This window comes from Cygnus atratus, chromosome 5 (genome assembly GCF_013377495.2).
Source record: "Cygnus atratus isolate AKBS03 ecotype Queensland, Australia chromosome 5, CAtr_DNAZoo_HiC_assembly, whole genome shotgun sequence".
Taxonomy (NCBI): Eukaryota; Metazoa; Chordata; class Aves; order Anseriformes; family Anatidae; genus Cygnus; species Cygnus atratus.
Genome location: NC_066366.1, coordinates 45819311 through 45880337, shown reverse-complemented (window position 1 = coordinate 45880337; position 61027 = coordinate 45819311). Strand labels below are relative to the sequence as shown.

The 61027-nt window shown below is 36.0% G+C and overlaps 1 long non-coding RNA gene across 2 annotated transcripts; it reads right to left on the bottom strand.

Moving 5' to 3' along the window:
* Nucleotides 1-9133: 9133 nt before the first annotated feature.
* Nucleotides 9134-54142, bottom strand: LOC118244538 (uncharacterized). 2 transcript variants are annotated; one of them, XR_004777566.2, is made up of 7 exons: nucleotides 54006-54142; nucleotides 34304-34430; nucleotides 31865-31944; nucleotides 31528-31627; nucleotides 28223-28263; nucleotides 25431-25511; nucleotides 9134-11371 (listed from the first exon to the last, which is right to left on the bottom strand). It is a non-coding gene; the product is annotated as an uncharacterized LOC118244538 (long non-coding RNA). The 2 variants fall into 2 exon arrangements; XR_004777567.2 differs by lacking the exon at nucleotides 25431-25511 and having other exon boundaries at nucleotides 11076-11371.
* Between the last annotated feature and the right edge of the window lie 6885 nt (nucleotides 54143-61027).

Genomic DNA, 61027 nt, shown 5'->3' with positions numbered 1-61027 from the left:
AATACACATAATTTTCCTTGTGCTGAGACAAAACTAAATGATGTCAAAGCAAAGAAATTAGCACAATAATAAACTTCATACATGCTAGGATGTTTATTTATTTAGGTGGGAGAAAAAAAAAAAAAAGAGAGAAAGGAAAGAGGTCAAGAAAATCACGTTGCAATGGAGAATAAAGAACACATTTTTTTTTCCTCAAACTTTTAAGAAACATTCCACTACATATATTAGTCTTGATTAAATAAGCTCCAGCTGTTTTTCTCAGAACAACATCACTCCCCTCCTATATATTTTTAAAGGATTTTATTTAAAAAAAAAAAAAGAAAATAAAATCTCATCCATAAAGAAATTCATAGGGCTTTGTCAAGCAGAACAGCTATTTCTACATTGCATAATTCAGTTTTCCATTCTCAAGAATTATATGATGAAAATGTTTATTTTCCCAGTTTAATTATCATTATTTTTATGTATATTATTATTTATAAAGATCTTCAGTAAACAATTTTGAAACATTGAAAGGAGTTATAGGGTCATATGTTCTTTCGGGCCTCTGCATGTTTATTTCCTGAGGTGTGTCTTTGCTTCAATAATGTTTCCAGAGATGAAGTAATACTCTCCTTTAATAATAACATTGTAGGGAAGTTTTAATATTAATTTCACAATTTTTTTTTCCTTTAATACTACACAGGAAGAGATGGATGTAATACTTTAGTAATGCCAGGAGTGTTCATATTATCTTTTTGTTTTGTCTCTCCTGTGCAAAAGGTCCCACTCAGATGAACTAAATTAGCTTTGCAATGTAAACAGATGAAAGACATGAAATGTTAATACTCTGTGTGAATACCCATTTTGTCTTTGTCAAGTCATCTACATGCAAGACATAAATAGGATGTGAATGGGAAAAAAAAGATCCTTTAAATAGTTACCAAGCGTCTGGTTTGAGTTTTTGAGTTGTTGTTGTTGTTGTTGTGGATTGTTAGTTTTAAGTTTTTCTTGGTTTTGCTTTTTTGTCTCCTTTTCTTTTTTTTTTTTTTTTTTATATCAGGTGAAATAACTTATTTTATTCTGCCTTGAAATGATTCCAGAGCATTTTTTCTTTCTTGACCACACACTGATTTCAGTATGATCTCAGCGAAACTGATTTACCAGCTCATATTTCCTGTTTCAAAGATGGAGATTTCTCTCAGCTAGAAGTTTATTCTCTGAAAAGACTTTATTTACTTACATGCTACTAATATTAAAGTTATTCATCTTGATACTGTGTCATCTTGTTTAATTTGGTAGATGGAAAAAATTATTTTCAACAGTTAAATATTTGCCAATCATTTGGGATAGACAAGTTTACATTTAAGATCTGGGGAGAACTGAACCTGAATATCTGATGGAATTTAAAATATTGTTTTCTAATCAAATCACTATTTATTCATCTGGAAGATGTGTGTTTCCTGATTATAAATGAAAGTGTCGTATGGTTTGTCCAAGGATATAATACAGTACCAAAATTAATGTAGTGGAAAAGCTGTTAACACAATGAACTGGTCTAGATTTGCAGACCCAAGAGGATCACTTCTCAACACCAAGGAGCAGAATATAAGTTAAGTTAAATGGAGTAGTAATTAGACAAGAACATGGAATTCCCCTAATGTAAAACATATTGGAATCTGAGCCTATAAATATGGCAACAGTTTCTCAAATGTTTTGCCAAGGATTAATATTGATAGTGGGATTTTCTTGCCCCTTTTTCTTGCCATGTAAACATGTTTATCTATGGCAACATTCAGAATTGTACAGTGCTTGCTAATTTTGTACATACAAGTATTTTCATTTTAAAGAAGGTTCCAATACTGAAGCTGTATAAATCTACACAATTCCATTCTTTCTGTGGTTTCATTGGAAACTGGTAGGTTGACTTTGGCTGGCTGCCAGCCACCCACCCAGGCGCTTTCTCACTCCCCCTTCTCGGTGGGACAGGGGGAGAAAAATAAGATGGAAAAGCTTGAGGGTCAAGATAAAGACTGGGAGATCTCATACCAATTGCCATCATAGGCAGAACAGACTCAACTTGGGGAAAATTAATTTAATTTATTGCCAATTTAAAATAAAGTTGGATGGTGAGAAACAAAGACAAAACAAAACACATGCATGCCTCAGCTCTTCTGAGGCTCACTTCCCGTGCTACAGCATAGGTCCTTCCTATGGAGTATGGTCCTTCATGAATTAACTGGTTCACCATTGGTTCTCCAGAAGCCACAGTTCCTGCCACAAAACCTGATCCTGCATAGGCTCCTCTCCATGTTCCTGCTGGTAGCCTACTCTGGCTTCTCCACAGGCTGGATCTTCTCCACAGGCTGTAGAGGAATTCTGCTCTGGTGCCTATAGCACCTCCTCCTCCTCCTTCATCATTGACCTTGGTGTCTGCAGCATTGTTTCTCTCACATTTTTTTGTCAACCGCTGCAGAGTTTTCTACCCTTTCTTAAATATGTTTTCACAGAGACATCACCAGCTCAGCTGTGTCCTGTGGTGTGTCCATTGGTGGGCTGACTGTGACCTGTTATGTCTGACATGGTATGATGTTTGGTCTCTTCACACAGAAACCACCTCTGCAGCCTCCACCCCATTCCCCTATCCCCACAAAAACCTTGTTATGTAAGCACAGTACAGAATCATCCCAGAGAAGGTCAGGTGATAGTTTTGATCAAAATGTGCTTTCCTCGAAGAAGATCTGTATTATAATTCCATTGATTTAAGTAGGTAGTCTTAATTTTTACTGGCACTAATGAAAAAATAAGAATCCAGCTTCAAACTGCCACTTTTTTCCCTGGGCTTCCTTTAATTTCTTTCTATTATTTATTATTATTATTATTATTAATTAATTTATTTATTTATTTTTATTTAATCATAATTGGCAGGTTGCAAATACAGAACATTTCATAAAATGGGTTGGGTCATTCACTCCATCCGAGCATCTAAAACTTTTAAGTAGTTGTTCCAAGGCAAGGTACCTAAATCAGTAAACTTCTGTTAGTGTCTAAAATAAAGTAAGCTCTTCTGCATCTAACTTTGTCCTTGGGATGTGTTTAGAGACAGAGTTGTTAAGGTTGGAGAAAAAATTTCTCACAGAGAGGAGAGAAAACTTGAACAGAAAATTCCTCTTACTGGTCAACCTTGTTGGTGAAAACTTCACTGTTGTTGCCACAGAAATTATTCTACGAATATGTTATCATCTAATTATTACTAAAATTACCTATTATGTATATTATATTATACACATAAATAATTTTAAGTATTAAAATTAATTATTATGCTGCTTATTCTAAAAGCAAGATCTTTTAGAAAAAGGTTTGAATTTTAATCACCTATATAATATCTGCACTTAATTTGCAGAGCCTATCATAATATTTGTACTTTACTTTTACTGAAGTTCATTTAATGGGCCTAAACTTTAGCATGTATTTAAGTACTTTGACAAATGGCAAAGGAGAATGCTTATCTAAGCATTAATTGCATTTTCGGGTAGATACAAGTGATCACAGTTTGGGGTTTCTTTTTTCTTTCAGTTGCATACAAATAGCAACTGTGAGATTTTCAGAGGAAACTCTGTTCTCATTTATTTTGATGTTCTTTGCACTTAATTTTCTGTCTTTTCATTGTAATCCAAGATTTCTCCCAGTGTAGCAGAAAGCAGCACTGGTTTCTACCAATTAAGACAGAAATAAAAGAAAACACAACTAAATTGTTGGTTTGAAAAACCCTTTCCAAACATTCATTCATTGAAAAGAAAAACTTATTTTCTAATCTTTCTTGCTTTTCTAAACAAGGGAGGAGGTGATAGTGGGGAATATGATATCAGTGTTTATAATGCCAAACATATCTGCAATAGGGGATTAACATTCTTTTTCCTCCCTGAAGCAGACCAACATGTAATCTCTTAGAGCTCTGTAGGTGCTCTTAGATAATGTAAAAGCCTTGAAGAAAGATAAATGAAACTAGCCTTTTAGTGAGAAGGTCTTAAGATTTTGGCTGAATTTTTAAAAATATATTTGAAGCCTCCAGTTCCTCTTCACTGGTACAGATAAAGAAGTTAAACCCTTAACAGGAGAAGGCACACTAACAAAGCTGAGTAACTTAAATTAAATCAGCCGATATTAATACACTTAGGTGACAATAAGGCAGGAAGAACAGTAGGGGTAATTATTTTTCAGTTTTTAATGGATTTTTATTTGTGTTTTTGTGCTGATGTTTGCTAATGATAATTGCCTTTCCCTGTACTGTTTATTTTTAATGAGCCCCTCAAAATGGAGCATAAATACTGAAAAATCACAACAGTAATTATTCAGATATAAAAGAGTATAAAGAATAAACAGGACACTGGTGAATTTAGGGCTTAAATGAAGTTTGAAAAATGATGTAAAACACTGTTTAATATCACAAAACTGGAGAACACGCTCAGGTTTAACTTCCATAAAAGTGATCCAAAGCATTATCTTGAGACAATGCCCCTGCTTTCTCTGTTTCAGGTTCCACTCCAGTTTGTGTTTGAAAGTCATTATCCATATTGAGTAATGTAGAACTGAGAACCTATTAAAACAACCTTGGAGCAAACTTTTACTTTTCTATTATGGCACAAGTTTAAGTCCCTTAAAAAAGGACCGGCTGAACCATATCTGATGCAACTATATTGCTTCTGTAAGAAATCCTTTTATTACTGATTCAAAGATCCTCTGATTTTAACTGTGGGATTGAGGATGCCCAGAAAGGTGCTTGAGCACCTCTACCAATACTGAGGGTCCAGGAGTGTCCCTTCTGTATAGAGGGAGCCAGAGACAGGGAAATAATAGGGAAGCCCTTGACTGCGTCATTGTATGTTTAGCCTATTCAATTAATTGTTAGGAAGGAATGTTTTCAGATGCTGAAACATCATCATGTATTATCAGAACAGTTATAAGGATGTCTTGCAAACAGCACTCCCAAACAATATATCTGCATTAAGAAAATATACAGGTAGATATGTCTCTGTATATGTTTGTAAACACCATCAGATATAAGAATGATTTATAAATATATAAATATGTAATTTCACAAGTATGTGCAATTAATATTAAGAAGGTAAATATTAGTTCTTAGATCTCTTCACAAATCCAGTTTAAAACTACTGTACCATGTAAGTCAGAGTGGAAAGTATTCATCCCATTAATTCTGAAAGCATGCTGGTAACCACAGCACTTTCATTCTCCCCTGAAGGGTTTTCAATTGCTCTGTGCTAAAGACCCACCAAAGACCCACCAACCACATCTCTCAGACCTGTTACCTTCAGTGTAACTTTCCATGATATGGTGAAGGATGGTAGAGAAATCTCTCTCATCATAACTGTATGCTTTTGGGAAAGATCTGGTCCAAGATCTGAAGTTTAGATAATTACATTTCATGCTCAAGAATCAGAGGATTCATGAAAGCCCGTTTGCTTTGTACCCATCCCTATGTGGTCTTGTACTCGTACTGCATAACTCAGCCCTACCTCCTGTGATTTTCTTTCCTCTAAGGAATGGTAGAGTTCAAAGAGTGCTAATTCTTCAGAACTTCTAAAGTATGTGTGTGCTAGGCTGTCAGTATTCTCCAGACAGATTGCATGGTGTAACTCCTTCATGACTTTCCATTTCCCTGTGTTGGCACATTGTCCCAGGGTTGCAGTGCCCAGCTGCAGTTTCCTGAAGCATGCTTTGTTAATGCAGTCAGTGCTCCACATTGCTTCCTCTGACAGCTCTGCCTACAGGGGTGGATTTTTCATTGCTCTCCTCATTTTTGTGCAGCACAGTGGAGAGAATGCACAGCTTTCTAAAGGTACATACATTGTACAGACCTTTTTGTTTAGCTTGGGATATTAAGAGGAAACTCATTAAATCTTACAGGGAAAGCATGTCTGTAGTGACAGACCATATCCTCTGATACAGAGTTCATTTGAGCTTGTAAGACTCACTTGCCAAGGCTACTGTATTTCCATACAGTTGTGATATTTCCTTTGTTTTCTCTGTAGTGTGTTTTAAAGCAGCTAAGAATGACAGCTCTCAAAAACATTCTCTTCTTGGAACTGAAGCAAAGGACATACTCATACAGCAGGATACTTGTTCATATCAGATCAATTAATTCATGAACATATCACAAGCTATTTTACATCCTAGTGAGTGCTAAGGTGCTTTGATTTTGTCAAAAGTTCTGAGGCCTGAATATGACTTCTCAGAAAGGTAAGCAAACATAGCCACACCATTTACATCACCCTCATGAGCTTCCTCTTTGATCCTCAGCCCTCTGTGACATGTGCAGGGAAGACCTTTTTTGCATGTTGGAAAAAATAATACCTTGCCTTCAGGCTTCAGTTAGGCTTCATTTTCATAGGCATGTATGCAAATATAAGAATTAATTACTGCTTCAAGAGGGACATCTCATACTTTTCTCTTTCCCTGTAACTGCACCTCCAACTTTTTTACAATACTGAACTACTTTCTAGTCTCATCACATCCCATAAGACTGTCCTAGTAGCATCTTTCCTAGTAGCATATGCAATAGTTATGACATATATAAATGACAAAGCAAGAATCAGAGGCCCAGATATGTCAAGTGATTTATTTAAAACCACCTAGAAGAGGGTCAATCACAGAGCTAGAGCTAGACACAGTACTGTATGGCAAAAGTATAATGCAAGGCAAAAGGAATGGTCTCTGCTATGGTGACTTTCTCTCTCACTATTTCTCTCTCACTCTTCTGTGATGCAGATTTTATTTTATCTCAGAACAATGTAAGTGTAAAGCCAGAAGTTTCTCTCATCTATCTGAGCACAGTTTCTTTGGGGTTGGAATTATGAGTATTATTTTTTAAAACTTTAACCTAGCACACTGATGTCTGTCATAACATGCACAAATTATAATAACAATAAACAGCAGTAAGAATGACTTTATTTACATTGCCACTAGCATGGAAAGAAGCAGTAATTTCCTATCTCTTTATAAGCATAAATAATAATTGCACACAACCTTTAGTGAAAGCTACTGTAACCAACTGAAACAGCAGAGCGAATCATGAATAAGCTGAAGCAAATTGGGTAGAAACCAGAATCCTCTATAGGTGGACTTGCTTAGTTTTTAATATGAAGTTACATGAATGTTACAGTAACAAAAGAGAATTAAATCATTCAGTCTAGCAACTCAAAGGGCAATGTGGGCAGCTGATGCTACTGCTATTCTATCTTTGTGTAGAAAAGTGTAATCACTCTGTGATTATGATGCAGTGGACAACCAACTTCTGCCAGCTATTGTTGCTGTCAGTGATTTTTTAATTTTTTTTTTTTTAATTTACTGTTACAGCATCCCAGTCAGTACTTGACCATTGGGATATGAATGCTACAGATATACAGAAATATTTCATTCTTAATCTTAGGTCATTAGAATCTGACTTGGGTCTTCTAATTTATTTCATACTGCCAGGGCAGCTATTTGTATCTATTCCAGACCTGCACTGACTTATATATGACATGATCCAGGTCTCATGTTTGATCTCCTGCATCAATCAGCCTCCTGATTAAAAAGTAAGCAAAACAAAATCACCTTCTACCATGCTTCATAATAGCAAAGAATTAATAGACCTTATAGCAGAAAGGCAGATGTTGGGGGATAAATAAACTGTAGCAGAGCAGAGTAGCACAGTCTCTGAAGACAGCACTGTACATCTAAGCCTGCCAAGTCATTTTCTAAACTTCGTTATTGAAAAGATTGTTACGAGTCCATAAATACAAACTGTCAGTGTGGAAATGCATGCCTCTAAACTGGAAAAAGTTTATATGCAGCATTCTCACAGTCAGAAAAGAGGTAGAAAAGACAGGAATGTGAAAAGCTAGGAGACCAAAGCTAAGAGAGTAAGCCTCTTCCACTATAAATTTGTTACCAACTTTTCAGCGAAGACTTGGGAAAACCTTACACCTACTTTCATCTTCTTCTCTTTTAATATTCAGTAGGTGTGAATATTACATATATGCATGTGCACGCATGAAAATAGTGCTCACAAAGAATTTTTATTTATTCATATATTTATTTACTTATGATGGAGCACAAAATATTAAATTTATTTTGGACCCAGAATGTTCACACACATATGAAAAAGTTGAAGTTCTTCATATGTTGCCTTTGTGAGATGCTCCAATCTACCATCATCTCTGGGATTGAATATCTACAGTTGTTACACCTTTCCTGTCCACTGCTACTAAACAGCATTTTTAAAGAAGCTACTATAATCAGCCACAGAAATTTTTATGGGGCTGGAAGTGTAGCATTCTTAGATCATCTGGGATCTATAAAAAGAAGAAATTTTGTTTTGTTTTGTTTTGTTTTGTTTGCTTTTGGCTTTTTAAATAATTATCTACAAGTATGCATTGTCTCATAACATATCTATAACTATCATGTTTTTCTACTTCTCTAGCTACCTAGCTCTTTCTCATTTTGTCTGTAATATACCTAACAACAATTAGTGAGGCCTTCAGTTTGTCATGGTTCCTGCAAACAGGACTATTAACAGTGATGATACAAGCTTTTACCTTCTTGACAGAAACTTTTACCACATTTCATGTATTTGTCTCTTCCTTTTTTTCAGACTGGTGCTGAAGAAATGTTTGCAATTAATAATGAATAAGTTGCCAATACCAGAGCTCACTGTGATTAATCCTTAATGAACTGATTATCTTGAATTTGTGTACCAAGACAGCAAAGTCCAACACAGATAGGTCCTGTCACCAAACGAGAGTACTGTAAGTAATAAAATTCTAAAGAGAAAGAAGAATCAGATTACTTTATCTTTTTTTTTTTTCCCTGAATATATATTTTTTTCTTTTCTCTAACTGATTTTAGACCTGATATTTATACATAAGTTAACTGGGAAATGAAATGAAGGTGAATCCAAGTAACACTTCCATGCAAGCCTGGGTACAAAGAATAATATCCTTATTATTGTGCTTACGTAACACCAAAGAATAGTCATAAGTGACCTTAACCATCTGCTCCATATCAGCCAATGAAGTGAATATTACATAAATAAATCTGGCAAATTAGATTCAGAATTAAAGGAAGAAAACACGTAAAAGGATAATGGTTATTTGGACTAATTAAACACCAATTTATTAATATTTAAGACTACATTTTGTGGCCTTAGAATACTGGGATTTTTGCTGTTGTTAATTATTTTTTTTTTCATTTTATGATCATCAAATTACATAAGGTTTCACAAGTTTTTGAAAACTGGGTTTAGTCAAACAGCACATGAAAGAAAGGGAAAAAAGTATACACCATTTTACAGGGATGGTAATCTGAGGAGCTATGTGTCTTAGATGAACTCATTTCTGTAGTATTTAAACAAATTAATGTAGCTGCAGTACAAAGAGGATAAATATTCAAGTTCATATAAGAACTTGAAGGACTGGCAAGGAACTGAAACCCATATGGGTGTCTCTTGTTAACATCCTAACCCTGAAGTATTTTACTTCTGTAAGAGAAAAGTACCACTGACAGATTGTCTGTAATTGCACAGTAAAAATTGAAAGCAGATGATCTGACTTCTAATTGACTGGTCTAACTCTTATCCAAGGAATATTCAACTGCAGTAGAAATGAATACTCAATAATTTGTTTTAGCAAAATTCTAGTTCAATAAAACAAAACAAAACAAAACAAAAATCTGCATAGGGAATACTCTGGAATAAAAATGTATCTTAGTTAATGTGATAAACGTTTTAGAGGTATTCATCAGAAAAAAAAAAAAAAGTTCAATCAACCTAATTAAATTATATTCTTTTCTGTAGGAGAGTCAGTAAAGTGGGAAAAACTCAGTTAAGCATCAAAGCATTTATAAGTTAAAAAAGCCCCCACACATGAAGACATTGATCTAGAAATGGCCTGAAGAGCACTGAAATACTGTTTATCATGAAATTATCAAAATATGGATCAAAACAGATGTATTCTCTGTAGTCACTAATGCTAGCAATTACATCTAGTTGCTTATGAATAGTTCTTGCACAATCTGCAATTACTGTACAAACTAGAAAACCCTCAAGGGACTTTCTATTGTGTGCAGGAAGCTCAGCAATACTGTTTTCTAAAAGCAGTATAAAAGCAGTAGCTGATTTAGCTTTCATGTATCCCACTTCTGTAAAACAAAATATAAATTATGTTTCCTTTTATTTTCTACCTCAATGCAACTTAATATTCATTTCTTTTTGTGAAAGTAACAAGAAGATACTCTTCTGAGACAGAAAATAAGGATATTATTTCAGTATGGATGAGAGTAACTCCGTTCGATGACAGCTGTTCCTTAATTTCTTCCATTTCATCTCAAGCTCAGAGCTTGACCACCTATAGCAGGCTCAGACCTTCCCCAGAGATGAGGATGTTTGGTTGCTTTTATGTTTTATTATTATAGTGATTTTCATTTTCTTCTTTTTAATATTGTAAAGTAACAGAAGGTATTACACTACTTGACGATTTTTACCTCATTTTCTACCACGACGTGTCATTCCATTATTATGGCATACAGACAAGCTAGATATATCTAAAATTCCCATAGCTGGCAGGAGAATCCCTTCCCATCTAATATCTGACTGAATACACCTAAGTTTACTGTTTAAATTCTCCTAGTTTATCAGCCAGAAATATCAATAGAATTGAACCTTTCCTTATCTTCAGTGATTCTTGACTTCCTAAACTTTAATGGGGAAGAAAAAAGAGATGATTTTTATATAAATCAATGTTTCTTATAATGTTTCTTAAAGAGGGTAGAACACAGGTTCTTCTTCATCGAGTACAGAAAAATTGAAAACCTAAAATCCAAACACTGGAAATGTCTTATCTCTTTTTTTCTTCTCTTTTCTTTTCTTTTCTTTTCTTTTCTTTTCTTTTCTTTTCTTTTCTTTTCTTTTCTTTTCTTTTCTTTCTTCTCTTCTCTTCTCTTCTCTTCTTCTCTTCTCTTCTCTTCTCTTCTCTTCTCTTCTCTTCTCTTTTCTTTTTTCTTCTTTTTTTTCTTTTTTATTTCTTTTTTTTTTTCTTTCTTTTTTCTTTTTCCCTTTGTGTCTTGCTTACCATTATTTCTGACAGTGCTGCTAAACACTAGTTTCAAGAAAACATGAATGCAGGCAGCTGTAGACTTGACAGTTCCTTGAGGTCTTTGGAGACAGATTTTATGGATGTCTTTCTCTTTAGTGTCTATTTAGATCTTGTCTGCCAGATACAGATATTACTCTCAACACTGTTCTCATTCTTCCCATCTTTCATTTAAGTGCCACTGAAGTGAAGTTATCTTTTGCTTGCCTTTGTGATCTGTTGCTGATTTCAACATCTCTGTTCACCTACAAAGAGTTTCAAACTGGTTACGTGTGAAATACACTTTAGCTGAAAATTCTTGCAAGTTATTTCAGTTGAGGTTGATTATGTTTGTACGAGAAAAAGAAAAAAATAAAAAAGTGATTTTAATAACAGGCACATATTTCATCAGAAGAAAAGTTGCCTTTCATGTTGATTGACAAACTCACATCTTGGCTTTTCAACAGTCTTCTATGTTCTGAATATGCTACTGAGTATAAATATATATATATATATTGTTACAGGAGACACTGTGATTGATAATGAACTTTAAAACATTATTTATTGTATTACCCATACAAAACCATTGCCTTTTGTTAAACAGCAACAGTTTATTTTACGACAAGTAATGATTTTACTAAAAGACTACAGGAAACATTGATACTCCTAGAAAGCCTAACAGTGCACACTGTTTGATGCCCTTCCCACCCAGACCAGCTTGTTATACACAAATGCCTAATTCTGTCCTTTCTCTGAAAAGGTCTAATTATTTCCTCCTATAAGTTGTAAAATAAGTGTTGTATGACCCGTGAATATCTACACAAGCAGTCAGTCACAGATAAAAATAAAACAAACTGAACCACAACAAGCCCTTTCCCATATTCAAATGTCAAAATCAGACTAACAGATTCTATAGAGATCATTTAGTGTCTCCATCGGATGGACTGGAGAACAAGTCTTACGAGGAGCGGCTGAGGGAGCTGGGATTGTTCAGCCTGGAAAAGAGGAGGCTCAGGGGCAACCTTATCGCACTCTATAGGTACCTTAAAGGAGGCTGTAGCGAGGTAGGGGTTGGTCTATTCTCCCACGTGCCTGGAGACAGGACGAGGGGGAATGGGCTAAAGTTGCACCAGGGGAGGTTTAGGTTGGATATTAGGAAAAACTTCTTTACCGAAAGGGTTGTTAGGCATTGGAATAGGCTGCCCAGGGAAGTGGTTGAGTCACCATCCCTGGAGGTCTTTAAAAGACATTTAGATGTAGAGCTTAGTGGTATGGTTTAGTGAAGGACTTGTTAGTGGTAGGTCAGAGGTTGGACTAGGTGATCTTGGAGGTCTCTTCCAACCTAGACAATTCTGTGATTCTGTGATTCTGTGACTGTGAGTCTGCATATGACAAACATAGCCCTCAAAACTTCATACAGGATTAATAAATGTAGTAGTTGACTGGTATGACTGGTATGACACAGAACTCTCGCAAACCCATCTACTGGTGAAACATTGGACAAGCACTAAAACAGTGAGAGTGTGTTTGGAGTGGAGGGATTTGTAGTTTCAACACAATTACACTTCTACGAGGTCTTCTCAACTCCCTAATTTAAGATCACAACATGTTTCATTTCTCTCTTGAAGATTTCAGGCAATAGGTTCCCTTTTTGGATATACTTCTCTACTAATAGATAGCAATAATATTATTAATAGTACTATTGGTACTCACTTGTGGAATGGCACCGACACTGCTGATACCATTTATTGCATGTAAGAAGGTAGCTGCATAGGTCTTGGACCAAAACCAACAAACGAAGAAGAAAGGAGAAGGAGAAGGAGAAGGAGAAGAAGAAGGAGAAGAAGAAGAAGAAGAAGAAGAAGAGGAGGAGGAGGAGGAGCAAACAAACAAAAATAATAATTGCTTTACCATCAAAATGTCCTTCGTGTTACCTACTGATATATTAGGATAGGGTAAATGTAGTCTTCAATGGTAAGTGTCACTTGCTTTTGATTCTTGTTCTTTTGAGTTAAGTGTGAAACACATTGAGAGAAAGTGTGGAGGAAGTGCACAGTGGTTATAGCACAGACATGAAAGAAAGTAAAGCTAGAAACTTTGACTTCAAGTCATTCAGTTTCAGTTCAGATCCCTTCAGTGAAATTCACATTCAATCTTAAAAATAAAAAAGCATAAATTTTATATAAAAGTATCTGTGCAGTTTGCATCAGCAGTTTCAGAGAGCTATTTTTTTCTTAACACATAATAGACAGAAAAGTCACTGAGTAAACTTCTGCCACAATTTTTTAACCCCTTTTAGATATGGTGTTGACTGCACACCAGCAACCCTCTCATCTTTGAGTAAACAAGTTAATCTTTTTTGCTTTATTCAGAACTCTATGTCTCATACCATCTGATGTATTTCAGTTATACATCCTATTAACTTTATATCTGTAGGTAGATGAACAACTTTTTCAAAGTTGTCTGGTGTGTCCTGAGCAACAATCAGATTTTATTCATATATCCAAATGGATTGAGAACATCCCTGAGGAGAAAGATGTGTGGGTGTTGATTGATGAGAAGCTCATTGTGACCCAGCAATGTGTGCTTGCAGACCAGAAAGCCAACAGTATCCTGGGCTGCAACAGAAGTGTGGCTACCACATCTAGGTGACTGTCCCCCTCCACTCTGCCATTGTGAGACCCCACCTGGAGTACTGTGTTCAGCTCTGGGGCCCCCGGGACCCAACGAGGACAAGGACAAGAAGGACCCAAGAAGGACAAGGACATCTATTAGAACGAGTCCAGAGGAAGGCCACAAAGATGATCAGAGCACCTCTCTTGTAAAGACAGGCTCATCCAAACTGGTCTTGAAAACGTTCAGGGATGGGGCATCCATGACCTCTTTGGGCAACCTGTTCCAGTGCTTCACCACCCTCTGAGGGGAAAATTTCCTCCTAACATCCAATCTAATCTCCCCTCATTTAGTTTAAAGCCATTCTCCCTTGTCCTGTCATTGTCTACCTGAGCAAGAAGTTGCTCTCCATTTTTTTGTAAGCCCCCTTCAAGTATTGAAAAGCTGCAGTAAGGTCACCCTGGAGCCTTCTCGCCTTCAGGCTGAAGAACCCTAGCTCTTTCATCCTTTCTTCATAGGAAAGGTGCTCCAGCCCTCTGATTGTCTTTGCAGCCCTCCTCTGGACCCGTTCTAAAAGATCAACATCACTGTTGTGCTGGGGGGCCCCAGACCTGGACTCAGCACTCCAAGTAGGGCCTCACAAAGGCAGAGTAAAGGGGATGATCACATCCCTTGACCTGCTGGCCACTCCTCTTTTGATGCAGCCCAGGATGCAGTTTGCCTTCTGGGCTGCAAGCTCACACTGTTGGCTCATGTCAAGCTTTTTGTCCACTAGAATTCCCAAGTCTTTCTCTGCGGGGCTATTCTCAATGAGTTCTTCTCCTAGTTTGTACTCCTGTCCCAGGTGCAACACCTTGCACTTTGACTTGTTAAACCTCATTAGGGTAACATGGGGCCACTTCTTAAGCTTGTCCAGGTCCCTTTGGACGGCATCCCTTCCTTCTGTTGTATCAACTGCACCACTCAGCTTGATGACATCTGCAAACTTGCTGAGGGTGCACTTGATCCCACTGTCTATGTCATTGATAAAGATATTAAACAGTACTGGTCCCAGGACAGACCCCTGAGGGACACAACTCATCACTGGCCTCTACCTGGACATAGATCCATCAACCACCATTCTCTGGGTGTGACCTTCAAGCCAATTCCTTATCCACTGAATGGTCCACCCATCAAGTCCGTCTCTCTCCATTTTGGAGATCAGGATGTCATGTGGAACTGTGTCAAAGGCCTTACAGAATTCCAGGTAGATGGCATCAATCAGTCTTCCCCTGAAAACTGATGCAGTCACTCCATCATAGAAGGCCACCAGATTGGTCAGGCATTATTTGCACTTGGTGAAGCCATTCGGCTGTCTCGGATCACTTCTTTGTCTTACATGTGCCTTGGCATTGCTTACTGGAAGATCTTTTCCATGATCTTCCCAGTCACAGAGGTGAGACTCACTGGTCTGTAGTTCACTGGGTACTCCTTTCTACCCTCTTTAAAAATGGGACTGATGTTTCCATTTTACAGTCACCAGGGACTTCACCTGACTGCTGGGGCTTTTCAAATAGGATGGAGAGAGGCTTGGCAACTACTACAGCCAATTCCTTCAAGACCCTGGGACGCAAGTTAACAGGCCCCATGGACTTGTATTTGTTCAGTTTCATCAGGTAGTCTTGAATCTGCTTTTCACTTACAGTGGGAGGGCCTGCTTTTCACTTACAGTGGGAGGGACTTTGCTCCCCCAGACTTCATCTACTGGTTCAGGGAAACTTGTTAGGCGTCTCTCCTGAGACATGGTAAGCCCAACTGTCATTGAAGACTGAAGTACAACCTCAGCCTTTTCCATGCCTGTTGTTACCAGTTCACTCTTCTCATCCAGCAGAGGACATAGACTTTCCTTGGCCTTTCTTTTCAGACCAACGTACCTATAGAATCCCTTCTTGTTATTCTTTGCATCCCTTGCCAGGCTCAGTTCCATTCATTCCTTGGCTTTCCTGATCCCATCCCTACATATCTGAACAGCATCCCTGCACTATTCTCAGGCCACATGTCCTTGTTTCCACTGCCTGTGCATTTCCTTCTTGTGCCTCAGTTTGACCAACAGGTCCTTGCTCAGCCATCCCAGTTTTCTGCCCTGCCCACTTTCTTACGCAGGGGGATGGAGAGTTTTTGTGCTCTAAGGAAAACATCCTTAAAGAGTTGCCAGCTCTGTTCAGCTCCTTTGTCCCTGAGGACAGTGTTCCAGGGGATCTCATCCACTTGGTCTTTTAATAGCTTGAAGTTTGCTCTTTGGAAATTCAGGGTCCTGACTTTGCTCTTCTTCAGACCCATGTTTCTCAAGATCACCAACTCAACCAGGGCGTGGTCACTGCAGCCCAGACTGCCTCCAATCTTGATCTCTTTAATGAATTTATCTGCATTGGTGAGCACCAGGTCCGGTAATGCTTCTCCTCTGTTTGGTTTGTCTAATACCTGAGCCAGGATGTTATCCTCAATGCACTCTAGGAATCTTCTGGTTTGCTTACAGCCTGCTGTGTAGCTTTTTCAGCAGACATCTGTGTGGTTGAAGTCCCCCATCAAGATGAGGGTGTGTGAGTGTGACACTTCTTGTAACTGAACTAGGAAGGCGTCATCCACAGGCTCCCCTTGATCAGGTGGTCTGCAGTAGACTCCAACCACAAGATGTCCTTTATTTGTGTGGTCCTTAACTTTCACCCACAAGCTATCAACCTGCCCATGGCTGTTTCTCAGACATCTCTTCACAATCAGTCCCTTCCCTAACATAGAGGGCAACACACCTTCCCCTCCATTCCTGCCTATCTCTTCTGAAGAGCTTGTAGCCCTCTATTTCAGTATTTCAGTTGCGTGATCCATCCCATCACATTTCTGTGATAGTAATCAGATCATGTTTGTCTAATTGCACCATGGTTTCCAACTCCTCCTGCTTGTTTCCCATTCTGCATGCACAGAGAACCTCAGCTGATTGAACAAAGCTGGGTCAGTATATCCAGGAAACTATTGCTGTGTTCCTTCAGTGTTATATGGAAAGAAAAATGTCATATGTCACCTGAAAATCTAACATGAATTATTTCCATTGATATAAATACAGAGGTTTTCCTTTCCTAATTGCAGTGTTCCTTGAACCTGTTCCAATGTGTATAAAGAACTTCTCTCTGGAAAGAAAATAAGTTGGTGAAGCTATTTATCCCTTGTACGTGATTGAACTCCAGGTTAAGACACATAGGCATCCAAATGCAAACTAAAATCTGTGCTGTCATTCTAGTTTACCAATATCTAATGAATAATGCCAAAGCAGCTTAGTTGGCCTTTCAGCTCATCCTAAACCTGACAACTATGGTATGGTCAGCAGAATAAATCTGTGTGTCTAGACCAATGATACTGACTAACTCTCTGTTAAACATAGTGGCAGGTCTGTCAGCTCACTCTCACTCACATGTTGGCCTGTAGGTACTTGGAGACACCTAATCTATTTTTTTTTTAATTTTTTTTTTTGTACAGAATTACAGAATCACAGAATCACAGAATTGTCTAGGTTGGAAGAGACCTCCAAGATCACCTAGTCCAACCTCTGACCTACCACTAACAAGTCCTTCACTAAACCATACCACTAAGCTCTACATCTAAATGTCTTTTAAAGACCTCCAGGGATGGTGACTCAACCACTTCCCTGGGCAGCCTATTCCAATGCCTAACAACCCTTTCGGTAAAGAAGTTTTTCCTAATATCCAACCTAAACCTCCCCTGGTGCAACTTTAGCCCATTCCCCCTCATCCTGTCACCAAGCACGTGGGAGAATAGACCAATCCCCAGCTCGCTACAGCCTCCTTTAAGGTACCTATAGAGTGCGATAAGGTTGCCCCTGAGCCTCCTCTTTTCCAGACTGAACAATCCCCGCTCCCTCAGCCGCTCCTCGTAAGACTTGTTCTCCAAACCCCTCACCAGCTTCGTTGCCCTTCTCTGGACTCGCTCCAGCACCTCGATGTCCTTCTTGTAGTGAGGGGCCCAAAAATGAACACAGTACTCGAGGTGCAGCCTTACCAGAGCCGAGTACAGGGGGACAATCACTTCCCTATTCCTGCTGGCCACGCTGTTTCTTATGCAAGCCAGGATGCTGTTGGCCTTCTTGGCCACCTGAGCACACTGCTGGCTCATATTCAGCTGACTATTAACCAATACTCCCAGGTCCTTCTCTGCCAGGCAGCTTTCTAACCTCTCATCTCCCAGCCTGTAGCGCTGCTTGGGGTTGTTGTGCCCCACGTACAGGACCCAGCACTTGGCTTTGTAGAACCTCATACAGTTGGCCTCAGCCCATTGGTCCAGCCTATCCAGATGCTCCTGCAGAGCCTTCCTACCCTCGAGCAGATTGACACATGCATCTAACTTGATGTCGTCTGCAAACTTACTGAGGATGCACTCAATCCCCTCATCCAGATCATTGATAAAGGTATTAAAGAGATCTAAGAAATAAGAAGAATCACTGACAACATACTGTAATCAGGACAGCTAATAATGAAAGTACATATGAAAACACTATCCATCAGAGATATGTATGTCCTTAAATGAAAAGTAAGTCACCACAGTCATGGAGAAAGTTGTCTTTAAGAAAATACCTTTCCCTCATTGTTATCTTAGCAGATAAAATACATAGGAAACATAGATACTTCCTACAGTATAGATACTCTTTTATTACCCATTTTCTGGTTTCTGGTCTGAATTATGTACAAAGACATAGTACCTAAAAGTGAATCCCATAGTGCAGTATCAGACAATTTTTAAGAATTCAGCAATAAACATAATTTTAATGTGGATTTAGGCTGTGATGCCTTCCTTTGCTTTTAAAAGTCTTAAAGTAAGGCCATGTATAAAGCATATCCAAGATGAGCCCATTTTTCTTCCTGAATATTCCATAAAATTGAGGAAAAGTATTCCAAGCTAACATGGTGTTTTAATTTCAAATTTATAAGTTAATTTTCTAAAGCAATTTTTTTTTTTAACTCAAGTATTTTAGACAAGCATGCTTTATGTATGAATTTTTAGTACTCAAGTGAAATGGATAAACATCTTTGTGAATAAATACCTACTGACTGCACCATATATTATCAGTCATTTAAAATATTAAAAGCCATATAGGTTATTATTACTCTAGGCTTCCAAAAAATATTCTTTAAACAAAAGTCAAGTTTGAGTTTAGCAATACAAAAAAAGTATGTCAGCAGATCTGCATGCTTACATTTTAATAATTCTAGATGTTGTTTAAGTATCTTTAAGCCTTTCCCAGATTTTAGCCAGAAATTTCTCACATACACCAAAAATGGAAACAATGCAGTGTTATCAACTCAGCCATCAAAGTGTGTCTTTTATTTTTGTATTGTAAGGCCTTCAATATCTGCCACATAATGAGCGTAATTCCTCATTAAATTATGTTGTTGGACCTAAGAGGAGAGGGAAAAAAAAAAAAACCTGCAATAAACTTAGTTCTCAAAACAGTTTTGAAAACTTAAATAAAAATTAGCAATAAGGTTCATATATTGAACATTTAGAGTAGGTTTTAAAAGAAAGGCTGAACATTGTCAGGTAAAACAATTGCTACTCTGTGATTTTGATCTAAATTAAAACCAGACTGAACCCAAATAGTTCCTGTTACTGAAACAATACCAATGAAATGAGTAGGACCCTTTTTAACTGTCACATACTTCACCTCTCCACTTTTTAAGCTGTTCTTGCCACTCACTTCAGGAGAAGATCAACTTGACATTTGTAGTGTAGACCTCTGTGTTAGGCATTTGGTCCAATTGCTTCCATGTAACTAGTGATGGGCATTTGAGATATCTGTCAGGGCAACTACATTATGTCAATGAAAAAGTATTTGTAGGACACGGATTGTTTAAAAAAGATCCTGTATAAAATATAATGGCTGTTTTAAGGTAAAATGGAATATTCTGTTGAAGCACCTGGGGTTCTTTTTTGAACATCTAAAATTTGATGAGGTAAATCCCATCTGAATTCCTAATGAAAAAGTTCCTGATTTCCATCAACTATAAGGTTATAGAAAGGTTATAGAGGCATATGAGGTTATAGGCATATAAGGTTAAAAGCATATAAGGTTATAGAAACCTCTGCTAGCATTCTTGTAGTAATGCGGATGAAAAACAAGGGGTCAAGACAGCCATCTAAGATGAACAGAGAAGCCATTTAGATGCTAGTCTGACACGTTGGCACTAGAATAAGATAAATAAGTAAACAGACACTTATAAATAATGTCATATCAGGAGTACCTATATACCCTGTTCATTTTAAGGTGACTTTATTATTATTATTATTATTATTATTATTATTGTTATTATTTTATCTCCCAGAAGTTGAAGGTAAATTAATTAATTTCCCAGCAGGTTATTTAGGCCTTATACATTACTTGGAACCAGAAACTACTGTATAATATTTTCTGGTAATTTGGTTTTCTTACAAATTCCAGATTGAATTAGCTGGTAAATAATTTTGAGAGTTTGAAATAGTCATCAAGAAATTTGGAATTATAGTCTGTAAAACTTCTTTCTTAATGATGTAACATATCAGAATGTGAAATTTTACTGTTTGGTAATACCATACATGATTATGTGGCTAGTTAAAGAGAGAAATAAATTGAAGGAAAAATAATAAGAAAATAAAATGAACAAAACCCCACAGCCTTATACACATGTGTAAAGTCATGTACTACTCAGACAGTGAAGAGAATAATCAGCTGTTCCCTGCAGTAGTAAGAAAAGCCTTGACAGCTGTGAACCAGTTATGGCCCCTGAAACCTTCACCAAGCCCTAATCAAGAAAAGTGTTTGTTATTGTCTTCCAGACTTTACAAAGTAAACAAGATGACTGAATGCCTTGGAGGCAAGGAGGAAATTTCATTTGCATAAATTCTCAGAACTGTTTTTGGGTGTGTCTCTATTCCTCTCAGAAGATGGAAAACTTTCTGAAATAATAAATTAAGTACATTCCCCAAAGATATACCCTTAAGAAGTAATTCTGACATACAGTTTTCAGCTCCCTATCTTTCTGTTACTGAACCTTTAATTCTTTTCTCTATTGAAACCATTCATCACGCCCCACTTTGCCCATCTGAACCTACCCCACCCCTCCCAAATTCCTGAGTGAAACCATACCCGGAGCCAGAAATATTCGTAGCACTTGTCCAGAATACTTAAAATTATGCAGGAAAAGGCTCTCATTGATCAAACCTGATGAATTTACTGCTGCAAATATTTGCAGTGAGCTTCATTTAAAACTTGGATTAACCAGCTGCTGTATTTGGCTCCAAACATCCTACCCAAGGAGGGTGAGGTTAGGGAGTCTGTGTGAGCATGGGAAGCTACAAAGGGCTGGGAGTTTTGAATCTAATGTGCTTACGAAATAAAAGAGCCTTAACTCATTGAGTACTTTCTGTTGGTAAAACATCTATGAGAAATTTCGTAACTAAGATACGATATTGAGACCAACTACCTGACTGAAAGCTCATGTAAGGTATAGTTCACAAGAAGCCTTTATACTGTTTTCTCTTTGTGGATACAGGATGTCTCTTTGATACTTGTACAATCTAAGTTTATCACCTGAGGGCATTAAACAAAGAGCATCTTAGCTTTAAGGGTTAAATAATTTTTAGCATGATTAGGCAAAGCAGAGCTGGAATGAGAGAATATAAACAAAATTCACATGCAATAAACCAAAGTGAACCATCAGAGATACCCAGCTGTTAGTGGGAAAGTTTGGATAATTTTTTTAAAAGATTGTACCCTTTCTTGATTTAAGCAGAAAGCTGGAGAAGCCTATGGGGTTGGGCCAGCTTTCTTAAAAACATTTCACAAGGATGTGTTCCTTCATCTGTCCAGCTCCCTTTTTAAAGTCTCATGATCTGTCAAACACAAAAATTAAAAAGAAAAATCTAGACAGAACAGTTGAGTCTGACCTGATTTTGACACAGAACCACAAATTCTCCCTAGATTCATTCCAGTCTGGATGTGGCTTTCATTCAAAGGTTAGAAAAACCTCATGATGAATCTGGGCAGAAGATCCAATAATAAAACTCTAGGCCAAATTATGGTGGTTTCTGAATTTGTAATGGAAGATTTATGAATTCTAGAGGTCAAATACTTCAACAAAGATGCTTACAAATTTTCACATTTGGCCTTGAATACTGTTTATGTTACTTGTTGTTTGTGTTGGGTAGGTATATAAGTTTTCAAAATTTTAACAGAATTGATCTGGGTTTATCAGGCTCAAGATAGCCTGAAGTGCTCTGATATTATAAAAGTTTGGCAGATACATGGGACAACTGTCTCAAAATTCATATTCTCCTGCACAGCCATAAGGAAGCTGGTCTGACAATGAACACTACTAGAGAAATGGAACTAAACTTGGAAAGCCAGAACTAGAGCCAAAATAATCCAGAGGATCTGAGACTTTATGTGAGTGGAGACTTTCTGAGGTGATGGAGCACTGGAACAGGCTGCCCAGGGAGGTTGTGGAGTCTCCTTCTCTGGAGATATTTAAGGCCTGTCTGGATGCCTACCTGGGAAACCTGCTCTAGGGAACCTGCTTTGGCAGGGGGGGGTGGACACGATGATCTCTTGAGGTCCCTTCCAACCCCTACAATTCTGTGATTCTGTGATTCTGTATTTGTGGCATGCCCTGAGGCATAGTTCCCCTAGTCTTAGAGACTAGGAGTTTTTCAGGACACGTGACAGCAGTCACCCAAACAGTGCCTGATTTTCATGGGAGAAGGAGAAATGAAGGGAACAGTGAAAAGAGTGTGAAATAATGTGATATCTAGATTTCTGGATGGATGTGTCCAGAGAAAACTTGAATCTGGAAATCAAGCCCCCTAAAATTTGATAGAAGTTGGGTTCATATGTCGCTCCTTTTTTAAGTATCAATGTACCAATTTAACATGTGATATTAATCGTTGGTATTTATTAAAGAAAAATGTGACTTGCATCAGTTTGCAAACATGCATTTGAAAAGGATGCAGATTATGAGTCAATATTTGGTCCCAAAGAGACTGACAATATGAATTCTATGAAATCTCTCAGTTTGTGGATATCATAGCATCTGTCTTGTTTTCTTGTCCCATAGCACCCATAGGAGCAATTTTTTGATCCTTTCTAGAAAGCATATAGCTGCCAGAATATTTCACTAGACATTTCTAGCCATAATTCAATATGAGGCAATATTTCATTTTAACTGCAGTAGAGGAAAACACATATGGACATGCAAGTCTAGAAGAATATGAAGTATGGCTGCAGTTATACTCTTTGGATTCTGAATATAGATTATTGGAGGGGGGAAGTGGTTTTTTGAACCTGTGTCTGTATATGTCTTAGTCTTAAAATGTCACCTAATTTCAGGCTCAGTGAAGTGATGCTTGGTGCCTTCACTAGTGCACAATGAATAGGAGAATCTATTCTTTGTACCCCTCTAACACCTTGAATCAATTATAACCTACTTCACATTTGCTCTGAAAATATATTTTCATAGGAGGTTTCATTTTTCCCCCTGCTAGACCTTATCAGATACGTTCTTCTCATCAGTTCTGACTTGAAGCTCCAAGGATCCCAGATCAGCAAGGAAAATAATCATTTAATTAAACTTACAAATGAGTGAGAGTTGTAGACCTTTCAGCTTTTCATTTTCTCTCTTAAGACATGTATGTAAAATTTTCTTGGTTTTGAGTATATCAGTGTGAATAGGAGACAATTTCATTTGGTATGAAGGATGGCTCAGAAGGTCTCTGTTTCATTCAGAGTAATGCATTTCAAAAATAAAATAGTCCATATGTATAAAACATATACCTATTGCACAAAGGGAAAACAGTAAGCAACTAAATGCTAACCAATCTGAGCAATGCATGTAGGATTGTTTTTTTGTTTGTTTGTTTGTTTTCCTAATTATTATCCATGACTACATAATGGTTTCTGTTTTACTATCCCTTTAAAATGTATCTCTGAAGTCCTGATGTCAAGAGGCACTGATGGATTGTTCAGCAGAAATTTCTGCTGTTATGCAATTTAAAACACACCCTATTAAACAAACAAACAAACAAACAAACAAAAAACACTTCACACTTCAGCATGAAGTATAGTTCTTTTCAAATATACATTATCTGGATCTTTTGCTTTTGGTTAAAGCAACAATGCCAACTTTTTCATTTGTGCTTAACCATTTTTACCCTAAGATTCAGTTACAAGTCTGAAGAAGTTTTTTCTTTCCTGATGGTTTTTTTTTTTTTTCATTTGGCAAACATTGATATTTTTCTTTCCTAATACAGATGAAACCTGACATGATGACTATTTTCTTGTAACTGTTATAACGATTTCAATTCTCTAACATCTTATCAAATCAATGTTATCTGTTCAAACTAAATCATCCATTGCTTATTGTTATTTATTTATGATTTGCAGTCATAGCAAGAACACTCACTGCTCGGAGTTTGGTTAATACAATATAATACAAAACAAAAAGGTAGGGCCTTACCAACAGACTGATGAAACCGACAAACCTTTAGCTTAAGGCTAAAGGCCAAAAGCTAATCGTTTTGTTAAATGCTTTGATAGGGTTGATGTTTTCATTTTCTTGACTTTATCTTGCTTCAAAACAGTGGAGGGGAAAAGCTCATTTAGAAATAAAATGATTCATTTACCATTCACAATATCTTCTATGATCTTTTTTTGTGTGTGTGTGTGTGCATGTGTGTAAAAAATCTTGACATATTCTTGTTGATCTAAGAATTTTCACTTTTATTTAATCTTGATTCTTTGCTCTAGAATAGGGCTGAACACACATTTAAATGAATGTCCTATGAACCACTGAGGCACACATAAAAAGTACACATTGAGATTGAAAAAAAATAGAGTTATTATCTTGTGATAAACAGTTTTTTTAAATGCTGTTTTTTAAATCTGACTATCCTTTTTAGCAACTAAATAAGCATGTGTGTTACTATGAGTGGCCTGGATAGATTTGTTAATTAATATTGGCCAACGTGATCTAGTGGGTGGCATCCCTGCCTATGGCAGAGGGTTTGGAGTTAGGTGGTCTTTAAGTTCCCTTCCATCCCAAGCCATTCTATGATTCTATATTTTACTTTATTTGCATTGTCGTTATCAATCATAAGATTTAAAAATATTTTTACTATTTTGTTCTCATGAACTTTTTCTTGAGTGGCTTTGAGTGGCTGCCATATTTCAGATATAGACAAAATGGGGTAAAAAAAAAAAAAAGAGAAAACAAAAATGACAACTAATTTTGTGTTAAAAATACGCTCATATTACATGACAGTAGCTAGGGATGAAGATGTAAGTGGTTAACCTCTAAATACAATTCCACATGCATTCACATATGCATTTCCACACAATCATCAATATAAATAAAAATGTCTCAAATTCCCAACAAATAAAAGAACAATTCATGGAGTACTTGATTTTCCCATACTGTGTTACTTAATATGGGGTAATAGTTGTTTCATATCACAAAGCCATCAGGTGTTTCAAGACAAATGAAATATAAAAGCCATGTTTGGAGGGGGAGGAAGGTTGTCAAAGTTTGAATGTACCCATTGAATCTCAGTAATTGCCACTTAGTGTTTGATTTAATGAAAGCCACTGAATAAAGGCAGCCATTTCTTTTGTCATGGTTTGTGTTCCCATTTGTACTATACCTTTTCGGTCTTCCAAAGTCAAAGCCACACTCCTTCGTTTCAGAGTACCACTTCCTTCCCTTCTCCTGCATTCATCCTCATCTGCATGTATTTACAACATGTTAAACAGCTCTGTTAAAAATGACTGTTTCCAGCTCTGAAGCTAATGAGCTTGCTTTGATTCAACCTTAGACTAAAAAGGCATAACCACAAATCCACCCAAACTATGTGCCTTTCTGCATGTCCTAGCAGAAATATTTGGCCTTCACTTTTTTGTCACTGAAGCTCCTTGCAGACAGACCACTTGCTCATGACACAGGGTTTACAACTTCTTTATTTTGCTTTCTCGTAAGCTAAAGGTGAGTCTGACAAACCTAATAAACTTGCTGTGTTAGTACAGTGATGGCAGGGTGCTATTTCATCAGCTCAGCTCTTCTGATTGTTTAAATTCTGTTTGAATGATGGTATTTATGAAGAAATAAAGAGAATAAACATAGTAAGAAAGCTATTTATTTTACTGCTAACTGCTACTAAAAAAGTCTCTCTTAGTTTATGTTTCTTGAGGGACAAGGGGATTCTTTAATTGTTTCGATGAGCATTTTTTTTAATTTTTGATCCTTTTGACTCTGTTTATGCTTGTCCTAAATGCTATATCAAATTTCAAAGCAAAAATTTCATTAAAAAAATGTAGATTTGAATGGGGATTGCAAGCAGATTTGCTGAAACACCATGAGAAAGACATTTTTATCTTTAACTTTTAAGGACTGAAAGTGAAAATTAATAAGAAACTTAACTACAGATCCCGTACAGTTGAAAATTTCTCAGCTGAATTTAGGGTTTAAGTCAGGGTTGATTATAAAGGTAGGATTCATAAAAGTAGAGGACACAAAATTCTCCATTGTTATTATTCTTCTTGAAAAAACAAAGAAAAATACTAAATGAATTTTAGAGGTAGTGTAATAGGCAAGTAGGTGATAATTTAACAAATGTTTATATATATATATATATATACACAAACAGTGGATTGCATAGTAATTGCATTATTAAGGCCTCATCATGAGCAGAACAATTGTTCTGGAATAGAGTTATTTCTGTTTTAAAATAAAGTGTCTGCAGAAGAGCTGTTCTAGGCAAGTCTTTAGGTTCCTAGATTAACAGTTACTTCTAAAAAAAGGTTTCAGTGCTCCAAATTCAGACAGGTGCTTTTGTAAGGGGGAAATAAAACACGCCACAAGAAAAATAAGAAAAGCAAGAATATTTTGACTGAATAGGATTGCTACATGTCAGAAAGCTTGCATCAAACTTTTGGATTCTTATGACACAAAAATTAGTTAACTCTATAAAATTAATTTTGTACTTTCATAGTTGCAAAATCTTTATAGGCATAATAAAACTTTTTTTCTTCTTGCTCTATGTCCAAAATTAAATTTAAAAAAAAACAAAAAACAAAAAACAAAAACAATTTTCAGTCAAATTGGAATGGATTTTTATAATTTCTCCTGAATCTCCCTAGTTTGCTTCTTTCTCTGTCCGGCTTCAATTTTCCTGAAAACTAGTATCTGGTCTAGCCTGGCTCTGACAGTCTATTTATTTTAAAATAGAAGAACAAGTTGGAAAGAAACTTTTCAGAAGAAGTAGGTATTTCTAGACTTATTTAGACTTGATCTTAATTAGACTTGGTTGCTTCTGAACGCTCTATGCAGCTTCAGGTAGAGTGCTCCGGCTGTGCTGCTGAGCAAACACCATCTGTCTTACAGAGCATGCCAAAAGTATCCATGTAGAATATGTCTGCTGGCAAGTATTTCCAGCATTGCATATCCTGGTAAACTACATCTGCTGCAAAGCTGATTTTTTGTTTGTTTGTTTGTTTGTTTGTTTTTGCTTGGTTTGTTTATGTCTTTGTTTAGTTTAGTTTTGTTTTGCTTTATTTTGTTTTGTTTTTCTTTGCTTTGTTTTTAAAGGCAAAATGAGAAATTTCCAAACAAAATGAGATTGTTTTGCTGAAAAAAACCTCAGGTATCAAAATATCAAAATACGGGAAGTTTCAGCTGCTCTTCCCAGCTGATGCAGAACTGTCTTTATAGTGTTCCAAGACATCCAGCAGCAACAATGTGCTATGTACAACTCAGTAATTCATATCCATAATTCATAAAATGGCCATGAAATACAGTCGAAGTCCCAATGCACTTTCCATACCTTCTATTCAAATGGGTAAATAGTGGCACAAATCTGATTAGGCACCTGATATCAACTAGAATAAAATAAGAAACAAGAGTTCTACTGATTGAATTTCACAGCAATATGCAGTTCCTTCTTCATCCCAGTCTTAGCATTACAGGCATAAAATTGTGCTTTTATTAATTGTTCAATAAACACACTAAAACTCACCAGCTTGTTTTTCATTCACCTTTACTGTTTCTGTTTATAATTAAACTGGAAGAACTGGAAGTCAGGGCAGGATTTTTTATGACACTTGAAGCAAACTTTTTTTTTTTTTTTTTTTTTTTTATATATTACAATGGATTCTGATAATAATAGGATGGAGACATAGGATATGGAAGGATGTGCAGTATACTGCAGTCACATAAATTTTTTCCTGTTCTGTAACCATCATGAAGAATCATAAATTCTGGGGCAACAACTCTGAATTGTGTGTGTGCTTACTAGACTGTTATTATTTTTTTCTATGTATATGGACTGTATGAATGTATATGTATACCTGACTTTTTGGGAAACTTATTAGTAGATGCAACATATCATTTAGCAGACTTTTAAAATGTTTGGATAAAAGAGGAAAAGGCTTATATTCTTACCTGAAACTTTTATTCTTGTTCCTTCTTCTTTTTTTCATAATCTAAAATTTGAATCATTTTAAATTAAAAGTCAGAGCTGGAAATTTACGTTAAGATAGAAAGTCAGAGTTGGAAATTTGTATGAAGAAAAACAAACAACTTTACAGATTTATATTTTTTAAAACAGGAAAATTATTATTTTTTGATTTTTTTTTCCCTGGAGGTAATTAAGTAACTCAGCACATTTCTCTCTCTGTGCCTGTGTGACATGCCAACCTCACTGAGTTGGTTGGAAGGTTAATGAAGGTTGGGTGGGAGGGAAATCCCGGTGAGCAATTCAAAAGAACAGCTCATTTCAGTAGTAGGTTGCTAGAAAACAAAGCAAATAGACATTCAGAAGAGGAAGCAGGAGGTGTACGATAAAAACTTAAAAATCTTAAAGAATAAGAAGAGATGAACACTGGGTTTTAGTAGAGCTTGTAGACTTAATGTTAAGCCTTTTAAATGTTAATGTTCATTAGCGTCTGAAAAGGATTACCAGAAGATGAAGAGTAGATCAAGAATATTATTTAAGTAGGTAGAACAGGGGAATAGCCATTTTCATATGTACACATGAAATAGAAGAGTTTCCTGGTGTATGCAAGTAAGCAAAGCTCTGGCAGATTGGGCAGAATCCTTGATTTGAAGACCACAGCTTCGATCCAACTGAAATATTCTATAGTCGTCTATCTCTTTTTTTTTCTTTTTCTTTTTCCCTCCTAGTAAGAGATATTTGAACTTTACTGTTGTAAAATAGATGTTTTATTAAATTCACAAAAGCAGATGGATTAGAAAAGCATGTGTGTAGGTGTTTAGAGCATAAGACCATTCAGAAAAGAAACTTTATATAGTTATTCTTTCTGTTGCTTATCCTGGTATCATTAACTTTCCATATACTTCATGAAAAATACCATGCAAACCTAAATCTTTAACTTTTTTTTTAATAATCTGCTGACAGACCTGATAGTGCCCCATAACATTATGAAGTCTATTTCTGTAGCAGTGATATGGAGAGGAGATTGCAGAAACCTGTTATAAACTAAGCTGTTTAAAGCTTTATTATCCTTTATGTAACACTCATCACTGCTCAACAGGCAGAAGATACTGTTCCACAAAAAATTAATGCTAAAAAGAAAATGGGTAGAAAGGTATTTCTGGATGTTGCATTATCTTATGAATCTTAAAGTTCTTTTTCCTCATTATAGGTTAAATAATAGTGGAAAAAAATTCTGCTTATGCCTTACCAAAACCATTATGAAAATTTCCTTTCAAATTAACATTCTCAAATGTGGAATTCTGATGTATATTAAGATAAGTTTAAGATACATAGATAAGTTTACATGTAAGTTTACATACATGTAAGTTTATATATATATAAAATATATATTTGCATATACACAATTCTGCAAGGGCTCTTTCCACTCTACTCTCTGTATAGCTTGTGTTAAAAATAAAAGGAATGAGTGAATGAGACAAAACATGTAACTTTATTAGTAAATAAACTTACTAGTAAAATGAACTTTTGTTACTTACACACAAAGTTCTACTGAAAACACCATTTTAATTTTCTCACTTTAAAGAAAGAGAAATGTTATGGTATTTGGGTACCATGACAAAATACCACAGTATTTTGTATACAAGTAAATTTCTTATTTTCTATAATTATACCTGTTCAATCATTTTTTTGCTTTGCCACCAGCTTTGAACATCTAATATTTTATGTTAGCTCAACATTCACTACCAGTGGTAACAATTCTTCAATGAATGAAATGCTTTTTTCTAAACTGCAAATGATTGCCCTTTTAATATGGCAAAATAAAATATAAACATGTTGTATGGTTGTATCAGCCATAAATACTTCTTTGTGGGTGTTCTGGGATGAAAGAAGTGAAAATGTAAAGTGGAGCATTGAAGTCATTTCCAGAAGGGGAAATGGAACTTAATGTGACAGTGCAGTTGTCTGGAACTTGGTTAAAATATTATCCAGCTTCATCTCCAACTGCTGATTTTATGTGTTCCAGCAGTTGGGCAATGTATGCAACATTTTTTAAGCCAATTTAGCCTTGATTCAAAATTGTTATGGTCACATAAACAAAAAGAAACATCTTGGGCCTAACGGACCAAAGCCATAAAAAGCCACCTGTGCTTCTCTGTATCCCCTCTGCTCCAGGGGTGGGAACTGGAACCGGTGAGATGTTTGTGCTGAAGATGTTAGAATGATCACACAGGCATTTCCACCGAGTTTCCATCCAAAACTGAGAGCCAACAATTATTAATAAAGATTTATGCTTTAAAAGATTTTCTTTCTTCCTCCAGTTACCCATTTTATCTCATTACTGGGAGAATATCTACCTCATTTGGGCCCAGGTTCTAGCTGTCTTTAAAATTATTCTAATTTTTTCTAGAATATGTCACAGTTCCTTTTCCACCTTATATCTTGCAGGTAATTGCTTATTTTTCCACAAGAAATTTCCACAGAAATTATTTGGACTGCCTAATGCAGATTCTGATGTGATAGGTGTTCCAGCAGTCCCTGCCTCCCCACAGCATGCTGCTGTTCATTTTTCTTTCTGACTAACAAAGTCGTACTTTAGAGTGCAGCCTGAGCCCTAATGGTTTCATTAACATTGACACAAAATTGTTTCCACATATTTCATGCTCACAGCTCTTTGAGATGAAATTATTTCCACATACCAGGCACCTCACTAACAAATAGATTAAAAAGCCTATTTATCTGTAGACTTCAAGATGTTTTATATAGGATGGTTCCATTTAAACACAGGAAAGCAGAGGCGTGGAGAAGCAAAGTGAAACACATAGTTGTAAGGTTAGATGTGAATGCCAGGGCTTCTATGTCCCAACCAAAACTCTGATAAACTGACTCAACGTCTTATCACCCATAAAAATAATGATTAAGCTTGGGAAACTTGCTTATCTTGATTTCCAACATTGTCTTCTTTTCACAGAAAGCTTTGGAAGATACAAACTTGTTAGTACTTTCCTTTTTCCAATGTAAAATAAGGGCCCAGGAGCACCAGGTAATGATAAGTTCGATGCTGTTTTTGTACATGTAGTCTCTTCCATAAACTCATCATGTCATTTTCCATAGTCTTGCAACTAGGCAGTGGTAGTATTCTCCACTGGGGGGCTAGATAGACATCTCACAGACACAGGGAGATGAAGATTTTCAGAAGACATTAGAGAAAGAGTTTAATTTCAGCTCTAAAGAAGTGACTGACCCTTAGCATGCAACATTGCTTCCTGTCCTCCTCTTGCATAGTTCTCACCTTACATCATTTTGCTTTGAGAAATCCTCCTAAGTCCATCATGGAATTTCAGTGGTTCTGTTAAGTTTTGTTACACTGGTAGCTGTCCTCAATTATTGATCTGTCAGGCAGGCAGAAACATAAAAATGTGCCATATCTGCTGAAATTAATAGTCTCTTCACTATTCTGCTTTTTCCCAGCCTCAGCATATGTTCATTGATTTGCAGGTGCCCAAATAATTTCATAGAATTTCATAGAATCATTAAGGTTGGAAAAGACCTCCAAGATCATCCGGTCCAACCATCCCCCCACCACCAATATTACCCACTAAACCATGTCCCTAAGTACCACAACCAACCTTTCCTTAAACACTCCCATGGATGGTGACTCCATCAATGCAGCAAAAGTTTCCAAAATGTTTCCAATGCAGCAAATTTTCTACGATAATGCACCATAAAATGATAATAGAAAATTTGGTGAGGAGTTATTGTTCAGCACAAGAATAAGGTTAATTATCACATCTCTGTTTGGGAGGCACCCTTTCCAATCTAAATAGCTTGCAGTAATAAAATAAAAATTGTGAAGAGCAGGTATTGATACAGCTCTAAAGTAAGGAATGCGTTTAATGGATATCTTGGTAATTTTTCTGTGTACATGACAGAGAGAGAAAGAGTGAGACACCAGAAATGCCCAATCCAAATCAAACAAAATTTCTTCTCAGTCATAATAATAAAGTCAACCACATACATTGTTGATTCACTTGATGTTTTTTAAGCTACAGTTCAACCTTTGAAACATAACATTTCCAAGATTCTCATTTTTCTGTTAAAGCCAGTGCTAAACTGAACTGAACTGAACATTTTAGGGTGTCAAAACTTAACAATGTAGCTGCCAGTTGCACTGGACAGCTTTTAAAAAATCATTTTCTCTCTACATTTTTTTTTGGAATTATAGAATCATTTAGATTGGAAAAGACCTCTAAGGCCATCAAGTCCAGTTGTTAAACTATCACTGCCAAGTCTACCACTGAACTACGTCCTTAAGCACATCTACACAACTTTTGAATACCTCCATGGATGGTGACTCAGTTACTTCCCTGGGAAACCTGTTCCAAAACTTCACAACTCTTTCAGTGAATAATTTTTTTCCTAATATCCAACCTAAACCTCCCCTGGCGCAACCTGAGGCCCTTTCCTCTTTTCTTATCTCTTAGTACTTGGGAGAAGAGACCATTCCCCACCTCACTACAACCTCCTTTCAGGTAGTTGTAGAGAGCAATAAGGTCTCTCCTGAGCCTCCTTTTCTCCAGGCTAAACAACCCCAGCTCCCACAGCTGCTCCTCTTAAGACTTGTTCTTTAGACTCTTCACCAACTTTATTGTCCTTCTTTGGACACACTCCAACACCTCAATGTCCTTCTGTAGTGAGGGGCAAAGAACTGAACACAGTATTTGAGATGGGGCCCCACCAGAGCCAAGTACAGGGGGACAATCACTTCTCTAGTACTGCTTGCCAGACTATTTCTGATACAAGCCAGTATGCTGTTGGCCTTCTTGGCCACCTGAGCACACTGCCAGCTCACGTTCAGCTGACTGTCAGACAATACTCGAAGGTCCTTTTCCAACAGGCGGCTTTCCAGACACTCTTCTCCAAGCCTGTAGCACTTCACGGGGTTCGTCCTGGTTATCTCTGTCCCCACTCCTTTTGTTACATCTCTGTGTGTTTTCTTACAATGCTATTTTCTGTTCAGCCTAAGAACCTGGACAAGAAGTGAAACAAAACTTGGCCCTTTAGCTAGAAATAGGAGTATGTTCATGCTTGTACTATGATGCAGTTTGCAGCTGTTGGTGTCATCTGTAAATATATAAATGAATCATAGGAAAGACACTGAGTCGTGAGAAGAGTTTTCTAAATATGCATTTGAGATCACTGCATTACTCCTAAATGGCAAAACCATGAGTGAATTATACAGGTTGTCCCAGCAGGGCATTAACACAGTTATATTACCACCCCATACTACAAGCAATCTGAACGTGCCACATATATTACAGTAAAAAAAAGGAGATATTTTATAAATGTGTTTTAAATGAGTTTTTTGAAAAAATAAATTATAGAAACCATGTCTTTATCCTACACCTGTGAAGCCAGGTGCTTTATTTATTACAAGAACCTGAAAGAGGTATATATTATACTAATAACACTTTAAAATGTCTAAAAAAGCTCTTTCTGTGAATTTGAAGCCCAAGCTTGTGAAATACCAGAATTATATGCAGGGACTATGTCCTCATCAGGAAAAAAAAAAATTACAATTTCCCACAGCAAAGAAATTGTTCTTAAGCTTAATGATTAATACTGGTTTGAATGATAAAAATCTAAAAGTGATTCAGGATTGGTTCTGTCTTTTCTGTTCTTTCAGAGACATGTTAAAGTGCAACATTTTCTAAATAAAAGGAAGACCTTTTCTGAATGATGTAGTTTAACCCAGAAAGCAGCTAAGCACCACACAGCCATTCACTCACACCCCCCCCCAACACCATGACAAAACAAAAGGAAACAAAAAAAAAAGTAAAAGCTCGTGGGCACAGATACAGACAGTTTAATAGGACAGAAAAGGAAGAGAAATAATAATGATGATGATGATGGTAATAAGAATAGAATATACAAAGCAAGTGATGCACAATGCAATTGCTCACCACCCACTGACCGATGCCCATCCCATCCCCAAGCAGTGGTTCCCCCCACCCCAGCCAGTCGCCCCATATTAATTGTTCAGCTTGATGCCATATGATATGGAATACCCCTTTGGCCAGTTTGGGTCAGCTGTCCTGGTTCTGTCCCCTCCCATCTTCTTGTGCACTCCCAGCCTCCTTGCAGGCAGGGCGGTGTGAGAAGATAAAAAATCCTTGGCTTATTGTATGAATGGCTCTGCAACAATAAAACATCAGTGTGTTATCAACATTATTCTCATTCTCAATCTAAAACACAGCACCATACCAGCTACTAGAAGGAAAATTTACTCTCTCCCAGCTGAAACCATGACACTGAATCACCAATAGTCTGTACATGTTGGAATATGTACCAATAAATTGTAATGAAGCTTTTCTGCATTTCTGTGTGAGAATTCAACATGTGACTTTTATCATATAAGCAGTCCATTTTTTTGCTACACTCCTGTGGTTATTTCCTGTGGTCTTTATACTCACATATACTTCTCTCATATCTTTGAGTTGCATACCACTATTCTTTTTTTTTTTTTTTCAGGAATTTAAACACGAAAAGTATATACTCCCCAATGCAGCAGATGATCCTTATTCACACCCCTCCAGCTCTGTAGTAATGATGTCACTGAACTGATGTTCAAGATTTGTTCTGAACATGTCTTTGTCAAGGGTAATTAGCCTCCTTCTCATCCATTCTTTGTATTTTAAATGGTTATACTAAACGGCTTTTGGGTAATGTGGTTTCTGATGCACCATCAAGCAAAGAATAAAGCTACATTGCCTCAGTGAGAGTGTTTGACAAGTCTATGACTTAACCATTTCATATTGAACCTTGTCATTTTATTCCAGAAAATGCATAAAGACAGCATAGTTCACTGACTTAATCCCTTGAAACAATAACAGTAATATGTTTCAGTTTTGCAGCCACATGGCAGAGTAAAAACAACCATTATGTGGTAGGTCACATTTGTTTGTAGGCTATCTCCTTTAGTTTAGAATTGTTTTTTGTCTTCCAGAGACTGCTTCAGTTCTTGTTGTCCTCAGTGTGACAAGGTCCTTCAAGCAGCAAGCTGCAGAGGTAGCAGATTTTTTTTCCTGTTATTTTAGTGTTCTTAAAGGTCTCAACACCTCTTTCAGCAGGGAGAAGGCTGGAACAGACCGCTGGCTTTCTTATGCTAATTGTCAAACTTGACCAGTTGGCAACTTGATCAAAACAGACAAAAATGTGCTGAATATATACAAGAGTGTTCACCAGCAAGTTGCCATTATTAATTGTGCCCAGAATACTGACTAGCAGCATTGGAGTAGCACAAAGCTTCTGCCTTCTAGAGAAAGTTGAATAAAGATTTTATCCTTGTCCCTAAAAGCATTATAGAAAAGTACTTATATACAAGCAGAGAGAGACAGCACAGCTTTGCTTAGTGCCATTTTTTATGATAAGAGAATCTATCAGTCTTTCTAGACTAAGGATCCTCTACACCTCACCATGATATCAAAAGATAAGCAAACAATATTCCCAGGCTTTTGTGTATAGCCAAAGTCTCACAGAAGCCTCAAGAGATCTTTATGGATGACAGGATGAGAAGCTCTGGTCAAGTCATCTGTGTTTACATAAAGATTTTTACTCCATTCTTCAATACCTTCTTACATCTATTCAGCTGCAGAGATCATATTAAGCTAAATTTAATTTATAATTTAAGCTGCATTGACCAGTGGAAGATTTTTTCAGTAACTCCACTAGCAACTCTAATGCCTATTTTTCTGGAAAGATTTTTCCAGGAAGCAGAAAGAAGCAAGCTAGTCCAGCATTTATCACAGCATGAGAGGTGACCTTTTTGTTTGGAGAGTTCAATAATGCCAGCAAACTTGAACTCCCAAACTGTTATCTCCTTATTTAATCTCCTCTTGGGGTGCTGGCTGCTATAGGTTGGTAAGAATAACAACAGACCTCATAGCCTTGATCAGCAACAACTGTGTAACCTTCTAACTATACTGCAAGTAGATACTGGTTTGCTAGCTGACTCCTAAGGGGAGCAGTGGAATTTTATCAAAAGTTTCTGTAAAGTTAACATAGAAATAGCAGGACAAAGAATAGAAATGCATCAGTGTTGTCCTATTTCATATCTGTTCTTAATAGAACCTCGACATCTTCACTAAAGAGAAGAAAATGCCACTGATTTTAGGACAACAGACTGTTTGAATGCTGTTGAAATGTGTGAAGTTTTCCTGGATCTACAGCTTGATGAAATATTTCCCAACTCTTCTACACACCGTTTATCATTCTTGACATGAAACTTTTCTTGTTTCCTGTTTGGCTGTAAGATAAGCTGCTTTCTTCTTTACAGGTTTTTGTTTGTTTTTGTTTTTATTTCTTTTTTGTTTGTTTTTGTTTAAGATATTTCTAATACATGCACACCAGCTAATACAGATTTGACAGACATCTCTTTCTATCAAAGTAATTTTAATGATGTCATCTGACAAAGGTAAAGTCTCTTGTGAGACATCTCATGAACACCTATGAATCTTTCCTACTCTTATATATCACCTTTTGATTTGGTTTTGTAACTGAACTATGAGAGAAGTGAACTTGGTCTCCAGTCACTTCTATTTCTCAGGCATTTTTAAGTAATTTGAAATTTAGTCTTTTAGTGAGCTTGATTTGCTGTAAGATATGACAGTGACGGTTTCTTACAAAAGACATTTCATTAGGCTCTGACTATACTGCTTATTTAGATGGCTTGGCTATTTCTGATGTTGTCAATATCAACTTTTATATGTTGATGCAGTCAAAAAGGCGGCAGTGCTTGAAATGTGGATGTATACACATGCTGTCAGTTTGCGCAGTGTGCATTTGTGGTTTTCACCATAAATATTAGTTATAGTATGACAGGTGAATATTCTTTAAGAACATGTTGCTCTGTCCTGAAATTTTGAAGTTTTTCCAATACATTTATTATTGTCTCCCAGTGTGATGAGACTTTGTCACTTCAAGAATTCAAGGTAAATATAGTTGTACAAACTGAAGCACTCTTTGATCATTATATTGTCATGGACTGTTCATCGGTACTAATAATGGAGTGACAACTACATAAGCCTGTTCATCATACCTCCAAGTCAGCTTTGGTGTCCTTTGGGAGGCAAATCCAACCTATAGCAAACACCTATCACAAGGTCTGCTCAAGATAACAGGTTTTCATATTTTCTCACTTTCTAATCTGGTTAAAATAGAGTTGACTCCAAATTCTTCCAAGATGAGCTTTACCAAGGAGGCAAGCTTTGTCAGAATCTGCTGTCAGTATCGGAGCAGACAATATGAGAATATGAGAATCCAGAAATGTTCTGAGTTACTCAGGTCCAACATCACTAAAAGAAGTGCTCAGAATTTTCCCTGTCTGTATTTGAAGAAGGATGCAAATTCCCGCGTGCACAGAGTTTGGAGCTATCACTGCTCTGTGTCCATTCCCATTCAGTCAATGACGTGACTGGCAATTGGTGAGGGTGTTATAAATATAATATGACATAAAACTGCTGAAAAGTATGCACAGTAAAAACTGAGTACTAGTTCTAGTCCCCCATATCACCTATTCAGTTGCTGTAATTTAGTAGAAAATGATGACAAGAAGTCCACTTGAGTGTGGGCCACAGTATATATGGATCTTATACCAATAATTATTTCCTCTCCAACCATATACATACTGGCTTTTCCCAATGAGCAAGTCACTAGAGAGCTGGGAACAAAATCAAATATAATAAAATGTAATGCTCTGGTTTTTAGGCATCTTGTCTGTAGCTTCATTGGCTTGTGTAAAACTATGGCTACTTCTGCAGCTTGCTGTGCTTCACATCACGTCTGACAGTATTACAATGAAATACACACAAACCACTATCTAAAATTTCTGATTGTGGCTTTACTTCTTGGATGACAGTGACGAATACATGGGATATATTTAGTACTGTGTCTTAAAAGGGTCTCAAGCAAACACATTTGGTTTTCTCTATTAAAGACTGCTTCCACCAACAGAAGGAACTGCTGACAGAACTGATTATCTGCAGGCTTGGAGGTTGAAGATAGAGAAGGAAAAGTGCCCAGCATACAACATGTTAAGTAAATGCATTAAATGTTTGTGCTCAATACAATACCTTTATTACTGAAACTGTAGGAAATAAATTATACAAGCAATCAGATCAAAAATACAATAATTCTGTAAGGAATATATCCAAAGTGTAGATTGGGTACCCAACAGGTAAGTCTCAGTTAACACTGTTAAAACATCATTTCCTTTACAGTAATACAAATTGTAGAATCACAGAATGGTTTGAGTTGGAAGGGACCTTAAAGATCATCTAGTTCTAACCCCCTCCCATGGGCAGGAACACTTTTCTCTAGACCAGGTTGCTCAAAGGCCCATCCAACCTGGCCTGGAACAGTTCCAGGGATAGGCCACAGCTTCTCTGGACAACCTGATCCAGTGCCTCATCACCCTCAGAGTAAAGAACTTTCTAATGTCTAATTTAAATCTACCCTTTCTTAGTTTAAAGCCATTCCCCCTTGTCCTATCACTACACTCCCTGACAAAGTGTTCCTCTTCAGCTTTTCTGTAAGCCTCCTTTAGGTATTGGAAAGTCACTATAAGGTCTCCCCGGAGGCTTCTCTTCTCCAGGCTGAACAACTCCAACTCCCTCAGACTGTCTTCATAGGAGAAGTGCTCCAGTCCCTTGGTCATCTTCATTGATAAAGGCCTTGCACTGCAGGTATAAAGGTTCCCAGCAAACATGACCAATGTGGAATGTTCCACAAATAAGGGTAAATACAATGCACAAAATCAGATATTTCCTGGGAAGTAAGGAATTTGGAAATCAAGTGTGGGAGCAGCAGACAAGAATAACAGGAGGAGTTGGAACAAACCATAAAAAAGTAAGATTTGATTCTATGCATATTCTTTTGTCTTCTTCTCAAGAGATGCATGAGAGGACCAGGACAGAAATACAAATATGTCTTTGTTACACCCCTCTCCAGTTCCAACCAAGCATTTAATAATGGCCCTAGCGAGGCTGGGTAGGTGCAAAGCAGTGGATTTTGGCTTGGAGTTAGAATCTGAGCCAAAGCTGAGGAGACTAAATCACATCAAGAACTTTAAATTCACATTTGAAAATGTTTCATTTGCAATAAAAAGCTTTACTTGCCAAAATGAAAACCAGCTCTGTACTTGATTTAATACTCTCTCTCTCTCCCTCCATACAGGATGGAGGGGGAGCAAGACACAAACACACATGGTATAGAGGAAGAAAGTAATTATAATGCCTAATGTAGAAGGAAGAAAATTATGGGGAAATTATCTATAGCACTTCACTGATAATTACATTGCATAGATTATGAAAGAATCACTGAAAATATATATATGTAAATTACCTAAATTTTAAGTTTTCCTCTGTTCTCTTTATTGTGAAACTTCAGTGAAATTTTGTGAATATAGGACTAAAATTAAAATAAAAGTCAATTTATTTTATTTTAAATGATTCATGATGTGTGGCAGATGTATAAATAGTTGGTTTGTGTATGTACAATTCTTTTGCAAAATATGCATGTGATGATGAGTTTATATACTTGTGAGAGGGAATACAGTTTGGGAATAGTCTACAATTTGTAGCAATGAAGATAAAGCTCAATAATTGCAACTGGATTTTCACTTTTATTTCTTTGAGAGCCTATTCTATAAAATTTTTATATAAGTGGAAAGATAATTAAGCTATTCATATAGTTACTGGCAATGGCTTGGAAAATGTGTAATTTCACAATGTTTTGTATACATGCATAATTATTTCCTATTGTCTGCTTAGACACTTAGATAGTTTTGAAAAGTTCCAATAAAGCTATTTATTTAATCTATTTTTCAAGTCAAATACGCAGAAGAATAGTATTTTCCCCTTTCCTATATTCATTTTATTTTATTTTTGCACAGCAATATTAGTGTAGTTATCTCACAGGAAGCATGTCACTTATGGAAAATCATTTGGGGTACCTGGCAGAAACAAAAGAAGAATGAATTAAAGTTCAGGTTTTCCAGTATAATCTGAGAAGAAGATGGTTATAAAGGATGTCCAGGTAAAAACCTTTTGAATTCCGAGTTTGATTCAGATACACCGATATAAATCAGGAACAACTCACTCTAAAACAAAGACAATTACTTAAGAAGAAAACTCATGAGATTTGACTAGAAGTTTGAAATTTTGTTCTTGCTTTTTAAGCAAACTGCCTGACTAGCTAGCTTTTCCACACTTTATTTTTTCCTGTTCTACATTTTTTTTAATTTATTTTTTTTAGCCCTATATTGCTACTTCATTATATATATGCAACTGTTATGTTATTTGGGTTAAATATTTTCTTTAAGTTTAGTCAGACCTTGATTCCTGACCAACACCTCTATACGTAACTGTTGTCAGAAGAGTATTTCTTGCTAAACACTACAGTAATATATATGCTCCAAGTTAATTTCCCCACTGGTATGAAAAATTATATTAGAGTCAAACTTGTACCTGTCATAAGGATACAATTGGTAATTGATTAATTCTTTTTATTGGCTGGGTATCTCCATGTTTTTGAACAGAAGTTTTCATCTGTTCATGGAGACAGGAGACAGGGTGGACACCAGTCCACATACAGATGAAGCTATTTCACGTTAGTTCCCTGTCTCATTCTTTCCTTCCCATATTTCTTCCCTGTTCCTCATCTGGGGATTACAGTTTGACTGCAAAGGTAGAAACAAAGGTAGAAACAGCTCTTGCAAGCTTTCAGACTCTTGAAGGAAGGTATTTCATTCACTACATAATTTTACCTTTTTCAAGGTAGTCTCTATTCATTTTGACAGAATTTCAACAGCCTTGGTACAGCCATTGCAGAATGGAAAAGCAGGTTCTCACCAGATACTGTTATACAAAACCAAACAATGAAGATTCCCCAGATTCCCTCTGATCTTGTTTTTGGTAGTCTGGAGCAGTGGACTGGCACTATTACCCTTGCATGATAAAGCACCCTGGAAGGTAATTGTGTAGATGATATAATATAGATGATATAATATAGATGAAATAATACGCTCTTGCATGATTTCTTCTGTTTCTGTTCCCTCACTATACAGAAGTTGTCTGGGACCAAGTCAGAATACTCATTTTTATTTAAAGCTTCTCCCTAGCACTTTCTGATTTATTTCTTAGATCACTAAGTTTTACAACTCAGAAAATATTCCTGACATGCTTTGAGTCTGGTTCCTGCCCTTTTGGAAGGAAAAGAAAAATATTTTCTTTTAAATTATCATGTTACCTTTAAATGGTCAAATGATTAAAATCCCTTATTAAGCAATTTACTGTTTAGTTATCACCCCAGAGAGTCAGATTTTATCAATAGCTTGTTTTGGATGACAGCCATCTTTCAATTCAAGGATTTTGATTTAGCAGAAGAGAATTTAAACTACCACAGTGTTATATGCAAGAATTTCCCTAGTCATTTCCTTGAGGTTTTATCTCAGCATGGAGACAAACGTAGCAAGGATGGCAATTGCATGCCATCTACAAAATTCATTTTGCCGACAGGACATAGTACTGGCACAGAACCCTTAACACTGAACATAATGAACAAACTGTAACACAGACGCAATCTATAAATGTGTGTGTTAATAAATCATCAAAGGTATACTTCTCCCCATTTTAAAGGGAAACTTTTGAAGACTCATCTAACATTTGGTTTTGCATTGAATTTGCGTGGTGACATGGGATACAGATAAACTCAGAGAAGAGGAATGAAGATGATCTAAAAACTGTGCTAGGCTTGTTAAATGGGAGAAGTATCAACAACTGTTACAAAAATGTAATGAAAATCCAAGTCATGTTTTCTGTCAGATGACGGAGCTCTATACATATATATACAGAGCTATATAACAGAAATTCTACCAGTATTCAACAAAAATGTATATGTCACACATCATGGAGACAGACCTTTTATCTTTTATCCAGGACAAGTTAAACTGCTTTCTATAGATATAATGAAGTTTTTGTGATCTGCTACCTCATGGCATAGACTCGAACCATTCATACATAGTGTAAGCAATATGCTACTACTATATGGTAAGGGACAGCATGATGTACGTATTTCAGGTAATAAGATGTAGGGATATTGCAGAGCCTTTAGAAAGGGACAACTAGGAATGGGATGTCAAAAGCATACAGATAACATAAGGACAGCCTCATGTTCTGAGGACAACATGAATAAAAACACAACACAGAGCTAGAAAGCATTTTCCAGCATCTAATATGGAAGAGATATAGATTCAGAGATTATTAGGTTGAAGAGATGACCTGCTCATCATTCAAGTCACTCGAGAGACTAAGCACCTTTAAGTATTAGCATAACCATATCATTATTTTGATCTATACAAAGGCCGAAAATACTCTATCAAAATGATCAGACAGAATTTGCAGTATTGGGAGGTGAATAAGAGTTAAAAGCCATAAAACTGTAACTGCTGAAGTATCAGTAGAAAAATAGAAGGCTTGGAAATCATGCTCCAATCAGCATCTAGCAGTATGAAATGATCTAATGTCGTTCTCTCTATCAGGAAATAAGTGTAGCAGAGAAACACTTTTAAAACCACAAACTGACAAAAGATTTTCTTAATCAACCTGGTATCTCCTGAACATGGGCCTGTAAACATATCTTGAACCACAGACCACCTCCAGTATTTATGTTTGAAAAGCAAGTGCAAAGTCATGGTATAGACCGATTTTAGGGCTGTGAACTGCCAGTGTCATTTGTTGTTCCTGACAAAATTACTCATAACTGAAGTGGTTGAGTCTGAGCACCCTTTATTCTCTTTTCATATGCAAGATTGCATTGCTTTCATGAGACAATTATGTGCTATAATTTTCTGAAGACATGTGGAGTATTCATACTCTTTGTGAAATGATGAGCTTATATCCTGCTTATATCATAACAGAAAAGAGAAGGTGAGGACAAAAGGCCACCTTGAAGCTCTGTCTCCATGCTGTACTGTACTCAATACTCCTCCAGGCTAGCAATGACATTGTGCTTAGTCTGTCTCAGAATTGCACTCCTGTTTTGGAATGATGGTACTAATAGTTCAAGATTCAAATTCTGAGGTGGTGTAAATTGCCTAAGACAATTTTCTTCACATTTACTTTAGAACTAAGTGTCTTTATTCTGACTTAGAATCTGTTCCCAAATTTTCTAGCTCTTGATGCATGATCCAAACTAATGTTCTGCCATTCTTATCATATCTGCTATGAAAGTACATTAAGACACCCGCATTTAATGAAGTTTCTTAACTACATAACATTATGTCTACCTAAATCTGTAGGATACATTGGCTTCCGTATTTTTAAAAATACTATGTTTGTAGAGTCACATTATACGAGTTCAGACACTCTAAACGTTCTATCTACAGTTTAATCTGAAGATGACAGAAGGAAGTACTGTCTTCTGCTCCAGAATGTGATTTCCATCTTGACTCCTGAGACCAAATTCATTGAATTTAAGACCGTTGGTTAAGTCAGCAATGAAGTAGCAGTTTCTAAAGCTGAGTGATTTTGTCCCCTGACATCTGTTCTTTTAAGATAACATCTCCTTCCTGTTGGCAGTGCTCATAAGGAAGCCTCCAGTGTTTACATGGGCATGCTTATGGCACAGCTGCTTTACTAAGTTTCTAAAGTATGTATCAAAATTCAAAGTGAATTTGAAAGTGAAGGAGGCAGTCAGACGTGTAGGAAATTTTCCTTCAAGTCTGCTGTTTAAATTCAGAATAAATAGATATATTTTGAATGGAAACACTAGCAATACTACTTGAATTTTATCACTGTAAAAAAGTCACTTTTTTTTTTCTTTCCCTGCCCTCCTGTTAGCTGATCTATGAAAGTAGTTCTTGCTCAGTTGTTTTCTTTTTACTAAAATCACTATTTCCCCTCAGATGCCCAATGCTTCATAAAGCAAAAGACTGCATAAAAGAATGATTAAACACTCTTATAACTTGAGAAGAATCAGAGTTAAGCAACAGTTAAGCAGTTAAAGATTTAAGTGTGCTTCAACAGCTTGTACAGTAAGTGGAATGGTTCTGTCTTCTCATCAGCATTGTATAGAAGGTTCATAACTTCAGCTGAACTAGTTCATCATGATCTTCAGCTGAACTAGTTCATTTGGATTCAGTTTGGCAATAGGTAAACATAACCTGTGTAAACCATTGATTAAGAAGATCAAAGAGAATGGAAATGAATGCAAAAGAAAGCTTTGCTAACAAAATCTACAGCAATGTGATCAAAAAGGAAGAAATATGAGTAAAGGAAGAAAAGAGGAATGCCTGAAGCTTCATTTATAGCTAGGTGGCTCTTTATGTCACTTCATCTGGACTTTTTTCTCCTCTTCTAGTATTGGAAACCCTCAGCCTAATTTTTCTTGTAACTGGCATATGTTATGTCTATTTTATCTATGTATTGACTTTTTGTTTGGAAAAAGTTAGCTCCACTGTTCTGTCTTCTGACAACTGAAAGCAAACTGGTAGACCACAGACAGTTAAATTCTGACACAGTGTCAGACTGTAATGAACTGTAATGCTTCTTAGTTTTTGTTGTTGTTTTTTCCTGCTTTCTTTTCAGTATAGTGAATAGCGTCCCAGTTTATGTCTGTGATAACTATAGAGATGAAAAGTAGGTGAGGAATGTATACACTACTCATTCCTGATCTGAAAGGAGGGTTTATGAATGGCCCAAATAAAGGTAACTTTTTCTCTCCAGTAAAAACAATCAACCTATACATAACTTACCATTCAACTATGTGCTGTCTAGATGGCCACAATTCTGTCTGTAGAATGTCACTGTTTATATTTCCTTTCCTTTCCGCATAGTTGTAGACTTATGATTTGTCTTGTTGTAGTCTCAAAGATGTAATCAAATATATTTAACACAAATAAAAAAGCCAGCTAATGTTGTCTGTAATATTTACTGACTATGTCAGTCTTTAATGCTAGAGAGCACACAATTTTTGTAGGACAAGCTATTGCATATTTGTTTCTGGTTCCTAAGCCCTGCCCTCAGCAATGCATTTTTCCTCACAAGAAACTAAAAGCTTACAAAATATGTGCGAGCTTCTACATATATATATATATATACCGTGTTTAAATATTAGCAGCACTAAATATTATTAAACAGTGACATTCTGTCTTTATTAAAGAAAATGTAGAAAATCTATACCTAATGTATTACACACTCCTGTACTCATGCCTACAGATACACTAGCTGAGATTATACAAGTATCCAGCTAAAACATGATCTAGAGACAAAAATCTTTGTATTTATCTGTAAAATCACTGGTGAAAAAAAAAAATAAAAATTTTTCAGGTCTTAGATTTTAATTGCTATTTAAACATTATGACCAATGGGAAGTGTTGTTAAAATGATCTTTTAATGGGTTCAGTATCTGAGTTATCCTTTTTGAATGGAATAAATAGGTTGATGGCATTTGTCTTCCCAAGAAACAATTATGTATGATGAGCCCTGCTTTCCTGGGAGTGTCTGAGCACCTGCCTACTGACAGGAAGCAGTGAAATAATTCCTTGGTGTGCTTTGTTTGTTCACACAGCTTTTGCTTTACCTAATAAAATGGCCTCATCTCAGCCCATGAGTTCTCTCACTTTTAACTTTCTGATTCTCTCCCCCTTCCTACCTGGTGAGAGTGAGTGATCTGCACGCCAGAGTTAAACCACAACACAAAACAGCAACTCTGAATGGAAAAAAGCGTAAAACAAATCCTTTAGAACTTGTAAAATTAGGCATAGAATTAATTAAAAGAAAACTAAAAATATGGAATACAGAGTCTGTCATGCTCCACAAATAAGATTGCTTCTGCCATCTTTAATATGACTTTTATACATGCATTCCATACAGAATTGTATGGTGAGCTGTAGAAGTGAGAAACCTTCCTGTCTCAGTGCACAAAAGAGATGATGCTTCTTAACAGACCTTGACTATATTGTTTTGTTCTTAGTGTTCAAAATGGATGATGCTTTCTACAATATGTAAATACTTTGCAGAAATTAATTTTCCTTTACAACGCACTCATTATTCAGAGTAATTGAGGGACAGACCAATTTCAAATGCTACTTGGCATACATGTGATGTCATTTTTCCCTCTTTTGAGTATGCTTGTTAGCAGGTATTTTCAAAAGGCAGATCAAGCTAATTTTATTAGCATGAAAAAGGAACAAGTAAAACCTAAAAACAACAAGTATATAGTTAGGGACCCTCCCTCAGAAGTTTTGGCTTAAAAACTGGATCATTTGCCTAGCTTGACATAGGCACTCTCTGTTAGAAACAGGAATTCCCTTGCTCTTTTGAAAACTTTTATTTCTATCAATGTTATCATATACTGCTTTTCATATCTGTAACAAGCAAGATCCAAGTTCAATAACAGCAGCCTGATTTACTGCATAGTTTCATTCCTTAAGTGTTCTATCCCCAAAAATATTTGCAAATGTTAACTACTTAGTCCACTGTCCCTCTTAAGAAAACTTCATCAATTTATTTCCTCTCTACACTACCAAATGTAATGAGGATCTTCTGCCTGACAGCCTTCCCCACCCTATCACCTCTGTCATTGATCCTTCTCTGCTAGCCCCTTGGAGTATCAGATTATGTGAGTGGTTCTGGAAAGGTTTGCAAGGAAAAGCAGTAGAACATCTACATATAATTGGAAAAAGCAGATAAACTTTTAAGAATACAAGTCCTTCCTAAAGCCTGAAATAAGGGTAGCAAGCTGCAAAATATCTATAAATCAAGAGCAATTTATCTATGGTTACATATGTCAGTTTATTAGATGAGTTCAGAGGAAAACAGTTGGTAGTTGTAGAGCTGAAGACGCAAACAAAGATTGGTAAAATCCCTAGTCACTATAGAACAGGAAGATATTTATATTTTGTGTTTGTCTTGTGACACAGAATTCTCTTACTGCACTCGCCTCAAGGAAGGTCAATGGGCATTGATAGGACAGTGTGGCTGTCTATGATCTAGAACCAGTTTAACCCCTGTGCTAGCACTCCTGGTACTTCAGAGGGAAACCTTAAGTTTATGTTATGTAGACTTATCCTTAGCCCAGATGATTGCATGACCCTTATATCTATTAAGGATGGAGTGCAAGTTTGATTTTATTCTATTCTGTGATTTCTACTAACTTCAAATTTTCTCATAAAGCAGAAAAGTTCAAACTCATTTCAACAATGGGATTTTTAAACACTGCTTTTAGGTCTTAGAGCTTTTGAAATCCAAAAGCTGTATCTGAGCAAACAGATTCTGTTCTTAGTAATATGTGCAGGGCCAAAATAGCCCAGATGATATTTCCAAAGTATTCTGAATTCACAGCAGAAGCTAACAGTATTGCACCACCCTTTTTCATATAGTTCATGAGGGTTTTTCCATTACAATTCAGCTCATATCTTTGTTCACATTCCAAGATCTCTACAAAAGCTGTGCAATTTAGGATCATTCATAAAACTATGCAGTTTCCACAACACTGTGTTATCTCTTTGATATTTCTTTTCTTGGCTTCCAGAAATTTCCCTCACAGATCTACGGATTTGGGAGTTTGGGAAATTTGCTTTTGAATTCTTTTTGAATTTTTTTTTCTTTTTTTTTCTTACCACGAAGTTAAATGCCCAACTTTGAAAGTTTCTCACCAAGTATGAACAATTGCAGGTTACAGCCAGCTACTCTTTCTAATTGCTTTGTCATTTATTTCTCTACCACTACTAATGCTATTATTACTTATATTATTTTCTACTCCTATTCAAACTGAAACAAACAAACAATGAAAAACATAACAATATGGTTTGTATTTCTTATTATATATGCTTGTCTCCAACAATTAATTCAGTGGGTCTTTTGAGGCATCAAAACTGAACAGACTACAATAGAGAACTATAGCTTTTGTTAACGCTTTCTAACTTCTCTGGTAATATAGATTTCAGTCACTAATTTGCAAACTTGAACGCATACCTTTACTTTCTTCTTCTAGGCACAGAGACACAAAACATAAGGCAACAGAGAATGAGTTTTGTGCCTCGATACTGTTACAGATTTCTGAAGCAACATGCAATCCCTATAAACATGCCTTTTATAGCTTTTCATGAGTTCAGTGTAGGTTTTGTGTCATTCTGAAAAGAACAAGTGTGGGCAGGTGCTGTGCACTTTTCTCTCCATGGCTCTGCAGATGCTTTAAAGTTTTCCTTTAATGGAACTGCACGACAGTACATGGTAGTGCTGTGAACACCTGGCAATTAATTAAAGCCATGAGGTTCTGTTCTTGACATAAACCAGTCTCATACTAAGCCCCACAGAACTGAAAGCCCACATGCTGTATTATTGCCTGTGCAGTCTCTTCCATGGATAGTTTAGTGCAGTCATAGCCATTCAGACAGACTGATGTTTTCTACTTAGTGAATTATGGGAGAACTCACCCTCATCTTATGTTTTTTCATGTTTGTCTATTCGTTCAAGAAGGCCATGAACCTTGACCAGAGGTCTCTTGCCTCAGTTTCTAGGCAGATTTTGGACTCATTACTAGCAGATATAACTCACATTCTTCACATTCCATTCCATATCACTGACAACTAAAGTCTCTACCTAACAGTTAGTGACGAATCAAACTACAATTTTACATTGTAAAAGGCACTGGTTATCTTAATACCTACTTCCATGACAGTAATGCACTTTGATGGCAAAATCACCATTACGAAGCCTGTTAATACATTAACTGAACTTGGTTTTATGATCAATACAGATTAATTATTAGCTCATTTAGGGAAAAGAGCTGAACATTCTAAAAAGTGTATACAGCAAAATAATATTAATTTTTTATTTTACTAATCCATACATTTTGTAACTTGCATACATAAAATGAATAGCCTCTTTCAAAAGAGGTACTTAGGGCAGGAACAACGGTGATATAGTCCACCACTAAAGTTTTTTTTTTTAATAATAACCTTCATCACTCCTTGCACTGTGAATATTAGTTGTGAAAATTAAATTATACTTTACAAAATACACAGATAAATTGTTCTTTATGATCCATTATGTTTAAAAATATATATATTTTGTTGATATTATTACTGTGTTGGTTTCCTTACATAGCAATACACTATACTGTCATTACCTTTGTTTGCTTCTGTCAATAGTGAGTTAACGTTACTCTTTCTCGTAATGTTGTAAAAGACAAAAACATTGCAGTATGAATCTGATACTCTTTCAAACAAAGGTTCTGGAGCAATGTTTTTTGGTCATCTTCATAGAATTATGGGTATCCACCTACTCATGTCATAATTATAATTTGAAGATATTTTGGTACAAAGTGTTACACCCCCCAAAAAGTTCTACTGTCCAAATCCAGAAATCTAAGAAGTATTTAGGAAAATAATTTTTAAAAAACTTAAGATACGTGCTCAGCCTTTTAGGTGCTTTTCTTATCTTAATTTATGACTAACTGAAAGGCAGCAAAAACTACCCAAAAGTTGCTGACTATTCTGAAGTCCTGAACAATTTTTTTTGTCAGATGGATTTACTATGCCTCAGTCAGGCTCACCGCTGACTCTGTGAAATGTTGCAGGTCTGCTGATCACTATTTCCCAGGTGACCAATCTGCTATTTATCCATATCAGAAACCATTTTTGCTCTGACCACTCTGATTTTAATGTGGACTGAATATCATCAGGCAATGACAAGAACAGAGGAATTGATTTCATCTGGCATAATAGGCTTATTTTTGTTTCCAACCATGTCTTTGTAGTGGAGGTGATATTATAAACTGTCTGTCACTTACCTGGAGATGCAGACACAGAAGAAACAACTCCCAGCAGCTTCAGGGAGTGAGATGCGTCCTCAAGCAAAACTCATGAAAACATTTCATAACAAACTTTGGAACAAACAAAACTTTTAATAGGAGAAATGATCTGTTCCTACCCCAGAAGTTTTTAATAATGGTTCTTTTCCACAGATGAGGTACTCAGATAAATTGACACATGCTGACCTGGAATCAAGGACAATGGTGTAATCTGTCTGCTAAAAGCAAAGTTGACTGCACGGAGGCTTCAATGTCAATGGGAAAAAGAAATGGAAGTTAAACAAGCACCACTAGATTTTGTGCTTTTTTCCCCCAATGCTCTGTTTGTTTAACCAGCAGGGTGGCACCAGGTGGTTGTTAACATTCTTCTACAAAGCTTTCACAGAGATTGATGTTTGCAGCAACAGCTGAGTTCATTAACAATGCTGTTTTCTGAAAGCCTCCCTGAATGGATTCCCAAAGACAGTAATTTACTGTCTGTCTTCTCCTCTTTTATTATATTTCTCCACCAAAGATGCATATTCTTATTTGATGACTTGAGTATCCTTGCTCAAAGGTGCTTATACATTCTCAAACTCTGTTATCGTTACAGAAAGAATAAAGAGTTATAACTGATGTGCCTTTAAATAATTGCTGTGGTCTTGCTGTCCTGTAAATGTTGCAGTATGGCATTGTCTTATTATTATTAGAAGGTGTGAACAAACAAAGAAATGACAGCAGCTTCTGAAAGAGTTACCCCTGTATTCACTACCATCGTCTTTCCCATTTAATGTACATGAGCCTCAAGATTTATACTGGCTAGGGTTTAAAACACAGAAGAATTAAAAAGGAAGTAATATTTCATAATAACTTTAAAATTGGTTGCTTTGGGATAGCATGAGCTAGACAGCCTTTAGAAGAATTGTTGACCTTCGGACTAGCTGTGAGGTGAGCACCCAATCCTTCATTTAGTTTGCAGACAGATAAAACTGACATAGTTGAACGGAGCTTACTAAATGTCACCCTTGTAACATTCATGCTTTATACGCTTAAACTGTGGAGAAGAACATTCTATAAAACAATTATTTGTAACAATTTACACATTTCATGTGATGGGGATCAGGATGGGGGATCAATAATTTATTCGTTAGTTAGATCAGCAAATCAGCATCTGGAAATACAGGTAATTGACATGAACCAGCTTCTAGGTCCCCAAGGGTCTCATATGAAAGCAAACAGGTATTCTCTGAGGAACTGAAACAAAGATTGTTGAAATCACTAAGATTTCTTCTATTAACAGTATTAGGTTTTGGATCAGGTTTTTGAAAAGCTCTCCAGTTTAGCAGTAATCCCATCTTCCTATCCCATATCTAAGGTGCAAATGTACTTCCCAAGAGATTATAAGTACTAATTTCAGCCACCAGAATGTTATATCTTCTTAACATCTTCAAGTTTATGTATTTTAAATTCATTCACTTATTAAAATGCAAGAAATGAAAAATCAAGATATATGAGGAAAAGGAGTTACAGGATAAAATGAGAGCATACTGCTGCTTATATTTTATGAAGCTCCACAGTGTAACTGAGATTTGCCAAATATATTGTTATATCATTTTTGTCTGTATTCCAGAGATATACTTAGTTGTCTCAGAAATTGCAGCGATTGCAATGTAGTGAGAGGCTCTTGTAAGTACCAAAAATCTGGGTGATTTTCCCTCAAAAGAAGATGTAAAATCTCCATTGTAGGCAGATTTTCTGCTTAATAGAATTTCTTTCATTTTTTAAATATGAAGAAAAAGACACTGAAAAGGTAGTAGACGTCTCTGTATCCAAGGGTTATCCTGTTAAGAAGGGAATCCTCAAAGAAGTCTAATGCTCTACTATTGTCAGAACTATACTTTGTGTGAGCCTCTATTTTACTACCACCTCCAGGTTTTAGCTTTTCCATAAAAATAAAATGAAGAGAAAGGATTCAGTCTTTTCACTGTATAATTTTCTTGCCTTTCTTTTCAGGGTGACTTGTATGCTTTTTTTTTTCTTTTTTTTTTTTTTTTTCTCCTTTTTCTTTTTATAGTGAAGAGCTTGCATCCTTTAGCTGAGTTATGGACAAATGAACAAAAAGATAAAATTTACATTGCCTTTGATTGTGCATATGTACAAAAGTTTAGATTTATAAGTAAATATTCTGTCATGTTTGACTGCTAACAACTTGCTCCTACTGCAGAATAATCCAAAATGTAACCCTAAGATTACAAAAGACAGAAGTAACTCATCTCATATCATGAACAATTGGCAAATATATGTCAGAGGGACACAGCAGTTAGCAGTTCCATAAAAATCCTCTCTTATAATCCTTGTGACACAGATGCACATCCTAAATAGTCAGAAAATCAAATATTGTTGCTGTTAATGTTTTGTCAAGCAATTTGGCCAACTTACAAATATAGCATGCCTTGTCCTTTGAATTGTGTATGTTTTGCACTATGCTAAGAATGACAATTACAGAATTTAAATGCTTCTGTCAATGGAACAGATGGCCTTGTAGTTGGAGGACAATGCAGAACAAAAGAAAGAAAAGAAATGTTCAAATAAAATCCAAACTAACAAAGAAATCTAAACTAGAAGCTGATATACAGAACAAGAAATAACTTGATTTGAAAAAAAAAAAAAATATATATATATATATATACTGGAAGGAAAGAGTCTGAATTGGACTTGAGATACTTTCTCAGGAAAGCATGGGACGTGGATGTCCATGCTTCCATCACATTAAATCATTTCTAATCCTTAGCCGTCTGGTGGCTCAGTTACATTGATGTAGTTAATTTGGTCCTATGTTATGCTAAATTTAAGGTTTCTATAAAGGCAGGTGCATGAGGATTCCTACAATATGGAAATTTTACTTGTAGAAACAGATCTTAGGATGTAAATACTGCCAAAGTCATTAAAAAAAAAAAAAAAAGAGAGAGGGAGAGAGAGAGAATTACAATAGTCCTCCTGAACATGATTTTAAACAGCTGAAATCCTATAGACATACATAGTTAAATTTCTTTTCTTATTGTACTTCAGTGACTAACTATGATTCTGATAATCAATGGCAGATAGCAAAAAACTAATACTGATCTTTTCAACAACATAAGTTGTTTTACTAGCACAAGTATCCCGATCACATCTCCACTGTGGCAGATAGTTTACAATACACCGAATAAGAAGATATTTCTGCCCTGTTCAGTTTACAATCTAGGAAGCAAGAAAATATCTGTGTGTATATGAAAAGAAAGACATGGTCAAATCTATGTGATATAACAGTGTGGAAGACAGGTGCCATAACAGTTGAAATACTATCTTTTTGTTTTCATTGTTAAAGCACTGGGAAAAAAAAAATCAGAATAAAGATCTTAGTGATGGAATCAGATAGATTTGCAGAAATACACAGGGACTTCTTCCTATGTAGAAGGGTCAGCACGGGAAAAAGGGCCCAAGGCCTCTTTTGGAAAATATAATGAATTGAATGCAGCTGTACAACCGATTAGAAATGGAACTTGACCTTAATACCAAACACAAGGCAATAGGAAAGGTGAATATCAACTAAGACATACTATTAAAAAATGTGTTAAGCAAAGCAAAAGGAGAATAAGAAGAGATCTTTAATGATTTAATAAAGCAAAACTGACCAGCATCTCTGATTCACAGTTCCCTATGATTCAATATATTATTTTCTTTACAAATAATACTGTAGCAAACCTTATTCTAGTACAACCAAATCCATCAAACTGAGGGTTTGTGCTTTTGGGACAAAATCATAGATGGCGTAAATTCAGACAAATGTTACTTGATAGTGGTATTATCTGAATTGTTTCTTTTTGTTGCATCAAATCCATATTTGTCCCAAATTATTTTATTTTTATTCATACTTACTGTTGGTGGTATCTCTCTCTTTGTTGTCTTGCCACCAGTGTGCACCTATAATTCTAGTTGGTTCCCCTGAACAGTATTTCTTATAGTCTAATTGCTCTGTATGCACATACTATCTCATTGAAGTTCACCTTGCCAGGCTTTTTCATTTGACTGCAGAAGAATTTTATTGAGGAGGGAGGATTTATCACTAAAGATTGTTTCCTGTGATTTCATCCATGAAGTGTTTTTCCTATTTAGCTATATATTCACATTTAAATGAATCATGTTTCTGTGGCACCAGAATGCCTCAGAGGAACTAAAAATAAATATACACTGTTCCATACCAAGGTCCTGGGATTTAACAGATCAACTTTTATTTGCTTAATTTTCCATTTCTTACTGTATTTGCTTATTTTTGTTCTTCTCAGTATCTTTCTTTTTTAGTTATTTAATTTTATTTAAAACTGGAAAATATATCTTTAAGAAGCTCTACTTGAAAGAAATGTGTCTTGTCAATTGTTTAGAAGATTTTGGCTCTTTTTTAACCATTTTTAACCATATCTCCAACTGTATGAGTTACAAGTGCTTATCTTTATTTCTAAGGAAGATCTATTCCCTGCTTTCATGACTGTCATCTTTGAAGTAGAAAATTCGTCCTATATTCCTCAAGAGATCACCATTAAGGAGAAAAGACGAAAGTCTAAAGTAGCTCTTGTATTACTGAATTAATGCATTGTTTCTATTTGATGTCAAATTGTTCATGAGTGATGTGGCTACACTGGCTACAAAAAAAAAAAAAAAAAAAAGAGGTTCAAAGTTATAAAGAGGTGGTCAAGTAGTAGATGGGATCACAGTTTTCTGTCTGAAATCCAGAGGGAAAAAGTGAGATGAGTTTGGGAAGAGATCACAAAATGAGGACCTTCCATGTCTCAGATCTATGTTACAGTAGGGTGACTTCTGATAAGGCTTGCAACTTGTTCTTTAAAATCAAATTTGAAATTTGTGCATGTTCTTTAGATTGAGTTTTGATTTATCTTATGTATGTAGTCAGACTGTATTTATTGCATACTGAATATATATTTTCATATGCATGACCCATTTATAGCTCATTACCTCTCTCCCTGTATCCAAATTTTCCACAGTAGTCTGTATATGATATCTATCACATGTTATGTACTCATTAATTTTTTGGAGGTGTGTAGAAACATCAAGACAGGTAAAAATATCTGATTTTTTTTTTTTTTTACTGGAAGTAATCTGATATTTGAAAATCTGCTTATTTGAGAATACATTTATTAATAATCTTGTTTGTCTACTGGAGGAGTCTCAAGAATATCTCTATTTTCTTCAAGAAAAATCTCTCTCCTGTAAAAGGCAAGTGTTAAATGACTTATGGCATTGATTTAATTCTAGTAGTCACTTCATTTCTGTTATAGGAACTCTGAGGACAGGCTGGGTCTCCAAGCTGTGATAAAGTATAGTTTAAGTATTCCATTTATTTTCATCCTTTTGTGATTAACTGATCATTTAGAATCTTGATTATTTAATCATTCAAAATATTAATCAGCATCCAGCCAAACAATAGCCCTAATTTGGTATAACAGCAATGACCAGGTGGCCACTGAACGGAAGAAATCTGTCCAGTTTAAAAGCTGACTAGATTTTGCTCAAATGCTCACTTTTAAACTCACTTCCCTGCTTGCTGCTGAAAGCTCAGTATGGAACTGGCATTTCACCAAAATCAAACCTTTTGAGCACTGATTTTTACTCAGAAAATGACTGCATTGTTTCAAAATCCAAAAGAACTTTCAAACGGACCAGGAAAATTTTTGTCACACCGTCACAAGATCTGTTTGCAAATACATATTCCAGCAGCTCCCTCTGAGCTGATCAATGTGATGATTCAGAGTAACTCTGTAAGGGCAACCAAGCTCACTGTCACTATGTAAGGAAATTCATTATTGCACGATTAGGTGTCTAAAATATTCTGTCTATATCATCTTTGCTATGTTTGATAAATCAAATACCCTGCTTTAAAATGGTCTATTTCCTTTGGTGAATATTGAGAAATACTTTTCCACTGCTGAATACTCTGAAAGTTATCCTCTCATTGTATGCTTAGTATAACTGGGAACAGGTTTGCCAAGTTGGCTCTTCAGGCTCAAGATTTAGTGTAGGTTAGCGGGCAATGTATTGCTGTCCTGGCTGTTGTTTCTCTTGCCTTTATTACAAAATAGCAGCTGATTTATGCATGCCTCAGTTTACTGAAATAAAAATCCTTTTTATAGTGATGTTAATGATCTTTTTTTTTTTCATAATAGTATTTTCTTGAATTAATAAACATTTCCTGACCTACGTAATTGTTGCATTGATAAACACAGTAGAAATAATGTTAACTGTACTTTCGCTACGTGGAATATTCTGCATGTATCAAACTGCAGTAGTTTACTGTATGACCAAAGAGATGAGAATTTTTCAGAAAGAAAAACAGTGGGCAGACAGTTGCAATATGCAGCTACTTTGTGTTTCAGTTTAACTTTCCAGATAAAAAATAGAAATTATAGAGGATACTCTAAATTCCTCATATCACCAGTCACAGAATCATAGAATATCCTTTCAGTTTCACTTACAGTTTCACTTCAGTTTTTACCTTTTTTCACCTCGGCACCCCTCAGTTTCCTGTAAGCTGATCAAGCCAGGTACCTCAGCTATTCCTCAAAATTCATGCCCTCTAGATCCATCACCATCTTTATTGTTCTCCTTTAGATAAATTCTGATTTTTTTTTGTAGCTGTTTTTTTTTTACTTGCCTTTTGTTTGTTTATTTTACTTTGTTTTGTTTGTTTTTGGTTATAAGACTTCTGTTGAGAAAGACTTTTTTTATTCAAAACTCAAATTGTGGACAAAAATGCATAAACATAAAAGAGAAGTTCCTGACCAAACTTAAAAAATAGCTATATATTTAAATAGTCTCACAGAAAAGCCCAATGTTAAGAACATAGGAAACCTGAGGTTCAAGCTCCCCTGCTCTTGACTCACAATGGATTTGAACCTGATTATCTTGTATCATAAGCAGGTTATCTTTTATCTCTGGACTTCCCTGAAACATAATTTTCATACAATCCTTTAAGTATCTTGTTTTTATCTCAGAGCAGAAATAGAAAATATTTTGAAGAAGTTTTCTTTTATCCACATAAGTATTTTTATTGTCTGTGAAAACAGTTGTTTTTTCCCTTCCATTTCCCTCAATCTCTGTTTTTAAAACAATCAATAGAACAACAGAATAAAATGGCCCAGGAGTTGTTACAGTTTGTGTACAATGAACAGTTTGTGTATTGATGAACCAATATTCCACAGTGGCTTTAGAATGCTGTTGACCACATGGGTTTAGACTTCCCACCCATGCCAGTCAAATTCAAAGCCAGCATTAAGCCTCATTGAAGGATATTTTTCTGCCAGTTTTTTGTTCATATAGAACTGTGGACTCTAACATGAAGTCCGTCCCTCATGACTAGAAGAGTACCCAGCCTAGCTGTGGTCTAATTTCACTGGAGACCTTTATTACATACAAGAAAATATAAAGTAAATTTAAATATTCTTGATAGCGTGCAGTGTATTGACACAGTATATGTTCATGCATAACACGTGTGTAATACATAATTTCCAATAAAAACTCTCAAAGGTAATAAATACTGTGTTTGGTTTTAGTGAAAAATACTGTGAAAAAAAACACGATACTGTGTTTGGTTTTGTGGAGAAAAAAATTGTCTGAATTATAATTATAATTAATTACTTCAATTGTTAGAAAACAGAATTTAAAATGCTTATGGCTTTCAAATGTTTCTTCACTACATGTTAGCTAACTAAAATAGTAATGTCTGAGAGCAGATACAGAAAGGCACAGAGACTCATTTGGTATGGATATGTTAATATGAAGTAAATGAGAAAGTGATGTGAATGTATTTTGAGTTTAAATGGTAATATGGTCAGTGGCTGGAACATACGCAGGCATGACACTGACTCCATAGAGGATCATAAAAAAGATCATTTTGATAAAATGAAATAGGAACTAAACCAAGACTTTTGCTCATCATTATACTTCTCAAATTTAGAAGAGCAAGTAAGTGCTGTAACAGCTTAGAATTCTAAAATGCAACACTCGGTGGTGTGCAGATGGCCTTATGTCTGCTACAGACTCTAACATGTCCCTGTGGACTACTCCAAATGGTTCTCCAGCTACAGGCTCATACATCCCACACAATATATTGGCTCTTCAGGAATCCATGTAGACTTTAGACATGTCTTGATTCTCTTAGATAAATGATGGCCAGATGTCACTGGTGTAAAATAAACAATGGGACACAACACTAAAGAATTCTGCACTGATGTGTGTCTTCAAATCCCAGGAATTTCCTAGCCAGTGTCAATTTTCTGGTAATAATAAAAATAATCATTGACATTTGGAATTAATTACTGTTAATATAGGTTTTAAAATAGATTTCAAAATTTAAAAAAATAAAAAATATTCAATATTAAATATTTAAAATATTTAAAAAATATTCAGTAAAAAGGTGCTTGAAGTGAATGCAATGTATAAGGAGATAGATACAAATACCACAATGATAAATAATGTCATAGAGTGTGAGGATCATTTGCTTGAATATGCTCTATAACAACAATAAGCAAAATTCTTATTTTTATTCTTTTTTAAACTTTGTTAAATATGTTCTTTAGGAAGTTGAAATTAGGAGAAAACAAAAAACAACAAACAACAACAACAACAACAACAAAAGGAAAATAAACAAGATAATAAGATGGGAGACAGATGAAAAGGATACTGAGATCTAACCTCTTTTTCACCTACCTTGCAATATGGCATCTGAGGACCAGAAAAGGTTTTACTAGCACAAACATCTGCTTAAACTGTTGAATCTTTGATGCTGAAAAGGACTGCAGAAAAGTTACACATGTATAAAATTGATAGGGAATGAACTAATAAAAACAAACACAACCCTCAAGAAAATAGGTAGCTAAGGGGATCAGCTAAAGAGGATCCAATTACAAATCAATGTTGTCTGACTTGACAGACGGACTGTATTCTTGACTCTCTTGATCTTAAGGGATCATACCCAACCTCCAGGTTGAAGACCTTATAAAGTTCCATAACTTTCAATTTCTAAAGGAAAATATAAAGGTACATATTTTATATAGGTATGGGAGCAAACAATATAGTGATGATCCACTGTGCGCTATGACAAGCGAAAGAGATTATTCAACTTCTGGTACAACTCTATAAAAGAATTAGAGCATAAGAATGAAATATACTACAAAGGCACCAAACACTCAGATGATAGAGAGATTCAGTGCCACATACACAACTGATGGTGAGAAAGTGATGAAAGCTAGAAGGTGGTCAAGAGCTTAGGCTAGCATCTAAGGTACCAGTGTATGAGTTTTCAGAAAGAGCAAATCTAAATGATAAGCTCAACAGATACAGATACCTGAACAGAATAAGTTGGTGTTACTGGACTGATTCATTACAGGGGCATATGCAAAACTGAAGTAAACCTTGTGAGTAATATAATCATGCCTAAATCCAAAAATGAGCAACCGTGCAACTAATGTGACAGCGAGTCAACGAGTCAACAGTAGTGAAATTTTCCACTCCAGTATGCCAAATATGCAGAGATTCAGAAAACTATACCCTTTTAAAAACTAAGGTAGATTATATAAAATCTGTCTTTATCTCTTTTCATATCAATTTGTTATATTCTCTAAAAACAATCAGGAATTTCTTTACCTTAGCTTGGGAGATGAGAAACAAATATCTTAGTGGTTGCAGTGACTTTCTATTGTGTTACAAACTGGGATTCAGCACACTGATTCACCTCAGATTTACTGTGTGATCTTCTGGCAAAAAAAAAGTCCTTCAAAGACACAGTAAAATAGGAATACCACAGTTTTTATGATATGTTTGTAGTTTGATGATAACAGATCTGTTATACTTGCACATACTGGCATGAAGATTTTAGGCTTAAATGTTCTGAAGTAGCACATAACCATGGTATCTGACACCTACAGCAAAAGAAAAACTCTAGAACTCTCCAAAAATACCAGCTCAGAGGGGAAATCTGTTGATATTTGGTACGACAGAAGAGCAGGATGGGAACATATTTGCATGTGTTATGTATGTTTCAGACATATTTCTATTAAATAGGCAATTAAACCTTTGAGTAAAGATAAGTTTGCAGTTTTGAGCACGTACAGAAATCTAGACTCACACCACATAAATGTTCCTGGGGTGAGTGGTTTCCTTAATCCTAATTAGTAGCTTTCAGTATTATGGTAAATTCAAGTCCCAAATAATACAATATTAAAAAAAAGTGCAAGTAAGGACATATGAAGAATTTTAATCTCTTTTGAGCTGAGCAATTGTTCAATTTACTATGCAATGCACTCTTTTTCAAGAGTTGACATAGCAAACACTCTGATATGTGGGATTTTTTTACAATGATAGTAGGCACAGGTCAATGGAGTAAGGAAAGGGTAACATGTAAGTCATAGCATCATATCACAACTGAATTCAGACCTCAGCACCTGTAAGACATAAAAACATTAGTGAAAGAAGGCTATTGCAAGAGGAGAAAAGAAACCAGTAGGCCTAGCAGTGTCTTCCACAGAGAAAGAGGCTATTGGCATAGTTCAGTTGCAGAAGATTATTCTTCTTCTCTATTAAGCTTTCTGGTTAGAGCTTTTTTCTCCCTCTTAAATCAACACTGGTTAATGAACCACTATGAGACTACTTGAGGGAAGGGAAAATGAGTTCACCAGAAGACTGAATTTTTTTTATCATTTCCCCAAGTTAAGGATTTTGTCAGAGCTTTGAGCCAGGGCCTTTTGTAGTGACCTTTAGTTTCAGCCAAGCTCTTGTTGTTACCTATCAAGGTAGATGACAACAAACAGCAACAAACCACTGGCCTAGGAAAAACAACAACAACAAAAACACCATAGTGACAAATGCCAAAATATGAATAATGACATCTG